Below are 72,089 nucleotides of genomic sequence, written 5' to 3' on the forward strand. Positions count from 1 at the left end.
ACAACACTGCCATCTCACCCATCCTCATGCCAACACATGGCCATTCATACTCACATCCATCCACTTATGGATCATCGAACTCACTTACCTCATTATCCCATAAAATAACATTCATCGATATGCTTATCAACATGCCATGAAACTAACTAAATGCAAAACATGCCAAGACACTCATCATATCAAAAGTTCAAACATGCTTGCCTGGTTCAGAGTAGTCGGAGCCTAGCTCGGTGAAGTTCACGGCTCCGTCACCTCCTTCGGTATCTACCGTATAAAGAAAATATATGCGCTATCATGAATACCAAGGAGTGCACAGAAAGTATACCAAATATTTTCCAAATAAATCTGATAAAAAACTAGACAAAATTTTAAAGAGCATAGAAAAAGATATAAAGGTTTTTGTCCAGGGACTCATCTGTAATGAAACAGAAGTTTTCTAGGGGCTAGGTTATAAAAACAGAAAGCGCTTCGGTAGCGACTACGCCAGTCCAGAGGGAAAGCGGATTCGGAAGAAGACGTTTTCAGAAAACGCTTCGTTTAGGAAGAACAGAGAGGCTGACAGCGGGTCCCGCTTGTCAGGTTTGAAAATATGAACGGGGCGGCAGATCTCGCCGGTGCCCGAGAGCCGCGGTGGTCGCCGGCGGTGATCCACAGCGAGGCAGAGAGATCGGAGGGTACCTCCTTGTTCAGGGCACCCTTCCGCGTCGGTTGGTGGTGGTGGTGGCGGTCGGCGAGCCCCACGTCGACGGCGAGCTTTGCTCCGGCGGACGGCGGTTCGGGTGGTTGCGGACTTCGTCGGAGAGAGCTGCAGTGATCAAATTGAGGAGGGGGTTATGCTCCTGGTAGCTAGAGAGGGTAACGAACGGAGTTTGGGCGCCGGAGACGGCCTCACCGGAGCGAATCAAGGTGGCGGCCAAGGCGGATCGGGGCAGCCGGAGTTGAGGGGGAAGACCTCCTCGGGGTCCCCCTAGTGGCCTGGCGTGGCGTTGGTGAGGTGTGGGGATGATGCGTGCACGAGGGTGAGCTCGGGGGCCCTTTTTATAGGCAGCCCGAGGCGGTGGCCATGGACGGGGATTTCCGGCGATGGTTACGGTGGCGCAGTGCTCGGTCGGGGGTGATTAGGGAGTCGAGCACCGTCGTGGGAGTTTACTGGGTCTGTTTTGATGCTAACCGGACTTGGATTAGGAGCTTAGGGCAGGCTTTGGTCGGAACGGGACGGCGCGGGTCCGTTGGCGGCAGAGAGCGCATCCAGGGCTGTCGGGCCACGGCGACGGTGCAGCGGGGGTGCGCTGGCGTGCATGAGGCCATGCAGAGAGCCAGGGAGCGCTGGGCGGCGCGGAACGGCGTTGAGCCACCGTTCTTGCCCCCTGTCAGCCGCCACGGGAGGTCCCGACGCCGCGGAAGACTCCGGCGAGGGCGGGCCATCGTGCCACCGACGCCAGGAAGAGGCCAAGTGAGCGTGCGGTGCTCCAGACAATAGGAAGATGCGGAGAGGAACGTGCCAAAGGCACTGTGAGCGCGTGAGAGGAACTGACGAACGCACACGACACTGAAACTGAACTTTTCTGAATTTTTTGAACAGTAACAGTGCCCGCAAGGTGTTCGACAGAATGAAAATGGCATCTAGGGATTTTTCCTTGAGCTGAAACTTGGTGGAATGGCTTCTCATTGCTCACTTAGGTTGCCTGAATTTTGGTGGAATTTTTGGAGTAGTGTAGATATGAATTTCATCAAATTTGGCAAATCTGGTCCAAACTTGCAGAGGCTGAATTTTGAAAATTTTGAAAAGAGAAGGAGTGGATCAAGATGGTTCTGGGTTGTGGGTACAAAGGACTATCCAGGAGAGTTGGTTTGAGGTCAAAACTCAAATGCAATATGGTACTTGCTTTGAAAATCATTTGGGCTCAAGATAATTTTCAGAATTGATTTGAGAGGGAAGATAATTAGAATAAAATCCAAAACTTGTTTGGATTAGTTGGGACAGAGAACTTAGGTTGATCATAAGGTGTAGGGGAGGTTTTGGAGGGGTTTTACCACATGGAAACAATGCAAAGTCAAGGGTGGTTCCAAGATATGAAAATCCCCAAATTTTCATAGAGCTTTATTTTAAAAGAAAACAATTTAAACTCAAAAATTAAATTTGAGAGAACCAACAGAGAAGAAGTTTCAAAAGATCAAACACCAAGGTTTGAAAAAATAAAATCCTTGCCAAGGCAAAGGATGTTTTTAAGTGGAAGGTTTTTTTTTTGAAGAAGAAAAATTTTAAATAGCCTCTCCTCAAAAACCACAAAGTTTTTGATAAAAACCAAATAAAAATTTTAGAGTGTCACAGCACCTACCCCCTTAGGAAAAATCTCGTCCCCGAGATTTCAGCTGATCCTTAAATAGGTGTGGATGCTCAGTCCGAAGAAAATCCTCGCTTTCACAAGTTGCTTCACTGTCGGTGTGATTGCTCCACTGGACTTTGAAAAACTTGATGGTCTTCTGTCGGGTCCTCCTTTCAGACTCTTCTAATATTCTTACGGGACATTCTCGATAAGTGAGGTCTGGCTGCACATCAATGTTTTCATGGGATACTTGTTTCTCTCGGTTGCTTACATACTTCCTTAATTGAGAGACGTGGAACACGTCGTGAATGTCGGACAAGTCTTCGGGTAAGTCTAGCTGGTAGGCTACAGTGCCTCTTCGTGCCACTATGCAGAATGGTCCAATGAATCTTGGTGCTAACTTTCCTTTAATATTAAATCGTTGCAATTCTCTCATAGGGGATACTCTCAGGTATACGAACTCACCGGGTTCGAAGCTGACCCTACGATGTTTCTGATCATAATAACTCTTCTGTCGACTTTGAGCGGTCTTAAGTTGGTCTCTGATTAGCTTGACCTTTTCCTCGGCTTCTCTGAGCATGTCTGGTCCGAAGATGCGGCTGTCTCCGGTCTCTGACCAATTTAACGGGGTACGACATCTCCGTCCGTACAAAGCCTCAAATGGTGCCATTTGTAGGCTGGCCTGGTAGCTATTGTTATACGCGAACTCGGCGTATGGCAGGCTTTCTTCCCAACTGGTTCCATATGTGAGGACACATGCTCTCAGCATGTCTTCTAAAATTTGGTTTACGCGTTCAGTTTGTCCATCAGTCTGTGGATGGTATGCGGTACTGAAGGCTAGTTGGGTTCCTAGAGCCTGTTGTAAATGCTCCCAAAATCTTGAGACGAACTGAGTGCCTCTGTCGGATATTATAGTCTTCGGGACACCGTGCAGACAAACTATGCGGGAAAGATAAATCCTGGCAAGCCTCTGAGTGGTGTAGGTTGTCTTCACTGGAATAAAGTGTGCCACTTTGGTCAACCTGTCAGTGATGACCCATATGGCATCATTCCCGTGTCGTGACCGAGGTAGTCCGACAATAAAATCCATCCCTATTTCATCCGATTTCCACTCAGGTATTTTGTTTGGTTGCAGTAGTCCGGCTGGTCTCTGATGTTCAGCTTTTATGCGTTGACATGAGTCGCAACATGCAATGAAGGCGGCTATGTCCCTCTTCATACCGTGCCACCAAAATCTTTCCTGAATATCCTTATACATTTTGGTTCCTCCAGGGTGGATCGAATATGGAGTGGTGTGTGCTTCAGCTAAAATTTGTTGTTTAAGGTCTTCTATGTTTGGCACGCATAGCCTTTCTCCGTACCATAATATTCCTTCATTATCTATGACGAATTTCGAGGCCTTGCCCATATTCAACTTTCTTTTAATTCCTTCAATGCCGGGGTGACCGGGCTGAGCTTCTTTAATTTTCTCCACAAGGTTGGGTTGTATTTCAAAGTTTGATATGGTGCCTTCTGCTAGCATTATCAAGTTGAGCTTGGCAAATTCTTGATGGAATTCGGGCCTCAAGCTGTGCAGATAGTTTCCGTCAGAGCTGGGGTTCCGACTCAGGGCATCGGCCACTACATTTGCTTTCCCTGGATGGTAATGGATCCCAACATCATAATCCTTTACCAATTCCAACCAGCGTCGTTGCCGTAAATTTAGTTCTGGCTGCGTGAAAATATATTTGAGACTTTTGTGATCCGTATATATTTAACATCGATTCCCAAGTAAGAAATGCCTCCATTCCTTGAGTGCATGAATAACTGCTGCCATTTCTAAGTCATGAGTGGGATAATTTTCCTCATGCTTGCGAAGTTGCCTTGATGTGTAGGCGACAACCTTGCCTTCCTGCATCAACACGCATCCGAGACCTTTTCTGGACGCGTCACAATATACTTCAAAATTCTTGTGTATGTCGGGTACAATTAATACCGGTGCTGTTGTTAATTTCCGCTTTAGCTCTTGGAAACTTTTCTCGCAGGCTTCTGTCCACTCAAACTTCTTATCTTTCTTGAGCAACTGTGTCATAGGCTTGGCTATGGTGGAAAATCCTTCAATAAATCTGCGGTAATATCCTGCCATTCCCAAGAAACTCCATATGTCCGTTACGCTGGCTGGTGATTTCCAGTCAAGTACGGCCTTAACTTTCACTGGGTCCACTGCGATACCGTCTTGAGTCAGCACGTGGCCTAGAAAACCTACCTGTCTTAGCCAAAATTCGCACTTGCTGAACTTGGCATACAATTGGTGTTTTCTTAGCTCTCCTAGCACAATCCTGAGATGTTCTGCGTGCTCTTCTGGTGTCTTGGAGTATACCAGAATATCGTCGATGAATACCACAACGAACTTGTCCATAAACTTCATAAATACTTTGTTCATGAGGTGAACAAAATATGCTGGGGCGTTAGTTAATCCAAATGGCATCACTGTGAACTCGTACAGTCCATATCTGGAGGTTAAGGCCGTTTTGGGGATATCTTCCGTTCGTACCTTCAATTGATGGTATCCTGACCTTAAGTCAATTTTTGAGAATACCTTGGCCTGAGAAAGTTGATCAAACAAATCGTTTATCCTTGGCATCGGGTATTTGTTTTTGACTGTGACCATGTTAAGTGCTCGATAGTCAATACACAATCTCAGCGTTCCATCCTTCTTTTTGGCAAATAAAATTGGTGACCCCCAAGGTGAGGAGCTGGCTCGAATGTATCCTTTTTCCAGTAATTCTTTTATTTGCTTCTTCAACTCGACCAACTCGGATGGTTCCATTCTGTATGGTTTCTTGTATATGGGGGCAGTTCCTGGCGCTAGCTCAATGCGGAATTCTATTTCTCGGTCTCGTGGCATGCCTGGCAGCTCTTCAGGGAATACATCTGGAAATTCACACACTACTGGAACCTTGTTTAGCTCAGAAACGTCCACCTTATTTAATCTCGGTTGCCGGGGTCTTTTTCCTTCCTTGGCTGATACTCTTATTGTCTTCCCTTGGTGGTGTGTGAGAATCACGGTCCTGTTGAAACAGTCGATGAAACCTTTATTGGTGGTTAGCCAATCCATCCCTAGGATGACATCCAGTCCTTTATTTTCCAATACAATAAGATTTGCGTGAAACTCCAATCCTTCGAACTCAATGACCACATTCTGACAGTAATTCTGAGAAACTTGCTGAATCCCAGGGGACTTGATGATCATGGATTTCTCCAAAGGAAGTATCGAAAACTTATTTTGCAAAGCAAAACTTTTCGAAATGAAAGAGTGAGAAGCTCCAGAATCAAACAAAACCATTGCAGGTATTGTGTTGACAGGAAACGTACCGAGTACGATATCCGGAGCATTTTGTGCCTCCTCTTTGGTTACGTGGTTCAGATGACCCTTCCTGTGGTTATTGTTGGGATTGAAATTGTTTCGCTTGGGTGCTGAATTATTGCCGCCGTTGTTCGGCTTTGGGGTTGAACTCCTTGGCTTGGGGCACTGTTTGGCATAGTGCCCTTCTTCTCCACAAGCGTAACAAGTAACGCCGGGGCGATAGGTGAATTCCTTGTCCCTTGCATGAAAATTCTTGATTGGGCGTGAGGCATTGGATGAGAATTTGTGTGTCCCACCCTTTTGAAAATCTGTCTTGCTTTGGTGATTGCGAGCGTGATTAGTCTGGTCCCATTTTCGCTTGCGGATATCTTCCAGACTGTGTCTCTCATTTTCCAGAGTAATGGCTTTGTCCACTAGTGTTTTAAAATCAGGAAAAGTGTGCACGACCAGTTGGCATTTAAGCGCGGGCGCTAGACCATCAAGGAATTTCTCCATCTTCTTGATTTCAGTCATACGTTCCTCATTGGCGTAGCGGGATAATAGGGTAAATTGACTGTTGTAATCTGACACTGTCATGTTCCTTTGTTTGAGGTCATCGAATTCTCTCTTCTTGATTTTCATAATACTCTTAGGAATATGTGCACCACGGAAACCTTCCTTGAAATCATCCCAGGTTATGTTATTTTCGTTGGGATGCATGTGCAGAAAATTCTCCCACCACGATGCGGCTGCTCCTGTGAGATAGTGTGGAGCATATAGTACTTTGTCGAGATCTGAACATTTTGCAATAATTAATTTCCTCTCCATATCTCGAAGCCAGTCCTCGGCTTCAAGAGGCTTGTCAGTGTGAGAAAATGTTTGAGGACGTGTCTTCTGTAGTTCAGATAACTTGGAATGCTGTTGATACTGTCCATGGTGATTTCCCATGTTGATGACTTGGTTCATCATCTCCCGATGTTGTTGCTGACTCTGCTCATAAAGGCGGCACATTTGTGAAAGTGCCGATTCACTGCCCTGTTGGCTTGACTGTCCCTGGGTGAACTCGTTGTTGGGTTGTGTATCATAATTTTCCTCTGGTGGAGTTGGCATGGAGCGTGTCCAAGGACGAGACATTTTTCACTCTGGGGATATATTATTTGTAAAACTCATAAGAAAAGCGGAAAGAGTCGCAAAACAAAACCATAAATGCATAAAGCTGGCAGATAGAATTAAATAACTCGGCTTACTTAAGAAAAACAAATCGACTTGCGCACGGAGAAGGACTGCTCATTACATATCTTACATGCGGTTGGTAATTATACAATACATCACTCAGGATATGCGTACGAAATCCTGACATGTTATTTAGGCTAGTGCACTTCTCCAGATCCTACATGATGCGCAAACAGGCTACTTCTCACAACCTATGTACATATCTTACAAAGCGGTACAATACACGACAGTTAAGCGTACTCAGGTAGAGATGTTGATGACCTCCTTTGCCCTGCCGAGGGCGAGGCGTAGCGAGGTTGGGGACTCGACTTCCTCCTCGCTAATGGGCTCCATACGTGTAGTGTTGCACAGAGTGGACGGAGCGGTTGCCAGGGGCGGAGCAACACGTACAGGAGTGGGCGCGAAGGGTGGTGCAGTGCGCGCTGAAGTGGGTGCAATGACTTGGTTGAATTCTTCGGTAGAAGGCAGGCGACGAGTAGGCGTATAAGATGCTGAGGACGAGACCAAAGTCAGTGGCGGAGCGATGGGTAGGAGCTCCCTCCTGTTGGAGGCACAGCCATGGACTGAGTCCATGCGGGTAGCTACGAAGTCGTCCACCAGGTTGTCGAAGGCTGCCTCCAGGGCCCGGAGATACTCAATGAGCATCTCAAAAGCCTCGTCTCGTTCTCCTCTGGGACAGGAGTATGCGTAGTGACAGGTGTAAGGCACATGGCACGGAAGATAACGGTAACGACGAGTCTTCATCACGGGAAGGACATTCCTGAGACGAGCTATCGCCTCGCGGGCTGCCATCTGCATAGCATGCCTCTCCGTAGGCATTGCTCTTCCCACGAACCGGAAGCGGCGTAACTCACCACGCCCTCCCTTGAACTGCACCGCGGCCTGGTGCATGGTCAGACTGTCGTTGACTCGATGCTGGCAGAGTGTGAAGACTGGGCGCACGGATGGCCCCATCACGACCTGCACGATGAAAGAAAGAAGTTTGACGAACCCATCGGGCACGTTGGCGAAGGTCTGAGACTCGCAGCTGATGTCGGCCATCTACAAAAGTAGGCAAAAATTCTGCAGGGTCAGATCATAAATTTATGCTGACTGACAGAAAATGACTACAATTGCAAAAATATAAATTAGCTCTATCATGCTAATAACTAATTAGCGATCGCACCTAGTGGCTTCCTACAGTCAGCCTGGCTCTGGTACCAAGCTTGTCACGACCGGTTTTCCAATAAAAATATTTATTGAGAAACCAATCTTTTGAGTCCAGTATGAGAGAAATCCTCCTCACTGGTAGACAATTTCTTGATACAATAAGCCAGTAGCATAAAATATATTACAGGGACGAACTGCGGTTGCTCAACCAAATTATTACAAGCACGCCAATAATTATACATAATGGCGGACATGACACAGTGGTGTGGAGACATACTACTGACTCGAGGATAGGGCGGTGGTGGAAAAACACAGCGGGGAGAGAAATACAAGACTCTAAGTCTATCATCTCGTCGAGCATCGAGGTGAGGCTCGATGAATTTATTTGGTAGCGGAAGCGGATATAAAACAGTGACCAAATCCAGGGTCGCACGAGACTGACTGGGACTCCTCTAAGTGTCGGACTCGCTATCGAACTCTTCATCCATGAAATCGCCTTCGTCAGCATCTGGCCAAATCAACAAGCCAGTGAGTACTTTGAAAGTACTCGCAAGACAGTTCGGACGTAAGATATAACAAATGCATGCATGGATGCGTCATGAATAAATTCACCAATGTTCATTCAAAATTATCATAACAAGGTAAGCAAAAGGGAAACAGCGGTAGTCCGCCTAAAATCCCAACAGAACATAAATAATTTCCGATCGGGTGTCTGAAAGCGACGCCTCGAAAGGTGAACAAATAAATATAAAAAAAAGATGCCACAGTCGGGCGTCTTAGCGACACCACATAAAGGGCTTAAAAAGAAATACCTCAGTCGGACGTCGGGGCGACGTCACAGAAAGGGCTTGAAAAGAAATGCCATAGTCGGACGTCGGGGCGACATCACAGAAGGGCTTGAAAAGAAATGCCACAGTCGGACGTCGGGGCGACATCACAGAAAGGGCTTGAAAAGAAATGCCACAGTCGGACGTCGGGGCGACATCACAGAAAGGGCTTGAAAAGAAATGCCACAGTCGGACGTCGGGGCGACATCACAGAAAGGGCTTTTATGGACAGATAAATAATAATCATAATAAACTTTTAATTCATAAGAATAAATGGGTTAGTCCATCCACAGGAATATCATTTAACCGGAATTAGCACTCATGCGAAACACCGGAGTCTCTGTCATCAACACTATCATTGTTAGGACAAGATAATACGAATTTGGACATGGAATAGATGACGTGGAGGGATATATGACTCTGCAGAGTTTGTACAAAATTATTCCCACAGCCAACGGATTTCCGTAGTCACGAAGGACTAGTTCCGTTTACGGTATTTCGGAAGAAAACACAGCTAACCAGTACACACCCATCATACCTCTCGATGCTAGGAATCACCCTAGACATCGTCCAAGAAAAACTTTTGAGACGGGGAGATCACAACCTCGAATAGCATGGGATCAAATTTATATACGCGCGCTCTAAGGGGTGCCCCCCTCTCGGTCCTAACCGGAAACACCCATGCCCCCTGACCGGATGACTGGCTTTAATCCAGGGCCATGGAACCATCATCACGGCCTCTCCTTTTGGTGTGTACCAGAAAAGCGGTTTGCAACTTACTAAACCATATTCCTTGCGGAAAACATGTGGTAGTACAGGGAAGGAAATGAAAGGAACTGGACCGATATGGTTTGGCACTGAAGTCACATAGTCCGGCATGAGACTGGCATGCTACAACACTGCCATCTCACCCATCCTCATGCCAACACATGGCCATTCATACTCACATCCATCCACTTATGGATCATCGAACTCACTTACCTCATTATTGCATAAAATAACATTCATCGATATGCTTATCAACATGCCATGAAACTAACTAAATGCAAAACATGCCAAGACACTCATCATATCAAAAGTTCAAACATGCTTGCCTGGTTCAGAGTAGTCGGAGCCTAGCTCGGTGAAGTTCACGGCTCCGTCACCTCCTTCGGTATCTACGGTATAAAGAAAATATATGCGCTATCGTGAATACCAAGGAGTGCACAGAAAGTATACCAAATATTTTCCAAATAAATCTGATAAAAAAACTAGACAAAATTTTAAAGAGAACAGAAAAAGAATCAACCAAAAATACCTTTCTGTTTAAAAGATATAAAGGTTTTTGTCCAGGGACTCATCTGTAATGAAACATAAGTTTTCTAGGGGCTAGTTTATAAAAACAGAAAGCGCTTCGGTAGCGACTACGCCAGTCCAGAGGGAAAGCGTATTCGGAAGAAGACGTTTTCAGAAAACGCTTCGTTTAGGAAGAACAGAGAGGCTGACAGCGGGTCCCGCTTGTCAGGTTTGAAAATATGAACGGGGCGGCAGATCTCGCTGGTGCCCGAGAGTCGCGGTGGTCGCCGGCGGCAATCCACGACGAGGCAGAGAGATCGGAGGGTACCTCCTTGTTCAGGGCACCCTTCCGCGTCGGTTGGTGGTGGTGGTGGCGGTCGGCGAGCCCCACGTCAACGGCGAGCTTTGCTCCGGCGGACGGCGGTTCGGGTGGTTGCGGACTTCGTCGAAGAGAGCTGCAGTGATAAAATTGAGGAGGGGGTTATGCTCCTGGTAGCTAGAGAGGTTAACGAACGGGGTTTGGGCGCCGGAGACGGCCTCACCGGAGCGAATCGAGGTGGCGGCCGAGGCGAATCGGGGCGGCTGGAGTTGAGGGGGAAGACCTCCTCGGGGTCCCCCTAGTGGCCTGGCGTGGCGTTGGTGAGGTGTGGCGATGAGGCGTGCACGAGGGTGAGCTCGGGGGCCCTTTTTATAGGCAGCCCGAGGCGGTGGCCGTGGACGGGGATTTCCGGCGATGGTTACGATGGCGCAGTGCTCGGTCGGGGGTGATTAGGGAGTCGAGCGCCGTCGTGGGAGTTTACTTGGTCCATTTTCATGCTAACCGGACTTGGATTAGGAGCTTAGGGCAGGCTTTGGTCAGAACGGGATGGCGCGGGTCCGTTGGCGGCAGAGAGCGCGTCCAGGGCTGTCGGACCACGGCGACGGTGCAGCGGGGGTGCGCTGGCGTGCATGAGGCCACGCGGAGAGCCAGGGAGCACTGGGAGGCGCGGAACAGCGTTGAGCCGCCGTTCTTGCCCCCTGTCAGCCGCCACGGGAGGTCCCGACGCCGCGGAAGACTCCGGTGAGGGCGGGCCATCGTGCCACCGACGCCAGGAAGAGGCCAAGTGAGCGTGCGGTGCTCCAGACAGTAGGAAGAGGCGGAGAGGAACGTGCCAAAGGCACTGTGAGCGCGTGAGAGGAACTGACGAACGCACACGACACTGAAACTGAACTTTTCTGAATTTTTTGAACAGTAACAGTGCCCGCAAGGTGTTCGACAGAATGAAAATGGCATCTAGGGATTTTTCCTTGAGCTGAAACTTGGTGGAGTGGCTTCTCATTGATCACATAGGTTGCCTGAATTTTGGTGGAATTTTTGGAGTAGTGTAGATATGAATTTCATCAAATTTGGCAAATCTAGTCCAAACATGCAGAGGCTGAATTTTGAAAATTTTGAAAAGAGAAGGAGTGGATCAAGATGGTTCTGGGTTGTGGGTACAAAGGACTATCCAGGAGAGTTGGTTTGAGGTCAAAACTCAAATGCAATATGGTACTTGCTTTGAAAATCATTTGGGCTCAAGATAATTTTCAGAATTGATTTGAGAGGGAAGATAATTAGAATAAAATCCAAAACTTGTTTGGATTAGTTGGGACAGAGAACTTAGGTTGATCACAAGGTGTAGGGGAGATTTTGGAGGGGTTTTACCACATGGAAACAATGCAAAGTCAAGGGTGGTTCCAAGATATGAAAATCCCCAAATTTTCATAGAGCTTTATTTTAAAAGAAAACAATTTAAACTCAAAAATTAAATTTGAGAGAACCAACAGAGAAGAAGTTTCAAAAGATCAAACACCAAGGTTTGAAAAAATAAAATCCTTGCCAAGGCAAAGGAAGTTTTTAAGTGGAAGGTTTTTTTTTTGAAGAAGAAAAATTTTAAATAGCCTCTCCTCAAAAACCACAAAGTTTTTGATAAAAACCAAATAAAATTTTTAGAGTGTCACAAACGTCGAGGCCTAACATGTGGGATATGCCGTGACTTCTCATATGTTTATTTTACGTAAATCATTAGTAACCGCTCGCCTATCACCGATGGTTTCTAGGTCGTGTGGGAAGGACCCCTTATCGCACACACAGGCAAGGCGACGGTTTAAAACTCCACCGCGAAAAGGGGGTAAAAACCATTTGTATAGCACATAATAGTAAAAGTGTTGGCTTGTATATTCTGATGACTAGCATCCTCAAAAGCTTAAGGTCTTCATGAGCAAGCAAGTTGTATGCACCCCTACTTAATCCATTTGAGAGCTTTCGTATATTCATAACTCTATGTGTATCCTGGTTGCATGCCGATCACTACTTCTTGTGTTGACGTCGATCATACGGCCTTCTCCATTGGCTAATGGTCAGCTTCGTTGACGCAAAACTTTCTTTGTTTTTGGCTTCTCAAAACCCGAACCATTTTCTACCTTCCCCTTAAGTGCAAGGCATAGTCTTGTGCTCAGTGCTGCATAGGTAGTTGAGTGGTTGAATAACACATGCATAAGGTCTTTCTATGGTACATGGTATGCCTCGGGTTGGTGTTTTTGAAGTGTTGGCTGATGCTTGATTTCTTTTGTATTTGATTGTCACTGTTGTGTTACTAACATAATATTGACCTTCTGTCTAAACCTTTGGCAAAGGGAATTTAGGCTCCACAAAAATAATTTCCTCTTTCTCAACCTGCATCGCAATGGAACTAAGAGGATAACTCGTATTACTCCCTTGCTGGTTAACTTTTGTATGCTTGCATGATGATCATGGATATCACTTTTGGGATTTGGTTCAATGTATTCTTTAGAGTTAGTAGCATTGGGATTTTTGGTAGCCAACTTTCTTACTCGAGGATGAGCAAGGTTTAACCATGGGGAGGTTGATGTCTCTATATTTTATGCATTTTTAGACCTCATTTGTTGCATGTTCTCTTTATATAGCAAGTCCCATTGGACCAAATAGTTGTCCATTATGCATGATTACGGTTTTTGCATTTATCATTGGAAGCATTGCACATTTAGTATTTTATTTGATTTTTAGTAGTTTTATTTGTTTTCTTGTATCTACAAGTGTTTTGGAGCAACCTAGGACCAAGCACGATGAAAGGGACCAAGGATGGGTTTGATACGGAGTCAGCTAGGGGTCAGACTTAGCCATTTTGAAGTCAAAAAAAGTCATTTCTCCAAATCAAGATCTAAACAATAAATGGATCTATGCCAATCATACGAATCCAACGAGCCCAACAACGTCAAATTCCAAGTTCGTACGAAGAGTTGATGACCGTTTTACTGGACAAGGACATATTGAAAGACGGTGTTCCAAACAACCGCACGCGGTCGTTTGACGAGCAGACAGCTCCGAAAGTTGCTCTTCTTGACGGGATTCTTCATTGATTAGTCCCCGTTCGATCCCACAAGATCCTTGTCTCGTAAAGAATAGATTGGGAGTGGATTTGGCTCATTGAGAGCCCTTGGATGAAGCCCATCAAGAGAGGAGGCTAGGGAGGCTCTCTATATATGTCTCCCTCAACTCTAGCCCCCACATCCATCCTCATTGATCCACATCACATCCAAGTTCATCCCCATTGCCGCTCCATCACCACCATAGAGGAAGGGACAAGATCAAGTGGAATAGGAGGAGGCTCCACCACGCGAGCAACGGCCTTCGGGCCGGTGCCCTCTCCTCTGCACTGGCGCCATCACCACCATCTTCACCGTGCCGCCGCCTGATACGTCTCCAACGTATCTACTTTTCCAAACACTTTTGCCCTTGTTTTGGACTCTAACTTGCTTTATTTGAATGAAACTAACCCGGACTGACGCTGTTTTCAGCAGAACTGCCATGATGTTGTTTTATGTGTAGAAAAGAAAAGTTCTCGAAATGTCCTGTAAATCCATGGAGGCACTTTTTGGAATTAATAAGAATTTCTGGGCGAAAGAAATACACCAGAGGGCCTAGGGCGTGTCCAGGAGACAGGGGTGCGCCCCCCCTATAGGGCGCGCCCCCTATCTCGTGGGTCCCCTGGACCTCCACCGACCTCAACTCCAACTCCATTTATTCATGTTCAGGGAGAAACAAATCAGGGAGAAAGTTTCATCGCGTTTTACGACATGGAGCCGCCGCCAAGCCCTAATCTCTCTCGGGAGGGCTGATCTGGAGTCTGTTCGGGGCTCCAGAGAGGGGATTCGTCACTGTCGTCATCATCCACCATCCTCCATCACCAATTTCATGATGCTCACCGCCGTGCATGAGTAATTCCATTGTAGGCTTGCTGGACGGTAATGGGTTGGAGGAGATTTACCATGTAATCAAGTTAGTTTTGTTAGGGTTTGATCCTAGTATCCACTATGTTCTGAGATTGATGTTGCTATGACTTTGCTATGCTTAATGCTTGTCACTAGGGCCCGAGTGCCATGATTTGAGATCTGAACCAATTATGTTAGTATGAATATATGTGTGTTCTTGATCCTATCTTGCAAGTCTATAGTCACCTATTATGTGTTATGATCCGACAACCCCGAAGTGACAATAATCGGGATACTTCTCGGTGATGACCGTAGTTTGAGGAGTTCATGTATTCACTATGAGTTAATGCTTTGTTCCAGTTCTCTATTAAAAGGAGGCCTTAATATCCCTTAGTTTCCGCTAGGACCCCGCTGCCACGGGGGGGTAGGAAAAAATATGGCATGCAAGTTCTTGTCCATAAGCACATATGACTATTTACGGAATACATGCCTACATTACATTCATGAATTGGAGCTAGTTTTGTGTCATCCTATGTTATAGATATTACATGAGGAATCACATCTGGCATAATTATCCACCACTGATCCATTGCCTACGAGCTTTTCATATATTGTTCTTCGCTTATTTACTTTTCCGTTTCTACTGTTACAACTACTACAAAAACCCCAAAACATTTATCTTTACTTTTGCTACTGTTACCTTTATTATCACACCACTTTTGCTACTAAACACTTAGCTGTAGATACTAAGTTATCCAGGTGTGGTTGAATTGACAACTCAACTGCTAATACTCAAGAATATTCTTTGGCTCCCCTTATGTCGAATCAATAAATTTGGGTTGAATACTTTACCCTCGAAAGCTGTTGCGATTCTCTACACTTGTGGGTTATCAAGACTAATTTCTGGCTCCGTTGCCGGGGAGCATAGCTCTATTCTCTGAGTCACTTGGGATTTATATCTGTTGATCACTATGAAGATCTTGAAAGAGGACCGAACTAGTATTTTGCCCTCAACTACGAGGGGAGGTAAGGAACTGCCATCTAGCTCTGCACTAGATTCTCCTTCCATTATTAGTAAGCTTGCGACACCTAAACCTGCTACTGCTATGAATTCCGATATGTCGCATGTTATTGATGATGCCACTTCTTCTATGCATGATGAAACTACTTCTGTGCATGATACTACTTTGCCATTAGGTGAATTTCTTGATGAACAACTTGCTAGAGTTAGGGGGAATGAAATTATTCAAGATGCTATTATTGATGATAGTGATGATGAAGGTTCTCCCAATCATTATGTATTGCTTGTTGTTCCTAAGGGATATGTTATGAATGAAGAAGCTGCGAGGGAAATCTTTGCTTGCAATGATAGATATGATCTTTAGATATTATTAGCTAAATGGAAGTAGCAGTCTCTTAATGCTAGAATGAAACATGACCCTGCTTTTGCTACTTCACCTATATGTGTTACTGATAAGGATTATGAATTCTCTATTGATCCTGAGATTATTACTTTAGTTGAATCTGATCCTTTTTATGGCCTTGAATCTGAAACTGTTGTGGCACATCTTACCAAGTTGAATTATATAGCTACCCTATTTACTCATGATGAGAAGTCTCGCTATTTTTATATCCTTAAGATATTTCTGTTCTCATTAAAGGGTGATGCTAAGACTTGGTATAATTCTCTTGCTCCTGGTTTTGTGCGTAGTCCCTAGGATATGATTTATTACTTCTCTGCTAAATATTTCCCTGCTCATAAGAAACAAGCTGCCTTGCGGGAAATACATAAGTTTGTGCAAATCAAAGAAGAGAGTCTCCCACAAGCTTGGCAGAGGCTTCTCCGGTTACTTAATGCTTTGCCTGATCATCCTCTTAAGAAAAATGAAATACTTGATATCTTTTATAATGGACTAACCGATGCTTCCAAGGACTACTTGGATAGTTGTGATGGTTGTGTTTTCATGGAAAGAACAGTCGACGAAGCTGAAATATCATTGAATAATATGTTGACTAATGAAAATAATTGGACTCTTCCCGAGCCAATTCCTGAGGCAATTCCTGAACCAATTGAGCCAACTCCTAAGCCTATTCCTAAACCCACTCCAAAGAAGAGAGGTGTTTTATTTCTCGGTCCTGAAGATATGCAAGAGGCAAAGAAATCAATGAAAGAAAAAGGTATTAAAGATGAAGATGTTAAGAATTTACCTCCTATTGAAGAAATACATGGTCTTAATATACCGCCTGTTGAAGAACCACATTGTCTTGATAACCTGACACAGCTAGTAAAGGTAAATTCTCTCTATAGATATGATAAAGTTGAAATCCCCTCTACTAAATTTCATAGCCCTTCCTTAGATGAATTTGATTACTTTATGGCTAGACAAGAAAGTTTTAATGCTTATGTTGGTAGAGAGTTAAATAATAATGCTTTCGAGATAGAATGCGTAAGCGATAATATGGCTAGAGTTAACGATGAACTTCAACTCATTAGCAAATATGCTTCTATGGTCGCTACTCAAGCTGAGCAAGTACTTAAAGCTCAAAATGATTTGCTTGATGAATTAAATAATAAAAATGACTTTGATGTTAGAGTGGCAACTAGAACTGGTAGAATGACTCAGGAACCTTTGTATCTTGAAGGCCACCCTAAGAGAATCGAGCAAGATTTTCAGAGAAATAATTTAGAGGCACCTAGTTCTTCTAAAAAGAAGAAAAAGAAAAACGATAGGACTTTGCATGCTTCTAGTGAACCTACTGTAGACACACATGAGAATCCCAATGATATTTCTATTTCTGATGCTGAAACACAATCAGGTGATGAACATGAACCAAGTGATAATGTTAATGATAATGTTCATGTTGATGCTCAACCAAGCAAAAATAATGATGTAGAGATTGAACCTGCTGTTGATCTTGATAACCCACAATCAAAGAATCAACGTTATGATAAGAGAGGTTTTGTTGCTAGGAAGCACGGTATAGAAAGAGAACCATGGGTTCAGAAACCCATGCCCTTTCCTCCTAAACCATCCAAGTCAAAGGATGATGAGGATTTTGAGTGCTTTGCTGAAATGATTAGACCTATTTTCTTACATGTGCGCTTAACTGATATGCTTAAAGTAAATCCTTATGCTAAGTATATGAAGGATATCATTACAAATAAAAGAAAGATACCGGAAGCTGAAATTTCCACCATGCTTGCTAATTACACTTTTAAGGGTGGAATACCAAAGAAACTTGGAGATCCGGGGGTACCAACTATACCATGATCCATTAAAAGAAATTATGTTAGAACTGCTTTATGTGATCTTGGAGCCGGTGTTAGTGTTATGCCTCTCTCTTTATATCGTAGACTTGAATTGAATAAGTTGACACCTACTGAAATATCTTTGCAAATGGCCGATAAATCAACTCCTATACCTGTCGGTATTTGTGAGGATGTGCCTGTTGTGGTTGCAAATGTCACTATCTTAACAGACTTTGTTATTCTTGATATTCCCGAGGATGATAGTATGTCTATTATCCTTGGTAGACCTTTTCTTAACACTGCAGGGACTGTTATCGATTGCAACAAAGGCAATGTCACTTTTCATGTTAATGGTAATGAGAATATGGTACACTTTCCGAGGAAACAATCTCAAGTTCATAGCATCAATTCTATTGGAAAAGTTCCAACTATTATTATTGGGGGTTTTGAATTTCCTCTCCCTACTGTCAAGAAAAAGTATGATATTCTTATTGGTGGGGATTTTCATATCACCATTGAGGTAACCTAGTGTTATTCGAAATTTCTCCGGTTCCGTGTTATTTGGAATGACTTTGTTAACAAGACTTGATCAACCTTGTTAGTGGATTCATTTTGATGATCACGAGATCGATGAAAATAGAAGGCATAATCTTCTGTACCCTCTTTTTACTTTCTGTTATTTAGAATAAATAAAGCAAAAATAGTATTATCCGTCTGTTTTCTGAATTATCCGTGCAATAAAAAATAGTCCGAAAATAAAAGTGCTCCAAATGCCCTGCAAATTTATTATGATTTTTTCTGGAATATTTGAGGATTTTAGGCACTGAAAACACTGCAAGAGGGGCAAGCACCAGGCCACGAGAGAGGAGGGCACGCCCCCCCTGTAGGGCGCGCCCCCCTATCTCGTGGGCCCCTGGTGGCTCCCCTCCACTTATGCCAGCACCCACACACTTAATCTTCTACCCAAAAAATCTCCATCCAGCTCAAGCCCGAGTTGTAGCTCGTTTTGCTGCGATTCGATCTTTTAGCTCAAAGCTCCATTCGCAAAACTGCTTTGAGAGATTGTTTCTTGGTATGTGACTCCTCCATTGGTCCAATTAGTTTTTGTTCTAGTGCATTATTCATTGCAAATTTTTGCTACATAGGTGACCATGTTCTTGAGCTTGCATGTTAAATTTTTGAGGTCCCAAGCAATTCCAATGCATGATATAGGCTCTAGGCACTTGTAGGAGTAGTTGCTATCAATCTTGTTTAGTTTTATTCACTTTTATTTCGAAGTTACTAAAATTTCAGAAATTTTCAGAAAAAGAATTATGCTTAGAAGAATGTACCAAGGTGGTTCCTCGGCAAAGAAAGGGCCAAGGATTGTTGTACATGAGCAAGATGTTGAATTGCCAAGGGAAGCGGATGTACGAGCTTGTGAGTGGCCATCCGATGATTTTATGGTCGAAGCAGGCTTCAAGGAGGAATTTGATGCGTATGTGTGTAATGTCGAGCTGGAGGACTTCTTACAAGATAAGTTTCCTCAGTACTATCAATTGACTGATTCCTTTGTGTGGAGGTTCCAATATAACTGTGCGCGTAATTATCCTAGTGTCATGTTTGATATTTATGATACATCTTATACCATGGATTTAGAGGATTTCACAACTGCTTGCAAACTCCCGCAGTGGGGTAATATTAATGATCCTCGCAAATCTGAATTTGGAGATTTTCTTGCTAGTATTACTGTGGGAGAATCTAGGGACATAGCACAAGCTACCATAGGGAGCATTCATTTTCCTGCTATACATTATTTTGCTCTCTTTATTGGTAGATGCATTAAGGTAAGGACGAAGCATGTCACATGTGTGTCCCTGATCTTTGTGTCCTCAAGAGTGTTGTGTCACGTTATAAAGGTTATAACTTGGGGGCAATAGTTGCACGTAGGTTGCAGAATAATAGAAGAAAGGGGGATTTATTTGGAGGAATTTATGCAACCCGTGTGGCTAATTATCTTAATATAGCCCCACGAGAGGGGGATATGATTTTACCTCCCTTTTATTTGGATAAAGAAGCCATGTTCAATCATCAATTTCTTGAGAGGAATGAACAATTCCTCCATTATCGACTAATCTATGACAGACGCAACATCGTCCCTGTTACTCTTCCTGCTCCCTACATTTTTGATTCTCAGGCAAAAGGAAGATATGTTGTCACCAGGGAGGAAGCAGTTGAATACGATAGGGGAGTGGAGGCAGCTCGCCAACACGCTGCTGCTCAGGAGGCGGTTGCCGCTGCATCTCAGTACAACCCGAGTTTCACTTATGGATATCAGCCAGGCGGTCTGTCGGTGTACTAGAGTAGGGGTACCCTAGTATCCCGAACTTGTGCACGGGCAGTCGCAGCACCCCGCTGCAAGGCTTGCCGGGTGACCGCCAAGGTCCTCCGTGGTTCCTTTGGAGCCATTCAAGAACAAAGTATTCAAGCCAAGGAGACAAGGCCCCGGCAAGAGGAGCTTGCCGGGAAGGCCAACCAAGGCATCTCAAGGAACTTGCCGCGACGCACCACGCGTCCCGGCAAGGCCCGGTGAGTGACAAGCTTCCGGACACAACAAGACAACGACTGCGGCAAGGCGCTTGCCGCGGCAAGCTACCACTCTGTACCCGCGCTCCAGCACATCCACCAACGTGTCGCCCTGGGGCCTTTCCAGGCGCGCGTGGCAAGAGGCTGTGCAGCCAGCGGTGCACGGTGGCAAACGACGCTGACAAGACTGCCATCGTGGCGAGTGGTGGCGTCCCTGACGGTCCCTTTTTGCACTATTTGGGCGACACAGACGGGCATTTAATGCCTTTGTCCCCTGCCGTCAGGGTTAGGTATGATACACTGTACAGGTGGTTGTACCAACCGCAATTCCTTTTCCATTTTTACCCTTATCTACGTTGCCACCTGTCGGTGACCCCTTTAGCATATAAAAGGAGGCCCATACGCAACGTAGAGGGGGGTTCGAAGGCAGAAAAACACTCACGCTCGGTCTCGTTAGCAGCTAGTGTGTACTGTAGCACTCAGCGCTCTCGAGCAAGAACTCAATACACTCAGACATGTAGCAGTAGGAGTGTTATCTCTCTGGAGAGCTCCGAAGCTGGGTAAACTGCTCGTGTGCTTCGCCTCGATCCACTCTTCGTGCGATTTCCGCCCCCCGCCGAACCGAAAGGGGCTCGGTCCGCCGGTCCCATAGGTGTTCGTGGATCAGTTTCCCCGACATCTTTGGCGCGCCAGGTAGGGGGCGTCGAGGTTGTGTGAACCTGATCCGGCGTTCACACGAGCTAGATCTTCATCTTCTTCATCGACATGCCACCGAAGAAGAAGACTTCGGCCGCAGATGTTGCGTCCACGTCGATCCCACCACCACCGGAGCAAACGGGTGGTGGGGTAGACGCCGGCGGAAGAACATGCATCGACGAGGGAGCTCACGGCGCTGCCAGGTCCAAGGACAAGGCTGTGCAGACCTCGGCGTCCGTGCATGCGCCGCGCCCATCTCAGGAGGCGCAGGACCGACAGCGTCATGGTATTCACAGTGCCATATGTTTGTTGGACCAAGATCGAGCTGGTGGATCTCGGGGCGCTCAAGACCAGCATGCATGCCAACGTGCTGGCACGAGCGAGACACGGTCGCCTGGACGGGATACTGCTCCTTCTAACATAGTTAGAAGTCCGAGCATATCCCGCTCCTCGCGCCGTTCGCCACTGCCGCCCACCACTCCAGCAGAAGCTTTGGCGCGAGCTCAACTGCTCCTGGATTACCCTCCAACGGCAGACAAGATCGATGGATGGAGGGCCACCATTCAGAGTCTCATCGGCTTCGCCAACAGCGACACTCCGCGGCAGCCGAGTACATCGCTGCCGCGGCAGGACTGCCAGGCACGAGCCCATGGCGACGAAACCGGTGGGGATGCAACCACCATGCACTCTCCACCCCGAAGGCCAAGATCACCGACACGCCAGATCCACCTCGACAGAGACTGCACCGCATCATCAGATCCACGAGCTCGTCGCGATCAGTGCCAAGTTCTTCACGAACGACAGCAAGAAGACGCTCGTACTCGCATCGAGCGCCAAAGAGAAGCGCGGCGTCAATCGGACCAGCGCGCTGGGCCCTCTGTCGACATGCGTGCACCAGGGGAACCAGGCGACTTGCCGTACGCGGTAGGTTGCCCTGCGTTCACTCGTGAGCTGCGGCAAGTCTAGTGGCCCAGCACGAAGAATTTCAAGCCAGATGTACCAGAGAAGTACGACGGCAAGTCGCATCCGTCGGAGTTCCTCAGCATCTACACCATCGCGGTGCAAGCTTCCGGGGGGCGGGACGACAAGATCCTGGCCAACTACTTCCCGTTGGTGCTCAAGCCCAATGTCAGATCCTGGCTCATGCACTTGCCGGACAACTCCATATCTTCCTGGGCAAACCTGTGCCATCAGTTTGTTGGCGCCTTTACAGGCGGCCACAAGCCTCATGGCCAAGAGAGCGACCTTCATCTGCTCGCCCAGAAGGAATGAGAGCCCCTGCGCAAGTACATTCAGAGATTCAGCCGTGTACAGCACAACATCCCAGATGTCCACCCTGCCGCGGTAATCAGGGCGTTCCATCAGAACGTGCGAAACCGCAGAATGCGGGAGGAGATGGCGATGTGCAAGATCAGAGACGTCAGTGAGCTATATGCCCTGGCCGACAAGTGTGCACGTGCTGAGGAAGGGAGGAAACTCCCCGGAGAGAATACAGAAGCAGGAGGATCTGATAGTGAGGAGGCTGCCCCGGCAAAGAAAAACCTGCGGCGGAACAACAGGAAGAAGAAAGGCAAAGATGTGCTAGTCGTTGAGCAGTCCGGCAAAGGAGGTGGCGCCAAGAAAGCCAAAGCTCGTAGCTCCGGCGAAGAGATTGCCGCAGGCACCAACTACCAGGCTGTGGTGGTCGCCGACAAGCAGGACGCACCAACAAGCAGTACTGCAAGATCCACCGCACCAAGGGCCACGATCTCCAAAGCTGCAAGAAGGTCGAGCAGCTTGTCGAGCAGCAAAAGGCTGAATACGAGCGACGCGACAAGGAGAAAGCCCAGGAAGGTGCTGGAGGAGCCGGCAAGAAACGCCCCGGCCGAGGAGGACGCCTCGGCAAGGCCAAGCAGCGGCAAGGAGACAGACCTCCCCGCGGCCGCGACAAGGATGAAGATGACGACGACGATGAAGATATGGATGATGACGAGACCGATGAGCAGGAGTTCCAGAAAGCCACAGAGGTCATGTGCGTTGACGGCTGTGCTTCTATGCATACCTCACACCGCCAGCTCAAGCAGTGGGTGCGGGAAGTCAATGCGGCAGAACCACCCGTCGAGTCACGCAAGCCTCTGAAATGGTCCAGCACACCTATCATCTTTGATATTGAGGACCACCCTGATCGCATAACTGCGGTCGGGTGCTTGCCAATGTTGGTTTCACCAACTATCCGCAACCTCAAGGTCACTAAGATGCTAGTTGACGGTGGGGCCGGCTTGAACCTGATCTCCTCCGCGATACTCCAGAAACTCCAGATCTCTGATGGTGAGCTCGAAGAGACCGGCACATTCCAAGGAATCAATCCGGGAAGGAGCAAGCCTAAGGGAAAGATCACGTTGCCGGTGACATTTGGCAGCGAGTTGAACTTCAGGTCTGAGAGGGTCACTTTTGATGTTGCTGACTTTCCATTGCCTTACAATGGGATACTCGGCCGTCCAGCACTCGCCAAATTCATGGCAGCCTCTCACTATGCATACAACATGCTGAAGATGCCAGGCCCGATAAGTGTCATCTCTGTCCCTGGCGACAAGAAGGATGCTCTTATCTGCGCTGACAAGATCTACCGGGAAGCAGCAGCCGCAACAGATCGCAAGTCACTTGCCGTTGAAGCTCCCGGGGCGAAGAAGAAGACCAAGTCCGGCAAGAGTTCTGATGCCCACTCCGGCAAGCGCACCTCTTCGGAGTGCTGCTCTACCGTCGAGGACGCACCATCGAGCTCCACCGGCAAGTGTAAGAAGACAATGGCAGCTCCACCAGAGACCAAGAAGGTGTCCGCCAAGGAGGACGGCACTGGTGGTACCTTCACCATCAGTGCCACTCTCGACCCTAAATAGGAAAGCGCGCTCGTTGCTTTCCTGCGGGTGAACGTCGATGTGTTTGCGTGGCAACCGTCTGACATCCCCGGTGTTCCCAGGAAAGTAATCGAGCACCATCTTGCCGTCTGTCCTCATGCGCGGCCCGTCAAGCAGAAAGTCAGGAAACATGCAGTGGAGCGCCAAGAATTCATCGCAGAAGAAATCAAGAAATTGGAAGCAGCAGGCCTTGTCAGAGGAGTGCTCCATCCTACATGGTTGGCCAACCCTGTAGTCGTGCGCAAGGCAAACGGGAAATGGAGGCTTTGTATCGACTTTACCGATGTCAATAAAGCTTGTCCCAAAGACCCATTTCCCTTGCCGCGCATCGACCAGATTGTTGACTCCACGGCTGGATGTGACTTGCTTTCATTTCTTGATGCATACTTAGGATACCATCAGATCTTCATGGCAGAAGAGGATGAGGAGAAGACCGCATTCATCACCCCATGTGGCACATACTGTTTCGTACGGATGCCTTTCGGTTTAAAGAATGTTGGTTCAACATTTGCATGGGTAGTCCATGACGCTTTTGAGCCACAAATACACAGAAATGTGGAAGCCTAACTGGATGACATAGTGGTCAAGAGCAAGGACAAGGCGACTCTGATTCAAGATTTACACGAAACCTTTGCAAATCTGCGCCAGATCAACCTCAAGCTTAACCCCGAGAAGTGTGTTTGGAGTCCCCTCCGGCAAGCTTCTCGGGTTCTTCGTGTCTCAGCGGGGAACTGAAGCCAATCCCGACAAGATCAAGGCCATTGAGCAGATTGAAGCACCAAAGCACGTCAAGGATGTACGAAGACTTGTCGGTTGCGTAGCTGCTCTCAGCAGGTTTATCTCTAGATCTGCTGAGCGCGCCCTTCCGTTTTTCAAAATATTGAAAAAGGCAGGTCCAATGAAATGGACTCCGGAGGCGGAGGCTGCGCTGCAGGACTTGAAGTGATACCTGTCCTCCGCTCCAACACTTGTCGCACCTAAGCCACAAGAGAAGTTGCTGCTATATATAGCAGCAACCAACCAAGTGGTTAGTGTTGCGTTAGTAGCGGAGAGGGAGGCGGATGATGAGCCAGCAACCACGGCAAATGCATCCAGCGACAAGCAAGGGACTTCACCGGCAAGCTCTGGTCCCGACAAAGATGGATCTGCGCAGGCGCGTGAGAAGATGCAGAAAAGAATGGTGCAGCGCCCAGTTTACTTTGTCAGTTCCCTTCTGTAGGGAGCTAGGTCAAGGTACTCTGGCGTGCAGAAATTGCTTTTCGGCCTTCTCATGGCCTTGAGAAAGCTGCACCATTACTTCCAAGCACATGAGATCACAGTCGTCTCTCGTTTTCCGCTGAAGAGGATACTGCAAAATCCAGAAGCAACAGGCAGAATTGTCGAGTGGGCACTGGAACTGTCAAGCTTTGGCCTCAAGTTTGAGAGCACTTCAACTATCCAAAGCAGAGCATTGGCGGAGTTCATAGCAGAATGGACGCCAACACAAGATGAAGAAATTCCAGAAACGAGCATCCCCGTCAAGGAAGCAAGCAAAGAGTGGCTGATGTACTTTGATGGTGCCTTCTCGCTGCAAGGCGCCGGTGCGGGCGTGCTACTTGTTGCACCCACCGGAGAGCACCTCAAGTACGTAGTCCAGATGCACTTTCCCAAGGAGCAAGCAACGAACAATACCGCAGAGTATGAAGGTTTGCTTGCCAGTCTCAGGATCGCGGCAGACCTTGGGATCAAGAAGCTCATTGTCAGGGGTGGCTCACAACTTGTCATCCGCCAAGTGAACAAGAATTATCAAAGTCCGTTGATGGAAGCTTACGTTGATTAAGTGAGAAAGCTAGAAGAGCACTTTGACGGCCTATGGATGGAACATGTTCCAAGAGCTCAGAACGACATTGTCGATGGCCTGTCGAAGTGCGCCGCACTTAAGTTACCTGTGGAACCAGGGATCTTTGTGCTCAAACTGACTCAACCATCTGTAACGCCATCAACTAGACAGAGCAAAAAGAGGAAGTTGATTTCTGGTTACTATTTTCCGACAGAACTCCCCGAAGCCGCCGCCAAGAAGGTCCCCAAAATCAACCCCAAGGGTGCTGAGGAGCAGTCTGCTCCGGCAAGCCCTAGGGTTTGTTCCGTTGAAGCAGACGCTCCCGACAAGTTTTGCTCCGGCAAGCTTGCCGGGGAACCTCAAGCTCCGGCTGAACCGCAGGTTCTCGCCGTAGAAGCGGATGTTCCCGTAGCAGCGGATGTGCCTTTAGTCCTTGTTGTCGAGCTGCAAGCTCCAGCATGGGCACAACAAATTGTCCGTTTCCTTCAGACAGGAGAACTTCCCGAAGATCAAGAAGAAGCGGAAAGAGTAGCCCGGCAGTCAAGTATGTACCAGTTTGTCGATAACACACTGTACAGAAGAAGACTCAACGGTGTGAAATTGAAGTGTATTCTCCGGGAAGACGGACAAAAGCTGTTGGCAGAGATACACGGAGGCATATGTGGTCACCACATTGGCGCAAGAGCACTTGCCGGCAAAGCGTTCCGGCAAGGTTTCTTTTGGCCGACAGCCCTCCAGGATGCAACTGCACAAGTAACCAAGTGTGAAGCGTGCCAGTTCCATTCCAAGCAGAAACACCAGCCAGCTCAAGCTCTCCAGACGATCCCTTTATCCTGGCCATTTTCGGTCTGGGGGCTCGACATCCTCGGCCCCTTTCCCCGAGCTGTCGGGGGCTTTGAGTACTTGTACGTTGCAATCGACAAGTTCACAAAGTGGCCGGAAGTGGAAGCAGTGAGGAAGGTGACAGCACAGTCAGCAGTCAAGTTCTTTAGGTTGATTGTTTGCTGCTTCGGGATCCCTAACAGGATCATCACCGACAACGGCACGCAATTCACGAGCCGTAAGGCTCCATATCTTTATTTTCTCTTCTTTCTTTTTCTCAAAAAGGAAAGGAAGGTTCCCTCGCCCACAAGTTTGCCGGGGGGAAAGGAGAAGATAAGGGTGTGGACCAAGCATCATTCAAGGAAGTTTCGCCTTACCGGGAAGCAAACGACAAAAAAGCTAAGTTGCCAAAGTTTGAGCAATCAGTTTTAATTTTTAAGTTATCTTCCTCGAACGACCGTACTTTGTATGGAAAACCTGTGCGCGGAGGAACCCACTCGTAGCTAGTTGCGCCCTTACTTTGTTTCGAGTCCGCTCAACAACTTAAGTGGGCTGCGACTAGTTGCGACAAGGTTTCTTGTCGGAAGCGGCACCGCCAGCAGGCTGCTGACGTCCCGCACTCAGCGCTCGCGGCCCAGGTGCATGCGCCGACAAGTTCCCTAAAAGCGTAGGGCAAAAACATACAAAGGAAGGAATCAAGTAAAGGAAATAACATAGCAATCACTACCCAAAACAGAGTCATATTACAAGATAGCTTGTCGCAGCTCTAATAGATTGTTCTCATGACATGACCAACAGCGACAAGAAAAAAAGAAAACGGGCGGCCTAATCTATGCGATCGCCCTCAACCCTCTTGATATCGCTCACCTTGTCCACAATGGGTGCGACAAGGGTCTTGAGCACTTCCAGATCAGCATCCGACGACAAGGTCCTGAGGATGTTGGTGAGGTTGAGGCCTGGGTTGCGGAAGGCCACCTTCACCAGCACCTTTTGAAGAACTCCCGTGCAGATCTTGTGCGACTCATCGGCCAGCTGCTTTGGGATCTTCTCCCGGAGTCGCTGGAGGGCCGTCGCCACGCCTTTGAAGAACAAGCTGAGCTTGGCGCTGGGTTGGAGGTGCTCATCGGAGGAATACCCGAGATCCTCCATCCCCAGTTGCGCCAGCTCCCCGTCGATGGCTACGGCAACATCCACGAGACCCTCGGTCCAGTGCTCCACATTCCCCCTAAAAGCATTCTGGGCGGCAGCAGCATTCGCCAGCAGCGCCTTGTCGGCCTTGATCTTCTCCTTCAAGGCCACCTCCTGCTCCCTGGCGCCGTCCAGCGTCTTGGTCAAAGTAGCCAGCTTCAACTCAAGATCTGCGTTGGAGTCCTTGGCGGCGCTAAGCTCTTTGCTCCTCTCAGCGAGACGACCCTGCAGCTCGCCATGAGCGGCGACGTCCTTCTCGCGCTCACGCTTGAGCGCACCAAGCTCCTCGCTGCTCACCTTGAGATCGGCCTCCAGCTGCGCCATCTTTGTCTCCAGCTCCTTCTTGGCGGCCTCGGCAACTGCGGCAGCATCCTCTGCTTCCTTGAGAGCCCCACCAAATATTTGCTCGCGCGCGGCAAGCTCCTCCTCGTGGCTGTCAAGGTTGACCTTGCGCTGCGCCAACTCGCCTTCCTGCGCAGATAGCTTTTTGGCAACAAGCCGCTGTTGTTCTTCAACTTCAGCCTTCTCGAGGAGGAAGGCTTTTCGCTCCTCGGCGACTTGCTCCCGCTCCTCTGCCAGGGATCGGAGAGCTTCCTGCCTGAGACCCCGGAGCTCCTCTGCGCGCTTCTCGATGTCCACTCCCGCCTTTGCGACAAGCGCTTCTCGGGATTCCAGCTTGGCCTGTCGGGCGCGGTAAAGCGACAACAGCTTCCGCAGCAGCCGCTCCTCCTCAGGCTCGTCGCTGCTGCTGCTTGGCGCGTCGACCAGCGTCAGCCCAACGGAGGTGAGCACCTCTCCATCCAAGATCTCTCCTTCGACCGGCGCCCTGGAGCTTGACGCCCAGGGGAGCTTGATGAAGATGTCGTCGCCAGCCTTCAAATAGGCGCCGGGCTGGGGCTCTTCGGAGCCTGGCGCTGCAGCAACGGCGGAGGGATCGGCGGTCAGCGTAGCGCCTGATGCTCCTGCGGCCTCGGGGCCGTCAGTGCGATCGCCGGATCCCTCGCCAGCTTCTGCAACGGCAGCTTTGGCGGCCTCTTCGCCGGCGGGATCATCAGCGCCGGCTTCTCCTTCGGTGGCAACGGCGTCGTCGGTATTGCTGTGCGCGTTCTCCTCGCCGGCGACCTCGGTTTCCATTGGCTCCGTGGTAGATGGATCTGACGAACGGAAAAAGGAGAAAAGTCAAGCAAATATCCAAAAAGAAAATCAGAAGAAGAAGAACCCAAGGGAAGTTTTCAAGCAAGAGGATTACCTGTACTAGGATCTGCAGTCATGGTCTCAACCACCGGGGGGTCGCCAGTGCTGTCCCTTGCCAGAGAACTGTCCCTTGCCGGAGAACGCTCCCTTGCCGGGGAATCCTCCCTTGGCGGTGTAGTCGAAGCAGATGGCATTTCGGGAGCGGCTCCCGGGCACTCCTGGTGAGGCTGCTCTGCTCCTACACAAACCAACAGTCAGATATCAGCAAAGAAAGAGCACCCATGCGCGCCTGACAGTAGGAAGTAAACTATACACTTACGCTGGGGGCTGCTTTGGGGAAAAGTTGCCGGGTCCGCCAAGGTGGTCTCGGACACGCCCCCTGCTGTCGCGGTGGGTTCGTCCTCGATGACAATCACCGGGACCTTGGCTCTCTTTGCCGCTCTCTGGGCCAGAGTCCTGAAAAGGAATGGGTTCGGAGTAAAGCAAATCAGATACAAGACAAAACAGCAAGAATTGAAGAACTACAAGTACAACAAAGAATCTTACTCTTCTTCTTATTCGTCAGAGCTGAGCGTGGAGAGATCGAAGTCCGGCTCGCCTCCGGTGCGACGAGGCGGAGGAGTAGGTTCCCTTGTCCGCTTGGCAGGAGCAGTAGCGGTGGACCGGGAAGACCCCGCTCCAGTTGCCGCAGCGGCGTGAGGCGCTCCCGCGGCAACAGTGCTTGCCGCGGTAGAGCGTGTCGCGCGGCATGGCGGCTATTGACTCGTCTGCCTCCCCGCTACGTCCCCGGCCTTGCGGAGACGCCTTCTTGGTGGAGCTAGGGGCTCCGCTTGCGGCGAGCTGGCTGAAGGTGGGGAGGAGGAGGAGCCGATCTTCAACGAGTCGGTCGCGCCCTCGGCGGGCTCGCTCGACTCCGCTTCAGGCCCGACAAGCTCTTCCTTGCCGGCAAGCTCCTCTCGCTCGACAAGGCTTGCCGCCTCTGCTGCCTCTGCCTCCTCCACAGTGAATCCGAACTCGCTCGCGGCAGCGGCTGCTGCCGCCTCTTCCAGCCTATTGGCGATGCGCTGCATCTCCGCATCGGTTGTGTCGCGGGTAAGGCTCTTCTGTTCATCGGAGCGGACCGGCACTTCTACCAAGCCGTCAAAGAACTCCTACACGACGTCGTCTGCAGGCTCTTGCCAAGTTGGGACAATTCCATGCGAATCGCACAGCGGCATCATTGCACGGATGCGGTCGAGCAAGGAGTTGTTGCATAGCGGAACGACACCCCTCGGCAACATGAACGCTTCGGGATGCTGAGGATCGCGCTTGAACAGTTCCAGGATCATCGCGTCCAGTTCCAGGACAGTGAAGTTGAAGTTGAGGCCCGGGCGCAGCCTCATGATATCCGCCGCGTTCTGGAACTCCTAGGCGGGTCTCCTCCTCTCCTGTAGGGGGGCGATGCGGCGGCGAAGAAAATCTGCGCCAACGGCGCCTACGGTGAGCCCAGCAAGCCTGAGGCGTAGGATCCGGGTGACGGCAATCTTCAGCCTATCGTCTTCCGGGGCCACGTTGCTCCAATCGTTGTCGCGCGCTATTGGGGCTTGGCACTGGGCGGTAAATGGCTGCGGGTTCTCCTCGACAATCCAGCACCATTCTGCTCTCCATTCCTCCCACTTGCTGCGGAGCTCTCCCTCTAGATAAGCTTCCTTCTTGCCAGCTCTGGAGATCCAGGCGATTCCGCCGGATAAAGGCTCCCCTCTCTCAACTCGGGGCATAAAGAAGTGGCGGAAAAGAGCTACATTTGGATAGACTCCGACAAAGTTTTCGCAGAGATGTGCGAAAACTGCCATGGTCAGAACAGCATTGGGGGTGAAGTCAAGGAGGCGGAACCCGTAGGTGTTCATGATATCACAGAAAAATTTAGAGAAAGGTGGGCAGAGCCCGCAGTAGAAGAACAACGCGAACAAAGGGTATCCATTCGGAGCCAGTTCCGAAGCGGCAGCTGGGAGTACCTTTGTACGCGGATGCGCTCGCATCTCCGTCGACCAGAAGAGGTAGTAGTACTCCCTCAGCTCCTTCGCGGCGAGCTGGGGGGAGATTGCCCGCTCCTTTCGCAGCGCCGCGAGCCGCTGCGCCTCGGCCGACTTCATGACCTTCCTCTTGTCGGCTTTTGGAACCATGGCGGAGGTGGTGGGGGAGATCGACGGCGTTGGTGATGCTGGTGGCGATGGGGGGCGGAGCGCTGCTCTCTTTCAGCTTTGGGAAGAAGGGGGGAGCGGCGGAGATTTCTAAGATTGGAGTAGCAACTGGCGAGATGGGCGAACTGCCCCTGTTTCCCCTGCTTATAAAGAGGGAGGGGGCGGGCGTTCCGTCTTTCCGAATAAAGAAACCACCCACGACCTCTCCCACGATGCCGCATTCGACGCGTGCCGTTCGGGGAGGGAGCGGTGGATACGGAGTAAGATACGGCGTAACCCAGGCCGCGCGTGCCCGTGCCTGTTTTGGGCCTGGCCCAACAGCGCTCGGCGCCATGTGTGGCCCAGGCCCGGGGGCTCCTGTCGGTGTACTAGAGTAGCGGTACCCTAGTATCCCGAACTTGTGCACGGGCAGTCGCAGCACCCCGCGGCAAGGCTTGCCGGGTGACCGCCAAGGTCCTCCGTGGTTCCTTTGGAGCCATTCAAGAACAAAGTATTCAAGCCAAGGAGACAAAGCCCCGGCAAGAGGAGCTTGCCGGGAAGGCCAACCAAGGCATCTCAAGGAACTTGCCGCGACGCGCCACGCGTCCCGGCAAGGCCCGGTGAGCGACAAGATTCCGGACGCAACAAGACAACGACCGCGGCAAGGCGCTTTCCGCGGCAAGCTACCACTCTGTACCCGCGCTCCAGCACATCCACCAACGTGTCGCCCTGGGCCTTTCCAGCCGTGCGTGGCAAGAGGCTGTGCAGCCAGCGTTGCGCGGTGGCAAATGACGCTGACAAGACTGCCATCGTGGCGAGTAGTGGCATCCCTGACGGTCCCTTTTTGCACTATTTGGGCGACATAGACGGGCATTTAATGCCTTTGTCCCCTGCCGTCAGGGTTAGGTATGATACACTGTACAGGTGGTTGTACCAACCGCAATTCCTTTTCCATTTTTACCCTTATCTACGTTGCCACCTGTCGATGATCCCTTCAGCATATAAAAGGAGGCCCATACGCAACGTAGAGGGGGGTTCGAAGGCAGAAAAACACTCACGCTCAGTCTCGTTAGCAGCTAGTGTGTACTGTAGCACTCAGCGCTCCCGAGCAAGAACTGAATACACTCACACATGCAGCAGTAGGAGTGTTATCTCTCTGGAGAGCTCCGAAACTGGGTAAACTGCTCGTGTGCTTTGCCTCAATCCTCTCTTCGTGCGATCTCCGCCCCCCGCCGAACTGAAAGGGGCTCGGTCCGCCGGTCCCATAGGTGTTCGTGGATCAGTTTCCCCGACACGGTCCTTGGTACTAGACCAACTTAGGCCAAAAGCCTAATCTTGGGGGAGTACGTATTTCTCACCGACTTTACATTCATGTTCACACACTAGTCGTCGGTGCTCATACTCTTTCATTGTATTATCCATGCTAGTTTAAATTTATTTTTCTCACTTTCTTCTTGTGTGTTTGATAAACCTTAAGAAAAACCCCAAAAAAATTAGTTAGTTTAATTTCCATGCTTGTAGTAGAAATTATAATGAAAACCCAAAAAGATTTCTCGTTCTTCTTCTTACTTGTTGGGAGCTTTCCCGTGTAAATAGTTGTATTTTCTTTTCTTTCCTTTGGGGGTCGAGAAGACCATATTGAAAATGTTTAATGGCTCTCATATGCATGATTGTTTATTATACTTAGAGCCCATATTACCTTGTCTTCTCTCTTGAGTTGAATGCTTGCGGATTCTAGCTTAGTCCAATGCACATGCACTCTTATTATTATACACATCGTTCGGCCGTTCAAGTGAAAGGCAATAATGACAATATATGATGGACTTGTCGAGATGAGAAAAGCTGGAATGAACTCGACCTCTCTTGTTTTTGTAAATATGATGAGTTCATCGTTTCTGAGTCAGCTTATTATGAAGTAAACATATTTGCAATGACATTTAGAGATTATAGTTGCTTGTGCCATGCTTGATTAGCTATGAGTTATAATGGTTTACCTTGCGTGCCAACATGCTATTAGAATGATTATGATGTGATATGAAGGGATGGTATCCTCCTTTGAATGAATTGAGTGACTCGGCTTGGCACATGTTCACGCATGTAGTTGAATCAAATCAACATATCATTCATGATATTTATGTTCATGGTGTATTATATCCTACTCATGCTTGTACTCGGTGTGAATTAGCTTTAATGCATGTTTATGACTGTTGTCGCTCTCTCAGTTGGTCGCTTCCCAGTGTTTTGCTAGCCTTCACCTGTACTAAGCGGGAATACTGCTTGTGCATCCACACTCCTTAAACCCCAAAGTTGTGCCATATGAGTCCACTATACCTTCCTATATGTAGTATTTACTTGTCGTTCCAAGTAAATTTGTATGTGCCAAACACCAAACTTTCAAATGAAATTCTGTTTTGTATGCTCGAGCAGCTCATGTTACAACTAGGGCTGCCTATATCTTCCATGCTAGGTGGGTTATTCTCACGAGGAGTGGACTCCGCTCCTCATTGACGGGAAAGGGCCGGTAACCGGGATGCCCAGTCCCATGATCCAAAAAGATCAAAGCAAATCAAAATAATTAAACAAAACTCCCCCAAGGCTGTTGTTAGTTGGAGGCACTCGTTGTTTCGAGCAAGCCATGGATTGATGCTTGTTGGTGGTTGGGGAGTATAAACCTTTACCATTCTGTTTGGGAACTGCCTATAATGCATGTAGTATGGAAGATACAGCCATCTCATAGTTGTTGCGTTGACAGCGAAAGTATGCCGCTCAAAATGTTATTCAATCTCTATTTTAAAATCGAGCTCTGACACCTCTACAAATTCATGCTTCCCTCTGCGATGGGCCTATCTATTTACTTTTATGTTGAGTCATCACCCTTCTTATTAAAAAGCACCCGCTGGAGAGCACACTGTCATTTGCATTCATTACTATTGGTTTATATTGGGTATGACTTGACTGGATCTCTTTTACCATGAATTACAATGTTTAGTCAGTCCTTGATATTTAAAGGTGGTCTGCATTTATGTTTTGCGGTCTCAGAAAGGGCTAGCGAGATACCATTTTGTTATATCATGTTATGATTGTTTTGAGAAAGTGTTGCTATCTGAGTTTTATTATTATGGCTCGCTAGCTGATTATGCTATTGATATGAGTGATTGTGAGACCTAGGTGTTATTGTGAGTATGGTTAGTTCATAATATGTGCTGAAACTTGAATGCTGGCTTTTCATGTTACAACAACAAGAGCAAATAGAGTTTGTAAAAGTTTTTCTTTATCACCTTCAGTTTATCACCTAAATTGCTTGAGGACAAGCAAAGGTTTAAGCTTGGGGGAGTTGATACATCTCCAACGTATCTACTTTAACTTTTGCCCTTGTTTTGGACTCTAACTTGCATGATTTGAATGAAACTAACCCGGACTGACGCTGTTTTTAGCAAAACTGCCATGATGTTGTTTTATGTGTAGAAAAGAAAAGTTCTCGGAATGTCCCGGAAATCCACGGAGGCACTTTTTGGAATTAATAAGAATTTCTGGGTGAAAGAAATACACCAGGGGGGCCAGGGCCTGTCCACGATACAGGGGGCGCCCCCCCTGTAGGGCACGCCCCCCTATCTCGTGGGCCCCCTGGACCTCCACCAACCTCAACTCCAACTCCATATATTCACGTTCGGGGAGAAAAAATCAGGGAGAAAGTTTCATCGCATTTATGACACGGAGCCGCCGCCAAGCCATAATCTCTCTCGGGAGGGCTGATCTGGAGTCCATTCGGGGCTCCGGAGAGGGGGTTTCGTTGCCGTTGTCATCATCAACCATCCTCCATCACCAATTTCATGATGCTCACCGCCGTGCATGAGTAATTCCATCGTAGGCTTGCTGGACGGTGATGGGTTGGATGAGATTTACCATGTAATCAAGTTAGTTTTGTTAGGGTTTGATCCCTATTATCCACTGTGTTCTGAGATTGATGTTGCTATGACTTTGCTATGCTTAATGCTTGTCACTAGGGCCCGAGTGCAATGATTGCAGATCTGAACCTATTATGTTTTCATGAATATATGTGTGTTCTTGATCCTATCTTGCAAGTCTATAGTCACCTATTATGTGTTATGATCCGACAACCCCAAAGTGACAATAATCGGGATACTTCTCGGTGATGACCGTAGTTTGAGGAGTTCATGTATTCACTATGTGTTAATGCTTTGTTCCGGTTCTCTATTAAAAGGAGGCCTTAATATCCCTTAGTTTCCGCTAGGACCCCGCTGCCACGGGGGGGGGGGGGGGTAGGACAAAAGATGTCATGCAAGTTCTTTTCCATAAGCACGTATTTCTATTTACGGAATACATGCCTACATTACATTGATGAATTGGAGCTAATTCTGTGCCATCCTATGTTATAGCTATTACACGAGGAATCGCACCCGGCATAATTCCATCACTGATCCATTGCCTACGAGCTTTTGATATATTGTTCTTCGCTTATTTACTTTTCTGTTGCTACTGTTACAACTACTACAAAAACCCAAAAACATTTATCTTTACTTTTGCTACTGTTACCTTTATTATCATACCACTTTTGCTACTAAACACTTTGCTGCAGATACTAAGTTATCCAGGTGTGGTTGAATTGACAACTCAACTGCTAATACTCAAGAATATTCTTTGGCTCCCCTTGTGTCGAATCAATAAATTTGGGTCGAATACTTTACCCTCGAAAGCTGTTGCGATCCCCTAGACTTGTGATTTATCACCGCCGCCATCATCTTCACTACCATCACCTCCACCGTTCATCGGCTCTATGTGGTCTTGTAACTTGACCCACTCCTTTATGTTTGAATAGATGTATTTGTTCTCAAGGATACAGATGAACTCTTTTATGATTAGAATGATTATTGCCAAGCGATCCAATATGTTCTTGTTCATGATAGAGTTATTATTCTCATGAGTGTTGAGAGGAGGCCTCACTTGCATTTTCGCCATGATTGGCCGTGGACGAATTACTACCACTACATAGGGTATGATGTTGAGGGAATTCAAGGTGCTAGTAAAACCTCAATCCCTAGTCTTTGCAAGTTGATAGGAGAGTCCAAGTAAACCCATATCTAGCCGCGTCCCTGGGGTAACCGTTAATTAGCATGTGTTGTAACCCTATGGGGGAGACCATGATGGTGGCGTGTGTGGCATGAAGTCTACCTCGAGTACAATGTATACTGTGTCGGGGACCGTCCACTTATGCATATGAAGAGTGGATAGAGGATACGATAGAAAGTGTTTGCTCCGCACTAGATGCGCAGGTCTATTTGTAGTGATGACTTCGGGGTCCTAGAGAAGACTTCATTACTCAAGCACTCTCACTGGTAACTTATTTTCTTTTATTATTGTTTTTTACCTTCTTGTTCTTATTTTAGTTAAACATCCTTTTTATCTAGTTTCCCTAGCAACTTATAGTATAGGCTATTTCCCAACTCTGATTTGGCTGTGTACGTAGTTGTGTTAAGTGACAGCGTGGTTGCGGGGTTTGTAGTGCCTTCCTATTAGCACCCTATGGGTTCGACACTTTACTTATCATGAAAGTGCTACAACAGCCATGTACACTTGTAGGTCATCAGACAGCCCCACGCGCCTCGTTCATCGTAGCCCGACCATGGCTGGGAGGAGTCAGAGCTCTCCTTCGGCGTAGCAAGCTCGCCGCCGACCCCTTCTTCCTCCATGAGCATCGCAGCTACTTGTGAGCTACGTTGGGATTTCCTCAAAGAGGAGAGGATGCTGCAGTACAATAGAGATACTTATTTCCCTCAGTTAAGAACCAAGGTTATCAATCCAGTAGCAGAATCATGCAAAGCCTCATGAACAACACCTGCACACACAAAAGCAAATACTTGCACCCAACATAAACAAGGGGGGTTTATCAATCCCTTCAGTGGTTACTTGCAAGGATTAAATCTCGTAGTGGTAGGTAAATAAATAAGTTGCAAAACAAAATTGTAGGAAGGTATTTTTGTGTTTTTATATATGATAAGAGTAGACTTGGGGCCATAGTTTCACTAGAGGCTTCTCTCTCGAGCACATATTGTACTGTGGGTGAGCATACTGTTGGGGAATTTGATAGAACAGCGCATATGGATTTGTCACGACAGATGTCCTAGCAAAAGCACTTAGGTGTGGAGCCATCGCAATGTAGTTAGCTTGAAGGGGTTGAACGGGAACAAAAAGGCACACATGATTTACCCAGGTTCGGCCCCTCTCAACGAGGTAAAAGCCTATGTCCTTCTTCTAGTTGTATTAATTGAATTTCAATTACAAGGGAGTGAATATGCTTGACCTAGTTCTCGATTGGTTGTTTCTTGAGTTAACCCACCACCGGGTCTCGCCTTTATATACATAGGTCGAGGTCCGGCGGCTTACAAGAGTCCGGGTCATATTACACAACGTAACCGACCCTATTACTAAATTACCCCGCTTTGTTAGGAAAGCTATCATCTGGTCGCTCACGCCTTCGGGTCTTGAGTTCACTCCGGGTCATGGGCCTTCAACATCCTGCTTCTCATCCTTCCTGGGCCATCAATTATAAGTTGCCGACAATATGACCCAGCCCCTCCTGGGCGGGTCATACCAAGGGGTTATGTCCCTAATATTAGGCCCCAGATTGATTTGAACTTGTTCATGTCAATCTTCGATCTTCACTCAGCAACTCCTTTGAATTTCCTCAACTCTTAACCGGACAAGCTTTATATAACCCGCCATAACGGGGACATGACATCACGTTACAAATCCTAGAAAAAGCCCTTATGACATCATAATGGATCTTTGTATTCATCCTTCATTCTGAGAATCGAGGCACCTTTCTTGTTAAGATAATGAGCATGCCTCCTCGATTCCCGTGCCTGCCATTTACTGTTCACTGTTTCCCTTATAAATATCACCGGGGGGGTCCTCTTTTCCTCTTTTTACCCCTACCCCTTTCTCTTCTTCTTCATCACACAACCGAAACCTCCGCAGCTCCGCCACCGTAGTCGACCTCCACAGCAACTCCGACCTAACCACTGCATCAACCTGATTCTGTCTAGAAAACACGATGCCCCTTCGTTGTTCATCAGCATCTATAGGTATTCGTCTTCCCCTGCTTTCAATATACATTAGGGTTTTCTCCGTTCATCGGTGTTCGTCGGCATTCATCGCACTCGCCTGTAGTTCTTCCAATACACTACTTGTGAGGTTGCTTACACGTGTCTCTAAAATTATGAATAAATCGCGCTTTCAACTCAGCCCGTGAACCGATGGAGTTTGCGGGTAGCCCTTTCAACCAGGTTCGAGCCGGCCCATCCAGCATCATGGTGAAGTATTTGGCACACACTGCATCATTAACATCAAACATCTCCATAGCCAGCTAGTAGCTCTCAATCCAAGCCTCAGGTGGAAGATCTGAAGTGTAATTTGGCACCTTAAGAGGGCCGCTGAAATCATTATGCAGACGCTCAATGCATAGAGCTGGCACTAAACACGGCACCCCAACTAACCTGGAAGTCATACCAGCTTCCATAGATGCCGAAGGGTTTTGCTGAAGCTGCTGATGAGACACTAATCGAGCCGCCAGTTCCTCCTCTTGATGTGCTCTCGCCTGATTCCAAAGGGCCTGAATGTTGTTATCATCACGGGGCGGGTTATGCCCATGACGCGGGTTACGATGCCGCTCGCTGCTGGAAACCGCTGGCGACTCAACGTGTCGGCTATAACTTCGACTATGGCGTGGAGTTGAGTGAATTCTCTCTTAGCTATATGAGTAAGCCGCATGTTGAGCCATAGCTGTATGAAGAAATTCCACAGCATTCTGGGTTTCTATCACAGTAGGAGAGTCGCCTTCAACTGGAAGAGCCGCCAAGCGTAAAGCCGCGGCAATCATGTTGTCCAGTAGGTTGGAGTAATGATCTGGAGGTGTCGGCACTCGCTGAGGCGGGGTCAAATCCATACGCGGAGGGTCTGTTAGACAAGGCTAGGCCGCCGCCCCGATCATAGGCGCCTCAACAGCCCGGGTCACACCTGGTAGGTTACTTGGTCCTGCTCCGGGTGTATTAAAAAGATTCCTCCCCTCAAACTGCGGAGGTAGACGGCTCTGGTGCCTCCTTCGCAGGACAACAGTTGACGCATTCTGGTCCAGACTTAGATGAAAGGCCTCTGCCTTATCCACTGCATCTCAGTCTCCAAGGTGGATCGCTCCGTGTCCATGCCTGACGTTTTCTGCCCCAAGATCCTCTCGGGCCTTGGTCACCTGGTCTCGCAGTTTTGCAACCTCCTCATTATGCTGCACTTGAGTCGTCAGACTCACCTCTGTAGCTAACAGAGTCGCCAAAGCATTTAGGATGTCAGATAAGACTTGAGCCGGCGGACGCGCAGAGCCGCTCGAACCAGCCGTTGCAGCAGTAATTGAGCCGGATGTCATGGCCGCAGCAGTTGACGATTGCAACACTGGTTGCGTGCCAGCCACGAAAATTGCGGCCCTGCTCGGTGGCTCATAGAGTTCCGGAATACTGTCGCCATCAGAATAGCCCCCAAGCCCGCCATGTTGCAATTGGTAGATCCATTCGGTTCCGCTGGTTGAGGACTCATCACCTGAATAGATGGTTGTCTCCCCACCAGACATTGAACCTTCCTCGAGATCCGTCCCATGAAGAAAGCCAACGAAAGCACGCTTTCAGACCGGTTGGATTGGCGGGTAGTGTGTGCTAAGCCGTCTCGATGATGTTGGTGCAGGTGTCCGGTTCAGGCTCTGATCCGCCAATTTTGCCGATGAAGACGTGAATTCCGCCAAAGGGGACCTGCTACCCGTACTCGATTGAGTCGGCCTCGGGACCCCAGCCAGCATCATCGATGTAGATCTTTCCGCGGTGACTCTTGGTCATCCGGCCCATGGCGTATCCCTTGATCCCTGATAAGCTTCCCTTAAAAAAATTTGAAACAACCGTGCTCAGGCCCCATGGTGGGCGCCAACTGTCGTGGATTTGTCACGGCAGATGTCCTAGCAAATGGACATAGGAGTGGAGCCATTGCAACATAGTTATCTTGAAGGGGTTGAACGGGAGCAAAAAGATACACAAGATTTACCCAGGTTCGGCCCCTCTCAATGAGGTAAAAGCCTACCTTGAGTTAACCCGGCGCCGGGTCTCGCCTTTATATACACAGGTCGAGGTGCAGCGGCTTACAAGAGTCTGGTTCATATTACACAACGTAACCGACTTCTTAGGCAAGCTATCATCAGGTGGCTCACACCTTCGGGTCCTGAGTTGCCTCCAGGTCATGGGACTTTAACAGCCTGCTTGTAAGCCTTCCTGGGCCTTCAATTAGATGTCATCGACAATATGACCCGTCCCCTCCCGGGCGGGTCATACCACGGGGTTATATCCCCAACACATAGTTACGACGATATTTAAGGGAATGATGATATATACAGGCATCACGTCCGAGGCAAGATGACCGACTCATGCCTACATCTACTACTAATATTGTACCCATTGACCGCTATTAAGTACAAAACAGAGTAACACCTTATGCAAGATGACATGATGTAGACAAAGTAAACCCAATAAATATGAATAAACCCCGTCGTTTTACCATTAATGGAAACAATACAAATATGTGTCTCTTCCCCTACTTTGTCACTGGGATGGAGCACCGCAAGATTGAACCCATCACAAAGCACCTCTCCCATTGCAAGATAAATCAATCTAGTTAGCCAAACCAAATGGATAGACGGGAGAGAAATACAAAGCTATAACAAGCATGCATAACGAAGTTGAGAAAAGACTCAATTAATATTCATGAATAATCTAATCATAAACACACAATTCATCGGACCCCAACAAACACAAGACAAAATAATATTACATCAGATAGAACTCCAAGAACATCAAGGAGAACATTCAGTACTACAGGATGCTGCTAACGCGACACTACGATCACAGACCCTTTGACGAAACTGTGTGCAATGCATTAATCGCAAATGGTGGTCTAAAAATCCGTCAAAAAAGGTGCAAAACATTTGCAATGATGGATGCATCAAACACGGTTCAGATTTTAGTTGCGCGCGCGATGCAGCGCATACGATTCAGTTGAATTAACTGTTTGCGATGAGGAGGAACAAAAGAAACGGGCAGCCAGATAAAGGTGTGTGCGATATACAACATACGGTTCACTCGGATGAACTGTTTGTGATTAGGCAACACAAATGAAACAGTCAGCCAGATCAACGTGTGTGTGATATACGACATGCGGTTCACTCGGATAAACTGTTTGCGTTGAGACAAGAGAACATAGACGGTTCAATATAACAAGATGTGTGTGACACTTGCCAAACAGGCCTGTAATCAGAAATGTGTGCGAAGACCGATAATAACACAGACTATTGCTGCTAATAGGACGTGTGTGTTGTGTGATGGTATTGCATACACAACAACAACATATATATATACACTTATAAGGACATGGTTGCATAACCAAATTAAACATCCACTTACATAGGTGGATACTACAACCATGGCATTTGCACACACCAAAGTAATCTATTACATGCATAATTACATAGGTGGCTACTACACACATGACATTTCCACACACCAAAGTAAAATATATATTACATGCATGATTAACTAGCATAAACGATCATCTGATCATCATCTACTTCTCGTGACGCTTGCTTTGCTTGTGGATCGATCCGGGCTCATCGATTTGGGTAATGAGGCACTTCCTCGTGTCAACGATCCGCCTGTGCATCTTGTAGCATGTGTACACGCTCTTGGTCGCGAACCTGAGGTGAGGTTCGTCCAGTTGCCGCATCCAGGACTCGTGCCAGGATATGGGACGTGTTATGTTGGCATCCTGCTTCATCTTTTTTAGTATTGGTCGCTGATGACTGAGGCGAGTTCAACTAGGGAGTCCTTCGTGCTGCCCCAGACCCTGTAGCGCTCACGGATTTCGACAAGGTTCTTGCAGGCCAAGCCTGTAACCCTCAGCGCTTTTACATCGTCGGTGGTTTCCGCCGCAGCGAACTTGTAGTCGGTACTATTGATAAACCTGGTGAAACGGTCGGAAGGCTCTGTGGCCATGCAGTAGTGGTAGATGAGGACATGATGGCGCATGCACAACTGGACAGCAACCTTCTGATCTACGTTGGGACGACCGGCGGTGTACTGGAGTTTGATGCCGGCCACCTTGTACTTGTCTCGAGCAAGCAACTGCTCAAGGATGTTGATGTAGTCGTTCGTCATGACCGGATCGATGGTGTACACCACTGAGAGATCCGTCTCCTTCGCGTGGGTCTCCACTTTATGCTTGCCGAACTCCATTGAAGCACGGCTAGACATCCCCTCTCTATGTGTCGTCGTGGGTGTGCTTGTTGTGTTGTGGGGCGCGATCGAAAGGTTGAAGAGACTAAGGTTATAATGGCCGCGAGAATTAAAGGGGAAGCCGGGCAACATGGAATATTGGCACGCCCTGATGGCAGTTCTAATTCACAGTGCTTAACTCCATTGTGCCGCACGTAACTACATTGCGTGGCAACACGCGTGGCACAACCACATGCATATGGGGCCCCCGACGTGATCGTGCGCAGGCCCAACCACAGGCAAAGGGCGCGCGGGGGGACGCGGGCAGAGTGCTCCGCGGTTGCCTCAATGGCGAGCAACCATATATATGCATATAGTAGTTGAACACGCAAGGAAAGGCTGTCCACAAGCCGAGCGCGCAAACGGCTGCGAGCAGAGCACGCCGCGGCACCTAACGACGAGCAGAGTTTGCCGAGGGACGCGAGCAGAGGCTGGCACACTGATACGTGGCTAATAAGACGAACTGTGCGAGCGATGTCGGAGACACCAAGCACGAATCAGATTAGAGTTGCGTGTGTGATACGTGGCATACATTTGATCCATCCAAGTTGTTTGTGATGGAATAAGCCGTGTGTGTTGGGGGAAAATGCTTCCTGGTATATAACCTTAAATTTAACCAACAAAATGTTAATGCATGTTAAAACAATTATATAACTGCGAACTATGTTCAAAAACGAATCCAACAATATAATCTTTGGCGACATGCATTCGTATTTTATTAATTAAATCCTAGTTATAAACTAGGACGGGAGTATAGTAGGTAATTAAATCGCAAATGTTTATTTATTAACCGTATGTGTAGTGTCCTTTCGTCCTCCTCTCGCACGTCTTGTCACCTCGCTTCCGCAGACGGTTCGAGCGCAAGCTTGAGCAACGTGCGAGGGCTATTTTGTTCAGTGCATCTGACTATAGATGTGGTGGAACTGTACAATGTACTTCTATACTTGAACTAGCTATTTCAGTACATGGTTGGCAATAATCGGGAAAAAGTTTGGTCGGTTCAGCTGTCGAGTTGAACTGTTTGTATAAATTAGGAACGACTGCTTAATCTATGAATGAAATCTATGCTTAATTACTGAATTTTAGTTGCAAAAATTAGATAGTGCTAGTGATTTTAAGCTGCATATTTTGAAAAATCACAGTGTTACAAGGATTAACAAATGGCAATGTCACTAGATCAACAAATGTCAATCTTTCCAGTTTGACAAATGGCAATATACCAAATATGACAGATGCAAATCTTACCAAATTGTCTGTACGTGGTTGCACACGGGTCATCTGAAAACACCGTTTGCATTGAAGGGAGGTACAAATCCTTCTTGCCAAATTTCCTCTGGGCTTAGCGCCAAAGTCTTACTTTGCATTCCTTATTCAATCTGAACCATTTTCGTTGAAGAGATGCACAAATCCTGCGCGGCAAATTTTCCCTTGGCTTACTGCGAAAGGCCATAGCTCTCACTTTGCATACAAGTGTTCTATCTAAAATGTTTGTGCTGCACAAATCCTGCTTGGCACATTTTCCCTTGGCTTACTAGGGAAGCTGTCGGTTACCTACGGGTGTTCTATCTAGAACGTTTGCGATGTTAGAGTGGCTACTATTGCCTTTGTTGGTTGTTATTCGAGTGCACTTCCTCTCAAAATGGACACGAAAAATACTACAACATGTCGGGTGCCATTCCATGATAGCATGCCAAGTTTCATGAATTTCAGACAAGTTTTGGATTTACTGGAATTTAAAAACAAAGTATATTCACATTTTGCCGGCAATCAACAGTGCCCTGGTGTTTGAAATTCATTCCATTTCTTGCATGGGACCTAAGCATGCACCCAAGGACACGGATTTGATTTTTCAACCAATTTATATGCACTGGAGCATGTGCATGTAGTTCAAATTTTAATTATGCAACTAAAATGCCTAGAAAACCCAATTAATGTATAAAATGTCCAAACGAACCCCGAAAAAATCCAAAATCTAACACAACACTCCTGTTGTTCTATATTAACACTAGAGAAAAAATTGAAATCAAGAAGACGCAAGGATATCGTTTCGTCCAGAAAGGTGAAAGGTTCCCTACCGAAACCATCAGGCTTGTTATGAGAAGCTCTGGTTTATGAGAAGCTTATACCCAAACCTGCCTCAAATGGGACAAAAATTTTACCATGGCATGTTGATGCCGCTCCATGATAGCAGGCCAAGTTTCACGAATTTCAGACGAGTTTTGGATTTACCAGAATTTAAAAACCAGGTATCTCAATGTTTGCGACCGAGTGACGGAGGCAGGGTGTTTGACATTCATTCCCATTTCTTGCATGGGACCTAAGCATGCAACCGAGGACACCGATTTGAATTTGCAACCAATTTATATGCACTCGAGCATGTGCCTGTAGTTCAAATTTTAATTATGCGCATAAATGCATTGAAAACTCAATTAATGCACAAAAATGTCCAAATGAACCCCGAAAATTCCAAAATTTAACACAACACTCTTGTTGTTCTATGTTAACACTAGAGAAAAATTGAAATAAAAAAGAGGCAATGGATATCGTTTCGTCCAGAAAGGTGAACGTTCCTACCGAAACCATCAGGCTTGTTGTGAGATGCTCTGGTTTGTGAGAAGCTTATTTCCAAACCTGCCCAAATGGGACAAAAAATTTACCACTGCATGTTGATGCTGCTCCATGATAGCATGCCAAGTTTTATGAATTTTAGATGAGTTTTTGATTTACTAGAATTTAAAAACCAGGTATCTCAATGTTTGCGACCGAGTGATGGTGGCAGGGTGTTTGACATTCATTCCGATTTCTTGCACAGGACCTAAGCATGCATCCAAGGGCACACATTTGATTTTTCAACCAATTTATATGCACTGGAGTGTGTGCACGTAGTTAAAATATGAATTATGCACATAAGATGCCTACAAAACCTAGTTAATGTATAAAAATGTCCAGATGAACCCCGAAAAATTCCAAAAATTAACACAACACTCTTGTTGTTCTATGTTGACACTAGAGAAAAAATTGAAATCAAGAAGAGGCAATGGTTCCCTGCCGAAACCATCAGGCTTGTTGTTAGAAGCTCTGGTTTGTGAAAAGCTTATAGCCAAACCTGCCCCCAAATGGGACAAAAAATTTACCACGACATGTTGATGCCGGTCCATGATAGCATGCCAAGTTTCACGAATTTTAGACAAGTTTGGGATTTACCAGAATTTAAAAAACCAGGTATCTCAATGTTTGCGGCCAAGTGACGGTGGCAGGGTGTTTGACATTCATTCCCATTTCTTGCATGGGACCTAAGCATGAAACCAAGGACACATATTTGAATTTACAACCAATTTATCTGCACTAGAGCATGTGCCTGTAGTTAAAATTTGAATTATGCACATGAATGCATTGAAAATGCAATTAATGCATAAAAATGTCCAAACGAACCCCGAAAAATTCCAAAATTTAACACAACACTCTTGTTGTTCTATGTTAACACTAGAGAAAAATTGAAATCAAGAAGAGGCAATAGATATCATTTCGTCCAGAAAGGTGAACCTTCCTACCGAAACCATCAGGCTTGTTGTGAGAAGCTCTGGTTTGTGAGAAGCTTATTCCCAAACCTGCCCAAATGGGACAAAAAATTTACCACTGCATGTTGATGCTGCTCCATGATAGCATGCCAAGTTTTATGAATTTCAGACGAGTTTTTGATTTACTATAATTTAAAAACCAGGCATCTCAATGTTTGCAACCGAGTGATGGTGGCAGGGTGTTTGACATTCATTCCGACTTCTTGCATGGGACCTAAGCATGCATCCAAGGACACAGATTTGATTTTTCAACCAATTTATATGCAATGGAGCATGTTCACGCAGTTCAAATTTGAATTATGCACATAAAATGCCTAGAAAACCCAGTTAATATATAAAAATGTCCAAACGAACCCCGAAAAATTTGAAAATTTAACACAACACTCTTGTTGTTCTATGTTGACACTAGAGAAAAAAATTTAAATCAAGAAGAGGCAATGGTTCCCTGCCGAAACCATCAAGCTTGTTGTGAGAAGCTCTAGTTTGTGAGAAGCTTATAGCCAAACCTGACCCCAAATGGGACAAATAATTTACCACGACATGTTGATACCGGTCCATGATAGCATGCCAAGTTTCACGAACTTCAGACGAGTTTTGGATTTACTAGAATTTTAAAAACCAGGTATCCCAATGTTTCCGGCCGAGTGACGGTGGCAGGGTGTTTGCCATTCAATCCCATTTCTTGCATGTGACCTAAGCATGCAACCGAGGACACAGATTTGAATTTGCAGCCAATTTATATGCACTAGAGCATGTGCCTGTAGTTCAAATTTGAATTATGCACATAAATGCATTGAAAACTCAATTAATACACAAAAATGTCCAAACGAACCCCGAAAAATTCCAAAATTTAACACAACACCCTTGTTGTTCTATGTTAACACTAGAGAAAAATTGAAATCAAGAAGAGGCAACGGATATCGTTTCGTCCAGAAAGGTGAACGTTCCTACCGAAACCATCAGGCTTGTTGTGAGAAGCTCTGGTTTGTGAGAAGCTTATTCCCAAACCTGCCCAAATGGGACAAAAAATTTACCAGTGCATGTTGATGCTGCTCCATGATAGCATGCCAAGTTTTTTGAATTTCAGACGAGTTTTTGATTTACTAGAATTTAGAAACCAGGTATCTCAATGTTTGTTGACGCCCCAGATTCAATCGTACACTAATCATACACGCAAATGTGTACGATCAAGATCAGGGACTCACGGGAAGATATCACAAAACAACTCTAGACACAAATCAAAATAATACAAGCTTTATATTACAAGCCGGGGGCCTCGAGGGATCGAATACAAGCTTGATACACAAGAGTCAGCGGAAGCAACAATATCTGAGTATAGACAGATGTTAAACAAGGATGCCTTAAGAAGGCTAGCACAAAAGCAACACGATCGAAGAGGCAAGGCCTCCTGCCTGGGACCTCCTAACTACTCCTGGTCATCAGCGGTCTCCTTGTAGTAGCATCCATCGACGGTGGCATCTGGCTCCAGGAATCCACCATATGGTTGCGTCAACCGGAAAGAAGAAAGAAGGGGGGAAAGGGGTAGCAAAGCAACCGTGAGTACTCATCCAATGTACTCGCAAGCATCAGATCTATACTAAGTATGCATTGGTATCAAATGGAAAGGTTGTATCTGTGGACTGAACTGCGGAATGCTAGAATAGAGGGGGGAAGGCCTAGCCTATCAAAGACTAGCATATTCAAGTAGCTCCAAGCATCTTGGAGCATGTAGAAGAGTAAAGAATACCAGTTTAATTAATGAACATGTTGTAACATTAATGCCTAGAGATCCTTCCTCGACTCCCCACGAGAAAGCAATCCCGGAGCCACATATTCTAGTATCCATTTGTAGTTGTATAAGATCAGGATGTAAGTCTGAACATCCGTTACCACGGACACGACTATTAATAGATAATCTTCCCTGCATGGGTGCACCACATTACCCAACACGCTCGATCACTCTAGCCAGACACACCTTTCTGGGGTCAACGCCCGCCATCGGAAGATCAACACGTCACAGCCCTACCTAGGCTCAGCAGAGAGGTCCCCGCCGGTTTACATCCTAAGCACTCCGGGGTATAGGCCCATCACCCGTTGCACTCCAGGTGGTTGTGCGCAAGGGGATACCAGCACCACCTGTGAAGTGAATGGCACAATCCGGCCCGGCCACAATGCTGAACTGGACATCTGACAAAGCTTCGGCTGATACTGCGATGTCGAGGCCCATAACTATTCTTGCATGGTGGTTAGTGCGTAAAGGCCAAAGGCCAACTCAGAATAAATACCCAAACAGTAGTGTATTATTAGCTTGGGAAGACGAGCAGAGACTCACAATCAAAAGTGACCCCGTCGCCCCGTCTTGTGGACTTACGACAAGGGCCTAGAATGCCCGGCCGTGGCACATCATTATCTTGCGGGTGCTCTCCAGGCCCTCCCGACTTTCACCAAGGTCTCAAGTAAAGTCAAGGTAACTGTGTGTCCAGGCATCAACAGGAAAACCCGAGGAATCAGCCCCGGTGAATTCCACTCAATGTAATCATCAAGGTGAAAGTAAGAGGGACCACCCTCGAGGTTCACACTTGAGGTGTTGAACGACAGAGCCGTATGAATGGTGAAAGAGGAAATCACCCTCGATGACCACGACCGAATAGCTACACTATAGAATTATCATCAGGAGTGCGTTATGAGGGATCACCCTCGGCACTCTATAGTAGCTCTGCGGAGTCGAGCAACTAAAGGGGCGTGATGTGATGTGAGGTGTCGGGCTCTGGTCATCGATCACATCGACCGAGACGTCGATGATGAAGCAGGGGCAACAAGGACAAGTGGGGGTCACTGATGGATCACTAGCCAACCTATACTAAGCAGTTTAGGATAAGCAAGTAGGTAACAATAAGTAGGTACAAAAGCAGGCTATGCATAAGAGTAGGAGAAAACAATAACAATAGCAAAATGTAATGCAAGCATGAGATAATGGAATGGGCAATATCGGGATGATCAAGGGGGGGGGGGCTTGCCTGGTTTCTTAGGAGAGAAGGAGGGGTCGTCATCGACGTAGTCGATCACAGCAGCATCGACAGCTGTCACGGGGTCTACTGAAGAGAGGAGCGGGGAGAAAACAGTAAATACATAGCAAATGAGAGCATAACAGGACAACAGGCAGAGCTAGACATGTTCTAATGTAGCGCTAGGCGATACTGGCGAAGGGGGAAACATCCGAGAAAGTTTCCCCGGTTCGGAACGTCTGTCAGACAGATGAACCGGAGGGGAAAGTTTGCATGTTCGCTATGCTAGGGATGTGTGGCACACGAACGGAGGGCGTATTCGGATTCATCTCGTCGTTCTGAGCAACTTTCGTGTACAAAGTTTTTCGATCCGAGTTACGATTAATTTACTATGATTTTCAAAGTTCAAACAATAATTTGAAATTATTATTAATTTAATTCGAAATTAGTATTATTGCATCAGCATGACATCAGCATGACGTCTGCAGTTAACAGAGGGGTTGGCTGGTCAATCTGACATGTGGGTCCCACTGGTCATAGATTCAGGTTTAACTAAACCGGGTTAATTAGACTAACTAAGTGATTAGGACAATTTATTTTAATTAGATTAGGGCGGTGCGTGACCCGATGTGGTGAGGCACAAAGTGGGGCGAGGTCGTGGTGGTGCGCGAGCGGCCGCTGGAGGCCGTGCGGGCGGCAGCCGGAGGCGGCGCTCGGCTGCGGTCATGCGTTCGCGAGTGGACGGCGCCGATGACAGAGAACAAGGGGAGAGAGGGAGGGAGGCCAGAGCTCAAGGGGTCGTAGGGGTTCGGTAGTGGGGCTCGGGGTGGAAGACGAGCACGACGCGTCGGAGGCGGGGAGGTAGTCCGACGGGGAGGAGATGAGGAGGTCCGGCGACGGCGAGTCCTTTGGGCGGTGACAAGGCGGCGACGGGCGGTCGCGGATGGGGCGTTGAGGTGGTGGGGCACCGAGTTGGTGTCGGGGAGGCGACGGAGTGAAGCAGGGCTGTTTTGTTTTTCTTTTAAAAACATTTCTGTTTTCTTTTATTTTAAGGCACTTAAATGATTTGCAAAAGATGATTTCTCCACTAATATTACCAAATGATTATTTGCAACAACTTGAACATTTTTGTTTGCATGTTTGATAAATTTGAATTTTGACTTCAAATTGGATTTGAAATTTGAAGGATGTTTGAAAGCCACTGAGGATTAGCAACAGTAAGAGCGATCACATGGCATCATTAGTAGGGGATTACTGTAGCTTAATTACCCAGGTGTTACAAGTATCCTCCACTACAAGAAACCTCGTCCCGAGATTTAGGAGGTAGAAGGAAACAGTTCGGGGTATTCATCACGTAGGCGATCCTCGCGTTCCCATGTGGCTTCGTCTTCAGAGTGATGCGACCATTGGACCTTGAGGAACTTCATCGCCTTCTAACGTGTGCGACGTTCAGTTTGGTCGAGAATGCGGACCGGATGCTCCTTATAGGAGAGGTCCTGTTGCAACTCAATCACTTCATGATCCACTGCTCGGATTGGGTCCTTGAAGCAGCGTCGGAGTTGTGACACGTGGAACACATCGCGAACCTAAGAAAGGTTTGGCGGAAGTTCCAACTGATATGCCACTTTTCCACGCCTTTCGAGAATAGTGAATGGACCAATATAGTGAGGAGCTAGCTTGCCCTTGATCCCGAAGCGGTGAGCACCCTTCATTGGTGTGACTCGAAGATAAGCCTTTTCGCAAGGTTGATAGACCTTGTCTTTATGATGAGGGTCATAATTACTCTTTTGACGTGACTGAGCAGTCCTAAGATTCTCGCAAACGACGCGGACTTGTTCTTCGACGTGTTGGATAATATCTGGACCGAAGAGTGGACATTCCCCAGTTTCTGACCAGTTCAGAGGGGTTCGGCACTTTTGTCCATATAACTCTTCAAATGGGGGCCATCTTCAGACTAGCTTGATAGCTATTGTTGTAGGAGAACTCGGCATATGGGAGAGATTCCTCCCGTTTCTTGCCGAAGGAAATAACACAAGCTCGAAGCATGTCTTCGAGAACTTGGTTGACGCGTTCAACTTGTCCCTGAGACTGAGGGTGAAAAGCGGTGTTGAATGACAGATGAGTTCCCATAGCTTCTTGGAAACTTGCCCAGAATCTTGAAGTGAACAAGCTGCCACGGTCTGAGCTGATTACCAGCGGAATACCATGAAGTGAAACAATTCTAAACATATAGAGAGTTTCCAGCTGACTAGCAGTGATCGTTTCTTTGACGACCAGAAAGTGTGCAACCTTGGAAAGCCGGTCAATGACGACTAGAATAGCATCATTACCTTTCTGTGACTTGGGAAAACCAGTGACGAAGTCCATTTCAACATGGTCCCATTTCCATTCAGGAATAGAGATAGGTTGCAGAGTTCCAGTAGGCCTTTGATGTTTTGCTTTGATACGACGGCAAATGTCACATTCAGCAACATAGCGAGCAATGTCTTACTTCATGTTTGACCACCAGAATCTCTGACAAATGTCTTGGTACATCTTGGTGCTACCGGGATGAATAGACAAAGGCGTACCGTGAGCTTATTTCATAACTTCCTTAGTCATATCTAGATTTTTCTCCTTACACGGCAACACTAGGCGGCCTTTGAAGTACAAAGTGCCATCATCAGCAATAGTGAAGAATGAGGGCTTTCCTTCTGCGAGGTAGCGTTTAATCTTCTCAACTTGAGAGTCATATCCCTGAATTCTCTTGATGGAGTCCAAGAGATCTGGTTCGACAGCCAGGGTATTGAGGGAACCCTGGGAAACAACGTGAAGGTTCATCTTGTGGAATTCTGGAGGAGGGGTGCAAGTGCACCAGGAGGAACAATATGGAGGTTCAGCTTTCTGAATTCTTCAAAAAGCGAGGGATGAACTTTTCTAACCTCGAGGTGATTTCAATATGACTTGCGGCTCAAAGCATCAGCCATTACATTAGCCTTGCCTGGTGTATAGGAAATACCCAAGTCAAAATCTTCCACCATCTCCATCCATCTCTGCTGACGGAGGTTCAGGTCTGGCTGGGTAAACAGATACTTCAGACTTTGGTGATCGGTGAAGATCTCACAACGATTACCGAGAAGGTAATGTCGCCATTGATTTTGTGCATGTACGACAGCAGCAAGCTCGAGGTCATGAACTGGGTAGTTCTCTTCGTGAGGGCGCAATTGACTAGAGGCATAAGCAATCACTCTCGCTCTTGCATTAAGACACAGCCTAATCCTTTTCGTGAAGTGTCGCAGTAAATGACAAAATCCTTCTTAGTATCTGGCGGAGCAAGCACTGGGATAGAAGTCAGCTTGTCTTTTAGTGCTTGGAAACTTTCCTGACACTTTTCTGTCCAATCAAACTTGACGCCTTTGTGAAGCATACTAGTCAGGGGCTTGGCGATCTTGGAGAAGTTCTCGACAAATCGACGGCAATAGTTGGCGAGTCCAAGAAAACTTCTGACTTGTTTGACATTCTTTGGAGGAGTCCAATCGAGAATAGCCTGAATTCTTTCGGGGTTGACGGCAATACCATCCTTGGAGATCACATGCCCAAGGTAGGTCACTTCAGGAAGCCAGAATTCACATTTAGAATACTTTGCATAGAGTTGATGTTCTTGAAGATTTTCATGAACAAGTCGAAGGTGTTCAACATGTTCTTCTTTGTTCTTGGAGTATACAAGGATATCATCCAGATAAACCATGATGAACTTGTCGAGGTATTCCATGAATATATAGTTCATCAATCGGAAGGACGTTGCTGGAGCATTGGTTAAGCCGAATGACATGATGGTGTACTCGTATGAACCATAGCGAGTCACAAAAGCAGTCTTGGGAATATCCTCTTCACGAACCCGAATCTGGTGGTAACCCAACCTCAAATCAAGTTTAGAGAATACTGAAGAACCAGCAAGTTGATTATACAGATCATTGATTCTGGGAAGTGGATACTTGTTCTGAATTGTTGCCTGGTTGATAGGTCGGTAATCTTGAACCAAACGATTCGTACCATCCTTCTTCTTGACAAAGAGAGAAGGTGCTCCCCAAGCAGAGGAACAAGGACGAATGAAACCCTTGTGAAGAGATTTGTCGATTTCCTCCTTAAGTTCAAGGAGTTCATGTGGCGGCATCTTGTAGGGTTGCTTGGCAATAGGAGTTGTGCCCGGTTTCAAGTCTATGACGAATTCGACAGCTCTAGCAGGGGGTATTCCTGGAAGTTCTTCTGGGAAGACATCTTTGAAATCACGAACAATTGGAATGTTCTCTATGCCCTCAAGAGGTGAAGCATTTAATGCATTTAGAACATATATTTTGTTCTCGGCATCCTGAGCTACTCGAACCGAGTATTGAACTGCCTGGCCAGAAGGGTGAGTGAGCTGTATTGTCTTGGTAGAACCCTTATGGTAGAACCCTTGAGGGCCATGAGTGAAGCAGAGAACACTAACCCTCCAACTACAATGTGGTTGTTGTGGGCTACCATCGAGGTATCCCACCTGGATCCTAGAGAGTTAATCACCAGCGGAGGGCACATGTTTTCAAATGATAAGTCTTGTTCGCGTGCAAATGCCTCAGATATGAAGGAATGCGATGCTCCTGAATCAAAAAGAACAAACACTGGCACTGAGTTGACAAGGAGGGTTCCCATCATGACAGTTGGTTCCTTCTGAGCCTTATCAACATCGATGTGGTTGGCCTGGCCAAGTATAACAGCAGGCGGTTGGGTATTGCTGTTTTTGGATCGATAGCTTCGACGGCTCTTCTTACGACCCACACCAGAACGCGATGCAATTTTAGGCTGATCCTGGCGACAGTTGAGAATAGGGTGCCCTGGATGTCCACACTTGCGGCATAAACCATCATTATGGGGAGGAGCTACAACATTGGACTGTCCACCCTGAGTTGTTAGCAGTCTCGGCGGCAGAGGCAGACGAGGTGCAACATAAGCCGGCCTTGGTGTTGGAGCAGGTCGGTGATGAACATTGTGTGGGACCCAGACTAGACGTTTCTGAGCAAGCTGACTCGAGGATGGTCTAACATCATGAGTACGCTTGAGCAACACCTAGTACTCAGTCAGACCAGTTTCAGTTCGGAAAGCTTGGCTGACAAGCGTCGTAAAGTCTGCACAATCATGAGCAACAAGTGCAAGGTTTATATCGGGATGGAGTCCTTCATGAAATTTCTCCTGCTTGCGAGCGTCACTGCAGAAGTCATCCGCTGCATAGCGGGATAATTCAAGGAATTTCCTTTGATATTCATCCACAGTCTTTGTGCCCTGTGAGAGTTTGCGAAACTCCTTCTTCTGGTCCATCACATCTTGAGGAATGTGACGTGCATGGAAGGCTAACTGAAATTCCTGCCAAGTGGTTACATTCTCTGCAGGCAGCATACCGTTGTGGCTTTCCCACCATTGAGCAGCTGGACCTTTCAAGTGGAATGTCGCAAAGGTGATGTAACTGGCAGGGGCAACATTAGCCGATTCCATCTCAAACGGGATGTCACGAAGCCAATCATCAGCATCCATAGGACTGGTGGAGTTATGGAAAATGCATGGGTTGAGATGCACGAATTCCTGTTGTGTTATTGGGGCAGGCTGTTGATGAGCATTCTGGTTCGGAAGCTGAGCCATTACTCCAGTCATAAACTGAGGATTCAGCTCAAACTGCTGCATCATTGCAGCAATATAGGGTCGAGGTGGAGGATCATCAGCCATCCTGCTAAAAACATCAGGAAGCATTTTAACAGGTGGGGTGGACCAGGTGTAAGGAGTCATTCATGATGTAACTTGAACAATGAGCAAAGGCGTAGTATGTATAAAATAGTAGTCATTAAAGACATACAGATACATATATAGAGCCAAATACACGTTGTTAGTAGGAGTTCGGACAAGAGGATCATCCTAGGCATACTAGGCGGCACACATGCACGCGATGGAGGGATACAACAATGAGACATAGCAAACGCTACATCATCATTGGAGAAAACCACTAGAGCGAGGAATCTGCAGGGGACGATGCAGGGTGCCCTCGATATGAAGGATTTCTGCGGCCCGTGGACAAAGTGAAGCAGATCCTGGCTCCGAATTCAAAAAAGGCATGATACAAATCTCCGGCTGGATGTGATCACGTGAACCTAGGGTAGAGTTAGCAAAACCATTTAACCCGAATAGAAGAGAGATTAGAGTCCCACAGTATAGACGAGGAGTAAAAGATCGTAATACCACCCAATGGCGACGTGGGCCCATAAGCCACACAGCCATGTTAGTAAAGCAGTTTTTCAAAGACTAGACTCAACTTCAGCCAAGGAGTTGGAAAGGGGGATCCTACATGTAGTCGGCTCTGATACAAACTTGTGACGCCCCTGATTCAATCCTACACTAATCATACACGCAAATGTGTACGATCAAGATCAAGGACTCACAGGAAGATATCACGACACAACTCTAGACACAAATCAAAATAATACAGGCTTTATATTACAAGCCAGGGGCCTCGAGGGCTCGAATACAAGCTCGATACACAAGAGTCAGCGGAAGCAACAATATCTGAGTACAGACATAAGTTAAACAAGGATGCCTTAAGAAGGCTAGCACAAAAGCAACACAATCGAAGAGGCAAGGCCTACTGCCTGGGACCTCCTAACTACTCCTGGTCATCGACGGTCTCCATGTAGTAGCATCCATCGGCAGTGGCATCTGGCTCCAGGGATCCACCATTTGGTTGAGTCAAGCGGAAAGAAGAAAGAAGGGGGAAAAGGGGTAGCAAAGCAACCGTGAGTACTCATCCAAAGTACTCGCAAGCATCAGATCTATACTAAGTATGAATTGGTATCAAATGGAAGGGTTGTATCTGTGGACTGAACTTAAGAATGCCAGAATAGAGGGGGGAAGGCCTAGCCTATCAAAGACTAGCATCTTCAAGTAGCTCCAAGCATCTTGCAGCATGTAGAAGAGTAAAGAATAGCAGTTTAATTAAAAAACATGTTGTAACATTAATGCCCAGAGATCCTTCCTCGACTCCCTGCGAGAAAGCAATCCCGGAGCCACATATTCAAGTATCCATTTGTAGTTGTATAAGATCAGGATATAAGTCTGAACGTCCGTTACCATGGACACGGCTACTAATAGATAATCTTCCCTGCATGGGTGCACCACGTTACCCAACACACTCGATCACTCTGGCCGGACACACCTTTCTGGGGTCAATGCCCGCCCTCGGAAGATAAACACGTCCCAGCCCTACCTAGGCTCACTAGAGAGGTCCCCGTCGGTCTACATCCTAAGCACTCCGGGGTCTGGGACCATCGCCCGTTGCACTCCGGGTCGTTGTGCGCAAGGGGATACCAGCACCACCCGTGAAGTGGATGGCACGATCCGGCCAGGCCACAATGCTGAACTGGACGTCTAACAAAGCTTCGGCTGATACTGCGACGTCGAGGCCCATAACTATTCTCGCGTGGTGGTTAGTGCGTAAAGGCCAAAGGCCAACTCAGAACAAATACCCAAACCATAGTGTATTATTAGCTTGCGGAGACGAGCAGAGACTCATGATCGAAAGTGACCCCGTCGCCCCGTCTCATGGACTTACGAAAAGGGCCTAGAATGCCCGGTCGTGCCACGTCATTATCTTGCGGGTGCTCTCCGGGCCCGCCCGACTTTCACCAAGGTCTCAACTAAAGTCAAGGTAACTGTGTGTCCAGACATCAAGGGGAAAACTCGAGGAATCACCCCCGGCGGATTCCACTCAATGTAATCATCAAGGTGAATGTAAGAGCGACCACCCTCGAGGTTCACACTTGAGGTGTTGAACGACAGAGCCGTATCGGGAATCGTGAAAGAGGAAATCACCCTCGATTGTCATCAGGAGTGCGTTATGAGGGATCATCCTCGGCACTCGATAGTAGCTCTGCAAGGTCGAGCAACTAAAGGGGTGTGATGTGATGTGAGGTGTCGGGCTCTGGTCGTCGATCACATCAATCGAGGCATCAATGATGAAGCAGGGGCAACAAGGACAAGTGGGGGTCACTGATGGATCACTAGCCAACCTATACTAAGCAGTTTAGGATAAGCAAGTAGGTAGCAATAAGCAGGTACAAAAGCAGGCTATGCATCAGAATAAGAGCAAACAATAACAATAGCATAATCTAATGCAAGCATGAGATAATGGAATGGGCGATATCGGGAAGATCAAAGGGGGGGCTTGCCTGAATGCTCAGGCGAGAAGGAGAGGTCGTCGTCAACGTAGTCGATCACAGCGGCATCGGCAGCCGTCACAGGGTCTACCAAAGAGAAGAGGGGGGAGAAAACAGTAAATACATAGCAAGCAAGGGCATAACAGGACAACATGCACAACTAGATGTGTTCTAACGCGGCGCTAGGCGATACTAGCAAAGGGGGGAAACATCCGGGAAAGTTTTCCCGGTTCCGGACGTCTGTCAGACAGATGAAGTGGAGGGGAAAGGTTGCATATTCGCTATGCTAGGGATGTGTGGCAGACGAACGGAGGGCGTATTCGGATTCATCTCGTCGTTCTGAGCAACTTTCATGTACAAAGTTTTTTGATTCGAGTTACGGTTAATTTACTATGATTTTTCAAAGTTTAAACAATAATCTGAAATTATTATTAATTTAATTCGAAATTAGTATTATTGCATCAGCATGACATCAACATGACGTCACCAGCCAACAGAGGGGTTGACTGGTCATAGACTCAGGTTTAACTAAACTGGGTTAATTAGACTAACTAAGTGATTAGGCCATTTTATTTTAATTAGATTAGTTAAACATGATTAATTAACTTAACTAATTAATTAATTAATAAATTATTTATTCTAATTTTTCTTCTATTCTTTTTTAAAACAAAATCGTTCTGGGGCGGGGCGCCCCTGTCATTGGCCTAGGGGGCCTTAACGGGTCTGGCGAAATGGGCGCGAGCGCCAAACCGCAGGGCGCGGTTGTGCGCAAAGGGCGCCTGGGCGCGCACTCGCCGGTAGGAAGTGCGGCGGGGCGAGGCCAGCGGCCAGGGTGGTGCTCGCGCGTGGGCGCGGGCAGGGGGAAGCAAGGACGCGGCAACCATGGGCGGTGCGCGACCCGGTGTGGCGAGGCACGAAGCGGGGCGAGGTCGTGGTGGTGCGCGAGCGGACGCCGGAGGCCGTGCGGGCGGCAGCCAGAGGCGGTGCTCGGCTGCGGTCATGCGCGTGCATGTGGACGGCGCCGGTAACAAAGAACAAGGGGAGAGAGGGAGGGAGGCCGGAGCTCACGGGGGCCATAGGGGTTCGGCAGCGGGGCTCGGGGTGGAAGACAAGGACGACGCGTCGGAGGCGGGGATCTAGTCCGACGGCGAGGAGATGAGGAGGTCCGGCGACGGCGAGGCCTTTGGGCGGTGACAAGGCGGCGACGAGCGGTTGCGGATGGGGCGTTGAGGTGGGGAGGCGGCGAGTCGGTGTCGGGGAGGTGACGGAGCGACGCCGGGCTTCGGTGAGGTGGCGCCGGTGTGGTGGCGCCGGGTATGTGCGGAGGTGGCGGCGGGGCCAACCGCCCCGATCCAGAACCGATCGAGGCAGAGAGAGGAGAGATGGGGATCGAGGGAATCGTGTGGGGGAGGGAGTGGGGATCGATCCTGATATTTTGGGGGAGAGGGAGAGGTGGGCCGGCTGGGCTGGTTGGCCGAGTTGGGCTGGTGGCCTGCTAGGCCGGAGCCCAGTGATGGGGGGTTTGCTTTTTTTCTGTTTTGTTTTTCTTTTAGAAACATTTCTGTTTTCTTTTATTTTAAGGCACTTAAATGATTTGCAAAAGATGATTTCTCCACTAATATTACCAAATGATTATTTGCAACAACTTGAACATTTTTCTTTGCAAGTTTCATAAATTTGAGTCTTGACTTCAAGTTGGATTTGAAATTTGAAGGATGTTTGAAATCCAGTGAGGATTAGCAATAGTAAGAGCGATGACATGGCATCATTAGTAGGGGATTAATGTAGCTTAATTACCCGGGTGTTACAGTTTGCGACCGAGTGATGGTGGCAGGGTGTTTGACATTCATTCTGATTTCTTGCATGGGACCTAAGCATGCATCCAAGGACATAGATCTGATTTTTCAACAAATTTATATGCAATGGAGCATGTGCACGTAGTTCAAATTTGAATTATGCACATAAAATGCCTAGAAAACCCAGTTAATGTATAAAAATGTCCAAACGAACCCCGAAAATTTAACACAACACTCTTGTTGTTCTATGTTGACACTAGAGAAAAAATTAAATCAAGAAGAGGAAATGGATATCGTTTTGTCCAGAAAGGTGAAACATTCCCTGCCGAAACCATCAGGCTTGTTGTGAGAAGATCTAGTTTGTGAGAATGTCACAGCCCTAGATTAGCCTTGTTGTCTTTGCTTGATATTCATGTCATCATGTCTAAATTTAAATGAAATTTGAATTTTGGAATTTTCAAATGCCTCAGAAGACCTCTAAAAATAACCAACATTTAAATCTCATCAAATGAGTCCAAAGAAATGTTCCTGTTACTCTGTGAAAATATTGGTAAGAGGTAAAATTCAAACCAATATTTTTGGAATCACAGAATTATTTATTTTTGGGCCTTTGACTTAAACCAATGACATATTTGAGTTGAATTTATTTCTATTATATAAGAAATAAAGTTCAAATATTTTTGTAAGTTGCCTGTGACCTTGGACTAGTTCCTGAGCTCACATACAATTTACAGAAAGTTTTAGAAAAATGATTGGATATTTTAAATCAAATCAAAACCAATTGCAGAAAATAGAAAAGAGAAAAAGAGAGAGAGAGAACCCACCTGTACTTACCTGGCTGGCCCAGTTACGGCCCAGCTCCTCCAGCAGCCCAGCCCACCTCCTCCTCCCTGTCGCCTTCCTCCTCGTGCCAGTAGGCAAAGGAGGGACACGGCGCACGCGCCCGAGCTCGCCACGCCACCACCCTGCTCGTCTGCATCGCCTGGCCTCCACGACGCCTCGCGTCATCTCCTCGGCGCTGCCCCGACCCCCTGGACTCCCTCTCTCTCCCCCAAACGCTCTCCCCTCCTCTGTTCTTTCCGCCACCGAACGCGTCCATCGCCGCCGACGAGCGTCGCCGTGGCCACAGCCACTGCCCCGCCTCGTCGTTACGCCCAGAGGCTCCGCCTCGACCCCCTCTTCCTCTCCACCAACCCATGCCCCGCCGGACGCCCTGCATCGCCGCCCACGCCATCTTCCCCATCTCCGGCCGCCCGAGATCGCCGGTGCCCGCTCGCCACCTCCGAAGCCTCCCCGAGCCCACCGAGCTCTACTCCCGACCCCTTGTGAGCTCCTACGCCTTTCCCCTCTCTCCCTGCAGTCTAACTCGCCCTCTAGCACTAGCGATGCCACGCCCGAGAGCTTGCTGCCGCCGTCCATGGCGCCGCCGCGGCCACAACTGCTGCCACTCGCTTCCGAGCGTTGCCCCGTGCTCAGCACGCTCCCAAGAGCCGGGCGCGCCCACCAGTTCGACCTACCGTTCCCCCTAGCGCCAACCCGCACCAACCCCGAGCTCCGGCCGCCGCCGCGAGCCTGATTCCGGCGAGCCCGTTCGACCTCAGCCCCTCCCGCTTGCTTAGATGGATGCGGCTGAGCGCCAGCTACGCGTAGATGATCGCTGCCGCTGTTTTGGTCGCCGGAGGGCGTTCCCCGAGCCCCTCCGCCGCGTCTGGACTCGCCGGCGGCTAAACGCCAGCGACCGTTGACCCTTGACCGGCGTGGGTTGACCCCACTGCCCGGTTTGACTCTCCCCTCTCTCCCACTGACATGCGGGCCCCGCCCGGCTAACCAAGTTAGTTAGGGTTAATTTTAATTAGGTTAGTTAGTCCAGACACTGACACGCAGGGCCCACAGGTCAGTTTGACCTGGACCAGCCCGTTGACCTGCTGACGTCACTATGAGGTCATGCTGACGCAATAATTCCTTTCTGGAATTTAAATAAATCTTAAATGATTTAATATTTTCAGAAAATATCCAAAACTTCTAAAAATCATATAAAATCAACCGTAACTCAGAATGAAATAAATTATATATGAAAAATGATCAGAAAAATCCAATCTATCCATCTGTACCATTTTCATGCATGTTAGAACAACTTATAGCTGCTGTTTAGCACAAATCAATTAAATGGCATTTAAACTCTCACATATGGAGTTTGAATTTGAACCTAGTGTTCAAACCAACCCCATTTAACCTGTTGCTAGATGCATTAGCCGAAAACACATTCGTATTGCCATGTCATAGCATGCATCATATTGTGCATTGCATTGATCGTGTTTCTTCTGTGTTTGCCGGTGTTGTTCCCCCTCGGTAGACGCTGTACTGATGATGTGATCATTGACACTGATGAAGACTCAATGTTATCTTCAGAAGTGCCAAGCAAGCAAAACCCCCTTGTTCATTCAGATACAATCCTACTCTCTCGCCCTGCTCTCTTTTACTGCATGAGGACAACAACGAGTCATTTGTTACTTGCTGTGGTAGCTAAACCCCTTTATCCTCTGCATGACCTGTCATTGCCACAGTAAATAGATGAAACCCACTAGTATGAGTAGGAGTTGCTTGAGCCCTGTTGTGCCTACTCATTCATGTTTGTTTGTCATGCCTGCTACTGCTTAGAGTTGAGTCAGGTCTGATTCATCGGGAATGAATCAAAGGTGTGTGAACATGTCCTACTGTGTGTGAGCTAAGTGTGTGAACACGATTTGGTAAAGGTATCGGTGAGAGGCCATGTAGGAGTACATGGTGGGTTGTCTCATTGAAGCCGTCCTTAGGAACTGAGTTCTGTGTTTGTGATCCATGATTCAGCTACTACCATGCATTGGGCCCTGAAATATGACCCCGCTCGACTTCTTATTCACCCTTGTCCTCTGTCCAGGAGTTGCAAGTAGTTTCTGGTGTTTGTAGCTTACTGGAGGCCGTGGACAGCGCTGACCGTAGGGGTGGGCTGTGATGCGGTAGGTACGTGGCACGGTGTACCGGATGCCCGTTAGGTGTCTCGGGAACCCTGTTCACATCGTTTGGGGCTGTGAGCGAAACTCCGGCCGGATCTCCTCATGGATGGAACCCGAATAGGCGATAAACCTGGACTAGAGACTTGAGTGTTTAGGTAGGTCGTGGTCTACACCCACGTCGGTTTTCGCTTGAAGTCTGCCGAGCACATGTCGTGTGCAGATGCTAAGTGGTGGAAACATGTATGAAGAAGTACACCCCTGCAGGGTTAACATCATCTATTCGAATAGCCGTGTCTGCGGTGAAGGACTTCTGGGTTGCTTATATCAGTTCATAGACAAGTGAAAGTGGATACCCTAAAATACGCAAGATAAGCGTGAGTGCTATGGATGGCGTTCTCATAGGGAGACGGGAGCGGATCCATAGTGGTGTATTGATATGGTGAATATGTGGACTCGTGTGCGCCACCTCAAAAGAGTTACTTGCAGTCGTAGTTCAGGATAGCCACTGAGTCAAAGCTGGCTTGCTGCAGTTAAACCCCCACCATCCCTTTGTTGATAATGATGCATATGTAGTTAGTTCTGATGTAAGTCTTGCTGGGTACATTTGTACTCACGTTTGCCTATTTTATGTTTTTGCAGAGAGACTTCGGTCTTTCTAGTAGTTCTGCGTGGACTTCGACGTTTAGCTTGTTACCTCAGCTACGATCTTGTGCCCTCGGCAGGATCTGGTAGATAGTCAGGCTTCTCAGCCTTTTTCATTTATAGATGTCTGTACTCAGACATGATAGCTTCCGCTTGTGCTTTGATTTGTATGCTCTGAATGTTGGGTCATGAGACCCCTGTTTGTAATATCTCGCTCCTCGGAGCCTAATGAATAAATACTTGAGTTGTAGATATTGAAATGCTTGGTATGTGTGGGATCTAACTATCTAGTTGTTTATCCTTAGTAGCCTCTCTTACCGGGAAATGTCTCCTAGTGTTTCCACTGAGCCATGCTAGCTTGCTACTGCTCCGGAACACTTAGGCTGGCCGGCATGTGTCCTTCTTCGTTCCTGTGTCTGTCCCTTCGGGGAAATGTCACGTGATGAGTACCGGAGTCCTGTTAGCCCGCTACAGCCCGGTTCACCGGAGTCCTGCTAGCCCAGTGCTACAGCCTGGATTCACTCGCTGATGACCGACACGTTCGATGCTGGGTCATGGATGCCTGTCCCTGTAAGCTTGTGCCACTTTGGGTTCACGACTAGCCATGTCATCCCGGGTTCTCTGTCATATGGATGCTAGCGGCACTATCATATACGTGAGCCAAAAGGCGTAAACGGTCCCGGGCCAGGTAAGGTGGCACCCGTGGGAATACCGTGCGTGAGGCCGCAAAGTGATATGATGTGTTATATGCTAGATCGGTGTGGCACTGAGTCGGGGTCCTGACAGCTTTTGGTATCAGAGCTTGACTGCCTGTAGGATTACCAAGCCAAACTGGTCGAAGTTGACTCTAGAAATTCTTTAGTTATATAAGGGAATTGATTGTGGGATGGAACGTAAGGCTCTTTTTACTCCTTATACCTTATGCCCTTCTGATCTGAGTCATCTTATCTTTCCTACGGGGTTAAGGAACTAGGCTTTCTCTTCTTTCTATCAGGATCACGTGTTACTAATCCGTAGACTTATAAGATTGTTGGATTTAAGCTTGAGTTCAGTTCCTACTACTTCTGTATGTTAACTGATGATCTCGAAACCTTGATATTGTGCTTCTGAGTGGCTATGCCACCATTTCTGTAGTATGACTCCAAACTTTTGAGCATTTACAGCCGTTATGCTGTCCGAGCAATCCCAGGTTTCTAAACAATCTGATGCACTTGCAAACCCTTTCCCTCTAGTTTTTTATGTTCCTTTGGGCCAGATTAATCACACTAATTTCTGAGTTGAGGTATTTTATTGCCTCGACATATATGTTGGAATTATCATTATGACCCTAGGTGTCCTAGGGGATCATCTAGTAATCTAGCCATGATTTGTGTCCCAGTGCGATGATTCTGGCCTTTATTCTCGAAAGCATCCCGTGATGCTACTTAGTAGTAGGTATTCTATTCCTGGGTTCTTGAACCCGAGATTCACTCTACTTACTTCATGTTGATAGTGTTTGCTAGTTCCTTTAGGATATTAGTAACTTTGCGATAGTCCTTGAGGTCCGTGGTATTTCCTTCTTCCAAATACCATGAACCATTCTTGGCAGGAGTTCTTTTGAACCAAAAGATCACAACCAGAGTGCTCTTGATGAGTTCTCCATTCCACATTGTGAATCTGCATGTCCTTCCTTTTCAGCATGGGTTATCCGGAAGAAACATGTTGAACTTGGTTCGCATACTAATCTATGCATCCATAACTCAGAAAATTATATGTTCTTTGAGTTGTCCCTCTTAGTTGTATTCTGACCCCGGTCTATCATTTGATAGTCAAGAGTATGCGTGCATTCGTTCATCGATACCTATTACTCTTGTGGTCCGTCAAGCCATTCTATTCCGGAATGATTAGGAGAAACAAACTCCAGTACCTCATCCATACCCAGGATTGGGTCTTAGCAGTTGTGCTCCGCAGATCAAATTGCTAATCCAGCTTTTGTTCTGTTCTACCTTGGAGTATTACCATCTTTTATATCGGGATTATTATAGGAACTGCACACCATCCTATGAACTCTTGGTACAGTGATACTTCTTGCCATCATTGTTCATTCCTCGGTTCATGTGCTATGGTAACCAGAATGCCGACAAGTGAATCATGGTGTGTGAAATCAATACTCCTAGCAACCTTGTTGCTTGGTAGTTAAATGGACAATAACCTCATTCTTAGCGTGTTGATTATCGAATCGTCACCCTAAGGTTGATTGTGCTACCTAGTCCCTATTTCCGGTGCACTCCTTCGGTCATTGAGTTAAGATTTTCTTTCAATCCCTTGCTCATTTGATCATATCGTCTTGCCCTGAAAAGCAAGATTGTTCTCGATCTTAGTAACATATCGGTGGTTCGTGATTTTCCGAAGATCTTCTCGGAAGTATTACCAGGTTGTCACCTGATCGCTATGTTGAGTTCGTGATCAAGTTGGTTCCTTGTAAACCACCCCTTCTCCAAGAGTCTGTGTTGGGTACCCCTGAGCGGTTTGGTCAAGCTAAACAACAACTTGGAGAGTTGGAGGATAAAAGCTTGTCTGGCTTAGTTCATTTTAAGGGATATCTTCTTGTGTGTGTTGAAGAAGGATGATATCTTCATCAATTGATCCTTGAGACCAGTTGCTGGAGCTATTGTCTTGCCAAAACTTTGATTTGAGTGTGGGCTATTCTCAAATCAAATCAGAACCAACGATGTTCGTAATGTTGTCTTATTCGTGGATTTTCCTCGAGCATACACCATTATATCTTTTGGTCTGACCAATGCTATCACCGTGTTCACCTAACTATGGAATTCCTTTTATATGGAAACCTAGATGAATTGTTGTTGAGCCCATCGACAACATCCTTATCTCCTCCATGATTTTGTTGAACATTAAGCTAGTACTGGAAACTTTTGTAAGCATTATCTTCGTGTTTCGTTCATGAAGAATATGCTTGGATAAAAGAAGTGACTTCCTCTGATTCACGTGCATTTGGTGCAAGTTGTCACCGTGAGTTCGGGAAAGATTGTTTTTGTTTTCTTTGGAATCATCCCAAGTCAGTCATGCATGTGCGAAGTATTCTATGGTCTGATAGACTGATCATCTTCATTCTATATGTATCCCTAGTACACCAAGCCACTGATTGATTTTTTCAAGGAGAAGAAGCTCCTTCTTAAGAGTATACCTTACGTAAGGACTTTGATATCCTTGATGATGGTTCCCCACCGGAATACGGTAGTGTTTTATTGTAAGACTACCATGTGATCATGTTTGTCTGGGACAGCATGTTCACATGTGTGTAGCAGAACCAACTCATGTTTTGGAGCTTGCTATCGTAGTTCATCTCCCGAGAATCCCGCAACGTCATCTCGTCGATTTGTGTTGCAAACTTTCATTTTTCTTCCTAGACCCGATGGGTCTGGAATATTTTGACACCAACCAGATCTGAATCTCAGGCAGACTTGATGGTTGGAATGTTTCCCAAGAACTACAATATTGGTCCCTCTATAATCGGTAAAGTGGATGTCGTGGCCAACACACCCAGCCGGAAGACCTGTTATTGTAATATCTTGTTTGAGTAAGTTGGCCACCTCCCCATAAGGACTTCGTAGGATTTACTCCTTAGATGTTCCTTATGGATTTCTTTTGTGTTTCCAAAGTACGACCTTTACTTGATGTTCTAGATACCAGACCATTTAAAGGAATGGGATACGCTAGTACATCAAGGAGAACATTAGAAGCGGAGTGCTAAATGTCTCTCGGTCGATCATCCAGATTTCGTCCCCTTGGCCTCGCTAAGGTGAAATCTGAGAAAGTGTTATCCTCCTTTGCATCTGCATCGTCCATTGCTAGTCATCATGGTAGTATGATGTGTTGTCAGCACCCTTGACATGGATGTTGTTAAAACCTTGATGATTATGGAAATGCTCAAGTTCTTGAGAGCATGCACAAGCGCTAGGTGTTACCATCGGCACTAACTGGGATTGCTCTCAGTTCCTCGGTTATGCTATAACTTTTCAAACAGGGGACTCACTCTCTACTATTGAGCTTCTCCCCAATTGCTAAAATAATCCCTTGTGTGGTTTCCAACAAGGTAATCCACACCATCCATTCTAATCCGGGTATGCCATTCTACCGAACCCTTTAAACGATCGCTCGAGAATTGCCTTAGGCTGGTATAAAGAGTTTCAATGATCTTTGAATCAAAGGTAATTCTTTTTGCCACTTAAGGGGATATATCTACGAGTCACGGTCCCTAAGGTGTCTCGTTGTGGTATCATGGCAACCCAACTCCTCGCTACATGGACAATCGTTCCCCACCCTCTTAGGTGTGAAATTGTTGTCTATCTAGTGAACCATCGTCATCTGTTTCACTCCATCCCCTAGATGTGTGTCTCGTGTCTCAGCTCGAGAGATGTTTATATCTCATCCCATGAGCTGATCCTGAGTTGTTCGGTCTTCGAGAAGATAGATTCTTCTAGAGTTTCCTTCCCTCTTCTCGTCATGTTAGTTGGAGTTCCCAGAACAAGACGACAAGACAAAGATGGTGATTGAATCAACGCCCCTATGAAGTGCACCTGGATCGTGAGGATTATACTAGTTTCCGTTCCCCCTTCATCTTACCCAACGCTTGAATCTCGGGACGAGATTCTTGTTTAGTGGGGGTGAGTTGTCACAGCCCTAGATTAGCCTTGTTGTCTTTGCTTGATATTCATGTCATCATGTCTAAATTTAAATGAAATTCGAATTGAGGAATTTTCAAAAGCCTCAGAAGACCTCTAAAAATAACCAACATTTAAATCTCATCAAATGAGTCCAAAGAAATTTTCCTGTTACTCTGTCAAAATATTGGTAAGAGGTAAAATTCAAACCAATATTTTTGGAATCACAGAATTATTTATTTTTGGGCCTTTGACTTAAACCAATGACATATTTGAGTTGAATTTATTTCTATTATATAAGAAATAAAGTTCAAATATTTTTGTAAGTTGCTTGTGACCTTGGACTAGTTCCTGAGCTCACATACAATTTACAGAATGTTTTAGAAAAATGATTTGATATTTTAAATCAAATCAAAACCAATTGCAGAAAATAGAAAAGAGAAAAAGAGAGAGAGAGAACCCACCTATACTTACCTGGCTGGCCCAGTTACGGCCCAGCTCCTCCAGCAGCCCAGCCCACCTCCTCCTCCCTGTCGCCTTCCTCCTCGTGCCAGTAGGCAGAGGAGGGACACGGCGCACGCGCCCGAGCTCGCCACGCCACCACCCTGCTCGTCTGCATCGCCTGGCCACCGCGACGCCTCGCGTCATCTCCTCGGTGCTGCCCCGACCCCCTGGACTCCCTCTCTCTCCCCCAAACACTCTCCCCTCCTCTGTTCTTTCCGCCACCGAACGCATCCGTCGCCGCCGACGAGCGTCGTCGTGGCCACAGCCACTGCCTCGCCTCGTCGTTGCGCCCAGAGGCTCCGCCTCGACCCCCTCTTCCTCTCCACCAACCCATGCCCCGCCGGACGCCCTGCATCGCCGCCCACGCCATCTTCCCCATCTCCGGCCGCCCGAGATTGCCGGTGCCCGCTCGCCACCTTCGAAGCCTCCCCGAGCCCACCGAGCTCTACTCCCGACCCCTTGTGAGCTCCTACGCCTTTCCCCTCTCTCCCCGCAGTCTAAATCGCCCTCTAGCACTAGCGCTACCGCGCCCGAGAGCTTGCTGCCGCCGTCCATGGCGCCGCCGCGGCCACAGCTGCTGCCACTCGCTTCCAAGCGTTGCCCCGTGCTCAGCACGCTCCCAGGAGCCGGGCGCGCCCACCAGTTCGACCTACCGTTCCCTCTAGCGCCAACCCGCACCAACCCCGAGCTCCGGCCGCCGCCGCGAGCCTGATTCCGGCGAGCCCGTTCGACCTCAGCCGCTCCCGCTTGCTTAGATGGGTGCGGCTGAGCGCCAGCTACGCGTAGATGATCGCTGCCGCTGTTTTGGTCGCCGGAGGGTGTTCCCCGAGCCCCTCCGCCGCGTCTGGACTCGTCGGCGGCTAAACGCCGGCGACCGTTGACCCTTGACCGGCGTGGGTTGACCCCACTGCCCGGTTTGACTCTCCCCTCTCTCCCACTGACATGCGGGCCCCGCCCGGCTAAACCAAGTTAGTTAGGGTTAATTTTAATTAGGTTAGTTAGTCCAGACACTGACACGCAGGGCCCACAGGTCAGTTTGACCTGGACCAGCCCGTTGACCTGCTGACGTCACTATGAGGTCATGCTGACGCAATAATTCCTTTCTGGAATTTAAATAAATCTTAAATGATTTAATATTTTCAGAAAATGTCCAAAACTTCTAAAAATCATATAAAATCAACCATAACTCAGAATGAAATAAATTATATATGAAAAATGATCAGAAAAATCCAATCTATCCATCTGTACCATTTTCATGCATGTTAGAACAACTTATAGCTGTTGTTTAGCACAAATCAATTAAATGGCATTTAAACTCTCACATATGGAGTTTGAATTTGAACCTAGTGTTCAAACCAACCCCATTTAACCTGTTGCTAGATGCATTAGCCCAAAACACATTCGTATTGCCATGTCATAGCATGCATCATATTGTGCATTGCATTGATCGTGTTTCTTTTGTGTTTGCCGGTGTTGTTCCCCCTCGGTAGACGTTGTACCGATGATGTGATCATTGACACTGATGAAGACTCAATGTTATCTTCAGAAGTGCCAGGCAAGCAAAACCCCCTTGTTCATTCCGATACAATCCTACTCTCTCGCCCTGCTCTCTTTTACTGCATTAGGACAACAACGAGTCATTTGTTACTTGCTGCGGTAGCTAAACCCCTTTATCCTCTGCGTGACCTGTCATTGCCACAGTAAATAGATGAAACCCACTAGTATGAGTAGGAGTTGCTTGAGCCCTGTTGTGCCTACTCATTCATGTTTGTTTGTCATGCCTGCTACTGCTTAGAGTTGAGTCAGGTCTGATTCATCGGGAATGAATCAGAGGTGTGTGAACATGTCCTACTGTGTGTAAGCTAAGTGTGTGAACACGATTTGGTAAAAGGTATCGGTGAGAGGCCATGTAGGAGTACATGGTGGGTTGTCTCATTGAAGCCGTCCTTAGGAACTGAGTTCTGTGTTTGTGATCCATGATTCAGCTACTACCATGCATTGGGCCCTGAAATATGACCCCGCTCGACTTCTTATTCACCCTAGTCCTCTGTCCAGGAGTTGCAAGTAGTTTCTGGTGTTTGTAGCTTACTGGAGGCCGTGGACAGCGCTGACCGTAGGGGTGGGCTGTGATGCGGTAGGTACGTGGCACGGTGTACCGGATGCCCGTTAGGTGTCTCGGGAACCCTGTTCACATCGTTTGGGGCTGTGAGCGAAATCCCGGCCGGATCTCCTCATGGATGGAACCCGAATAGGCGATAAACCTGGACTAGAGACTTGAGTGTTTAGGTAGGTCGTGGTCTACACCCACGTCGGCTTTCGCTTAAAGTCTGCCGAGCACATGTCGTGTGCAGACGCTAAGTGGTGGAAACATGTATGAAGAAGTACACCCCTGCAGGGTTAACATCATCTATTCGAATAGCCGTGTCCGCGGTGAAGGACTTCTGGGTTGCTTATATCAGTTCATAGACAAGTGAAAGTGGATACCCTAAAATACGCAAGATAAGCGTGAGTGCTATGGATGGCGTTCTCATAGGGAGACGGGAGCCGATCCATAGTGGTGTATTGATATGGTGAATATGTGGACTCGTGTGCGCCACCTCAAAAGAGTTACTTGCAGTCGTAGTTCAGGATAGCCACCGAGTCAAAGCTGGCTTGCTGCAGTTAAACCCCCACCATCCCTTTGTTGATAATGATGCATATGTAGTTAGTTCTGATGTAAGTCTTGCTGGGTACATTTGTACTCACGTTTGCCTATTTTATGTTTTTGGAGAGAGACTTCGGTATCGCTAGTAGTTCTGCGTGGACTTCGACGTTTAGCTTGTTACCCTAGCTACGATCTTGTGCCCTCGGCAGGATCTGGTAGATAGTCAGGCTTCTCAGCCTTTTTCATTTATAGATGTCTGTACTCAAACATGATAGCTTCCGCTTGTGCTTTGATTTGTACGCTCTGACTGTTGGGTCATGACACCCCTGTTTGTAATATCTCGCTCCTCGGAGCCTAATGAATAAATACTTGAGTTGTAGAGTCATGTTGTGATGCCATGTTGTATTTGCACATATCGAGCATATTGTGTGTATGTTATTGAAATGCTTGGTATGTGTGGGATCTGACTATCTAGTTGTTTATCCTTAGTAGCCTCTCTTACCGGGAAATGTCTCCTAGTGTTTCCACTGAGCCATGGTAGCTTGCTACTGCTCCGGAACACTTAGGCTGGTCGGCATGTGTCCTTCTTCGTTCCTGTGTCTGTCCCTTCGGGGAAATGTCACGCGATGAGTACCGGAGTCCTGTTAGCCCGCTACAGCCCGGTTCACCGGAGTCCTGCTAGCCCAGTGCTACAGCCTGGATTCACTCGCCGATGACCGACACGTTCGATGCTGGGTCATGGATGCCTGTCCTTGTAAGCTTGTGCCACTTTGGGTTCACGACTAGCCATGTCAGCCCGGGTTCTCTGTCATATGGATGCTAGCTGCACTATCATATACGTGAGCCAAAAGGCGCAAACGGTTCCGGGCCAGGTAAGGTGGCACCCGTGGGAATACCGTGCGTGAGGCCGCAAAGTGATATGATGTGTTATATGCTAGATCGGTGTGGCACTGAGTCGGGGTCCTGACAGAGAACCTTCTACCCAAACCTGCCCCCAAATGGGACACAAATTTTACCACGGCATGTTGATGTCGGTCCATGATAGCATGCTAAGTTTCACGAATTTCAGAAAAGTTTTGGATTTACCAGAATTTAAAAACCAGGTACCTAAATGTTTGCAGCTGAGTGACGGTGGCAGGGTGTTTGACATTCATTCCCATTTCTTGCATGGGACCTAACCATGCAACCAAGGACACATATTTGAATTTTCAACCAATTTATATGCACTAGAGCATGTGCCTATAGTTCAAATTTGAATTATGCACATAAATGCATTGAAAACTCAATTAGTGCATAAAAATGTCCAAACGAACCGCGAAAAATTCCAAAATTTAACACAACACTCATGTTGTTCTATGTTGACACTAGAGAAAAAATTGAAATCAAGAAGAGGCAACGGATATCATTTAGTCTAGAAAGGTGAAACGTTCCCTACCGAAACCATCAGGCTTATTGTGATAAGCTCTAGTTTATGAGAAGCTTATACCCCAACCTGCCCCAAATGGGACAATATTTTTACCACTTCATGTTGATGACGTTCCATGATAGGAGGTCAAGTTTCATGAATTCAGATGAGTTTTTGATTCACTAGAATCTAAAAAACAGGAATCTCAATGTTTGCGGCCGAGCGACAGTGGCAAAGGTGTTTGACATTCATTCACATTTCTTACATGGGGGCTAAGGATGCAACCAAGGACACACATTTGATTT

Source organism: Triticum aestivum, chromosome 2B (genome assembly GCF_018294505.1).
Source record: "Triticum aestivum cultivar Chinese Spring chromosome 2B, IWGSC CS RefSeq v2.1, whole genome shotgun sequence".
Classification (NCBI taxonomy): domain Eukaryota; kingdom Viridiplantae; phylum Streptophyta; class Magnoliopsida; order Poales; family Poaceae; genus Triticum; species Triticum aestivum.